The 72,089-nt window shown below is 49.4% G+C and overlaps 1 protein-coding gene and 1 long non-coding RNA gene across 2 annotated transcripts; one reads left to right on the top strand and one right to left on the bottom strand.

The window, feature by feature from the left end:
- Positions 1-14,645: 14,645 nt before the first annotated feature.
- Positions 14,646-61,110, bottom strand: LOC119967994 (zinc finger protein 850-like). Its single transcript, XM_038801095.1, has 3 exons — positions 59,543-61,110; positions 56,885-57,014; positions 14,646-16,726 (listed from the first exon to the last, which is right to left on the bottom strand). Exons 1-3 carry the CDS (start codon positions 60,580-60,582, stop codon positions 15,356-15,358), a joined length of 2,541 nt encoding a protein of 846 aa, XP_038657023.1. The 5' UTR covers positions 60,583-61,110; the 3' UTR covers positions 14,646-15,355.
- Positions 34,015-37,832, top strand: LOC119967824. The gene is made up of 2 exons (XR_005461080.1): positions 34,015-34,122; positions 36,831-37,832. It is a non-coding gene; the product is annotated as an uncharacterized LOC119967824 (long non-coding RNA).
- Positions 61,111-72,089: the final 10,979 nt, after the last annotated feature.

Here is a 72,089-nt window from a genome sequence, read left to right as displayed (position 1 = left end):
TAAGGAAATACGTTTAGTTCAATGAGAATGGGACGGTCTCGCCGTCTTCACTGTGGGAGGGATTGAAGGTGGTGATTAGAGGAGAGATCATATCGAATAAGTCACACATGGATAGTGAGGGTAGGAAGGAGTGGCAGAAGTTAGTTGATGAGATCCTGGGAGTGGACTGTAGGTATGTGTGAATCAACTCTGGAACTCATGACATGCAGGAAAAAGCTGCAAATGCAGTCTGGCCTGCTGGCTATGTATAGGGCGATGCACCAGTCGAGCCCTTTGAGGGGTGTGGTGTATGAGTATGGGGAGAAGGCCAGCTGTCTGTTGGCTTATCAGCTAATGCGGCAGGAGGCTGCTAGGGAGATCATTCAGGTTAGGGAACCGGAGGTCAGCTGGTTTCCATCCCGGACAGGCTGAATGGGGCATTTCGAGCATCCCCCATACGTACGTGCTTTTGGCACCGAATCACTGAGAGCTTCCATCTTGCTAGCAATCAAGGCAAGTGGACTGTGAAGATTAATCATTTTGTTACAAGCAAGAGACAGCTATAAATGCAAATAGGCAGAATACCTACTGGCTAGGATCACACGTCTGAATCTGCTGGAGGGAATTGCTCAGGCAGGATAGAACAGTACGAGTGTTAGCTCTGTACAGAGCTCCAGGTTCTCTGGTTAACAGCCAAAACAGAAACTTAACTCCGGGTGGTGGGGGAGGGGAAGCAGAATTAATATGATTTCTTGATGTGTGGTTATGTGAATTGTGCCAATGCAAAAAAGAATACAAAGCTCTTGTGTGTTATATGCAGGGAAATACAGAGAAACAGTCTAGATTTTGAAAGAGTGGTGCTGACAAATGCCTTTTGAGGTTGAGCCCCCAGAGCCAGTAATTAACTTACAGCTGACTCCAAAAGAAAAGACTACACTACTGTACCTGACCTGTGACAGCACATTAAAACATGAAATAGCCAATGAGGATATCAGCCTCGGGTAAAAGAAGTTTGACAAACACTGCCCCACTGGTTCTGTGTTCCAACAGAACTTCAACCTAATCCCCCTCACCCCGCCTCCAGAACTCTGCTATCACCCAACCCAGCATCACGTCTATTCATATGGACTCTCATGGCAAAATGTCCATTAATTTTCTCCATGAGAATTGGTCACCCAGCAAATTCCATCACACCGGCTCCACCATTCGTTTCTTTCACTCCTGGTTTTCTCCCTCCTCCACTCTAGCTGGGTTCAGTTTCCAAGCCCCTTTGAGCAGTGTGAATATAATTAATAATTGGCAGCATGTGGGACTGCGGCGCTGAGGACCTGCATTCGAATCCCGGCCCGGGGTCACTCTCCATGTGGAGTTTGCACCTTCTCCCCATGTCTGTGTGGGTTTCACCCCCACAACTCAAAGATGTGCAGGTTAGGTGGATTGGCCATGTTAAATTGCCCATTAAGTGGAAAAATAAAAATAATTGGTTACTCTAAATTTAAAAAAAAAATAAAATAATTAATAATTTTCTCCTGGTCACTGGGACTCTCCTTCCAATATTTATTGCTGCACCAAGACAGGCAAAGGAAGAAAACCATGGATCTGTAAATAGAGGACCTGCAGGGTTTATTGGGGATTTGGTTGTTTTTGAATCCTCCCCTGCCACCTCCTGGGGTTTCTTTCCTTCCCAGAGATCAGAGTCCTCATTGATTTGAGGCTAAAGTGTAATCCCTGATTTATTGTCCCCTCTCCCCCATCCTCTGATGTGAACCGTCCTCCACTCCCTGAACCAGATTGGCGGCCGTTAACCTGGGCCTGTCCCCGGGAGGTAGAAGCCCCGCAGCTGCAAACCAGGGAGCTGACAATTATTCTGAAGGGTTTGCGGATCCACAAAGTGTTTCCAAGTCCTCCCGGTCCAGCCGCCGGCTCCATCGCCCTTTAAAATCCCTTTAACAAAGAGTCATCCGGACTCAAAACGTTATCTCATTCTCCTCTCACAGTCCAAAGATGTGCAGGTTAGGAGGACAGGGTATGCTAAATTGCCCCTAAGTGTCCAAAGGTTAGGTTGGGTTACGGGGCTAGGCCACGGGATCAGACCTAGGTGGGGTGCTCTTTCAGAGGATCGTTCAGAACGGATGGGCCAAATTGTCTCCTTCTGCACTGATGGGACAAACAAGTGGCCTGCCATCACTGCGCATGCACCAATTAATAAATCCAAGGGAATGACTTGACAGATCGGGGCCAATAGGATGTGCAAAGCGATCCCACAGCGACTGCGACAACGGATGAACGGACATTGCGTGACAATCGCCAGGCAGGAATGTTCCCTTCCAGTCAGGGAACACTTCAGCAGTCATGGGCATTCAGCCTCTGATGTCCAGGTAAGCGTTCTCCAAGGCGGCCTTCAGGACGTGCGACAACGCATAATCGCCAAGCAGAAACTTAAAGCCAACTTCTGCACACGAGTACGGCCTCAACCGGGACCTTGGATTCATGTCGCATTACATTATTTCCCCACCATCGGGCCTGAGCTTGCCAAATCCTACCAACTGCCCTGGCTTGAGACAATTCACACCTCTTTAACCTGAGGTTACCCCTATCTCTGGATCTGGAAAGACTTAATTACCTGCAAATGCTTGCATTCTAAGCATTGTCTTGCATCTTTGACTTTCTCTATATATATGTTTCTGGAACATACCTCTTCATTCACCTGAGGAAGGAGCAGTGCTCCAAAAGCTAGTGACTCGAAACAAACCTGTTGGACTTTAACATGATGTTGTAAGACTTCTTACGGTCTTCATCAGGGACAGGGCGCATGCTCCAGTTCACAGCCCGGCTGATTGACAGCAGTTCCAGAGCACTGGGAAGAGGGTGTGGGGCTGGAGGATCCAGGGCAAGAGGATGGTCCTCCAACTAATCGGTGTGAATGAGGGTCTAAGCCCGGATTTCCCACAGTGGAGCAGAGATCCAGGCTCAGACGCTGAGTGAAAATCCCATCGTGGCAACTGGTGAAATTTAACTGCAATTCATAAAAGTTTGAACTGAGAGCTGTCGCAGTAAGGGTGCCAAGAAATTATTGTCAATTATCATAAAAATCCACATAGTTGACCACTGCCCTTAAAGCCATGTGGAGATGCCGGCATTGTACTGGGGTGAGCACAGTAAGAAGTCTTTTTTTTTTAAATAATTTTTATTGAAATTTTTACAAAATATAAACAGCTCAACTCTATTAACAAAACAACCGCGGTAACACCCCAAGAGCAATTCCCACCCAACTTCAAAAGCAACTACAAACAAGAGAAAAAACCCCTAAAAGAACACCCAACGACAAAAGGGAAAGAGATAACACCTGCCACATCCCACAGACCCATGTACACAGTAATCCCTCCCCCCGATCCAACCCCCCCCCCCGGGTTGCTGCTGCTGCCGGCCTATTTCCCTACCGTTCTGCCAGGAAGTCCAGGAAAGGCTGCCACCGCCTAAAGAACCCTTGCACTGATCCCCTCAGGGCAAATTTCACCTTCTCCAATTTAATGAACCCCGCCATATCATTGATCCAGGCCTCCACGCTTGGAAGCCTCGCATCCTTCCATTGGAGCAAGATCCTCCGCCGGGCTACTAGGGACGCAAAGGCCAGAACACCGGCCTCTTTCGCCTCCTGCACTCCCGGCTCCACTGCAACCCCAAAAATTGCGAGTCCCCAGCCTGGCTTGACCCTGGATCCCACCACCCTCGACACCGTCCTTGCTACCTCCTTCCAAAACTCCCCCAGCGCTGGGCACGCCCAAAACATATGGGCGTGGTTCGCTGGGCTCCCCGAGCATCTAGCACACCTGTCCTCGCCCCCGAAAAACCTACTCATCCTCATCCCAGTCATGTGGGCCCTATGCAGCACCTTGAACTGTATGAGGCTAAGCCTCGCACAGGAAGAGGAGGAATTCACTCTCTCCAGGGCATCCACCCACGTCCCCTCCTCAATCTCCTCACCCAGCTCCTCTTCCCATTTACCCTTCAGTTCCTCCACTGAGGCCTCGTCTACCTCCTGCATCGCCCGGTATATGTCCAAAATCCTTCCTCCTCCAATCCACACCCCCGAGAGCAACCGATCCCATACCCTTCTTGGGGGCAGCAAGGGGAACCTCTCCACCTCTGCCTGGCAAACGCCCTCACCTGCATGTACCTAAACATGTTCCCAGGGGGGAGCCCAAACTTCCCCTCTAACTCCCCCAAGCTCGCGAACCTCCCCTCCACAAACAGAGGTCCCTCAGCCTCCTAACCCCTGCCCTGTGCCATCCCAGGAATCCGCCATCAATGCTCCCTGGGACAAACCGGTGGTTCCCCCATATCGGGGCCTCCATCGAGCCCCCCACTTCTCCCCTATGCCTTTTCCATTGCCCCCAAATTTTGAGGGTAGCCGCCACCACCGGTCTCGTGGTATACCTCGTTGGAGGGAGCGGCAACGGCGCCGTTACCAGCGCCTCCAGGCTCGTGCCCACACATGACGCCGCCTCCATGCTCTTCCATGCTGCCCCTTCCTCGTCCATTACCCACTTATGCACCATCGCTGCGTTGGCAGCCCAATAGTACCCACAGAGGTTGGTCAACGCCAGCCCCCCCTATCCCTGCCTCGTTCCAGGAATACTCTTCTCACCCTCGGAGTCCCATGCGCCCACACAAATCCCGTGATACTCCTGTTGACCCTCCTAAAAACGGCCTTCGGGATAAGGATGGGGAGGCAGTGGAACAGGAACAAAAACCTCGGGAGCACCGTCATCTTAACGGACTGCACCCTCCCCGCCAGTGACAGCGGTAACATATCCCGCCTCTTAAACTCCTCCTCCATCTCCTCCACCAACCTTGTGAGGTTGAGCTTGTGCAGGGCCCCCCAGCTCCCAGCCACCTGGACACCAAGGTACCTAAAGCTCTTCCCTGCCTGCTTCAATGGGAGCCTACCAATCCCCTCCTCTTGATCCCCCGGATGCACCACAAACAACTCACTCTTGCCCAGGTTCAACTTATACCTCGAGAAACCCCCGAATTCACTAAGAATCCTCATCACCTCCGGCATCCCCCCCACCGGGTCCGCCACATACAGCAACAGGTCGTCCGCATACAGCGAAACTTGATGCTCCTCCCCACCCCGCACCAGGCCCCTCCAGTTCCCTGAAACCCTCAATGCCATGGCCAGGGGCTCAATCGCCAACGCGAAGAGCAAGGGGGACAGGGGGCACCCCTGTCTCGTCCCCCGGTACAGCCAAAAGTACTCCGACCTCCTCCTAATTGTGGCTACACTCGCCATCGGGGCCTCGTAGAGCAGCCTCACGCACCGGATAAACCCCTCCCCAAACCTCTCCATAATCTCCCACAAATACTCCAACTCAACCCTATCAAAGGCCTTCTCCGCATCCATTGCCACCACTATCACTGCCTCCCATGGCAGGCATCATAATGACATTGAGGAGCCTTTGCACATTTGTATTCAACTGCCTTCCCTTCACAAACCCCGTCTGGTCCTCATGAATGACCCCGGACACGCAATCCTCTGTTCTAGTTGCCAGGATCTTTGCCAGCAGCTTAGTGTCGGCGTTCAACAGCGAAATCGGCCTATATGACCTGCACTGCAGAGGGTCCTTGTCCCACTTCAGGATCCAGGAAATCAGCGCCTGTGACATAGTTGGGGGCAAAGCCCCCCCCTCCCTTGCCTCATTAAAGGTCCGGACCAAAAGGGAGCCCAACAGCTCCAAATACCTTTTATAAAATGCCCCGGCGCCTTCCCCGACTGCATGCTCCCTATCCCTTTGACCACCTCCTCCAGCTCGATCGGTGCCCCCAGTCCCTCCACCTGCTCCTCCTCCACCCTCAGGAATCGCAGCTTGTCCAAGAAGCTCCATTCCACCCCCCTCCACCGGTATAGTTCCCCATAGAAGTCTCTGAAGACCCCATTAACATCTACTCCCCTCCGCACCACCTTCCCAGCCTTATCCGTCACTCCCCCAATCTCCCTGGCCGCGTCCCACTTTCGGAGCCAGTATGCCAGCATCCTGCTCGCCTTCTCCCCGTATTCATACACCTTTCCTCCACTGAGCTTCCGCCTTTCTGGTAGTCAATAGGTCGAATCTGGCCTGAAGGCTACGCCTCTCCCCCAGCAATCCCGCCTCTGGATCCTCCGCATATCTCCTATCCACCCGCACCATCTCCCCTATCAGTCTCTCCCTCTCCCTCTGCTCTTCCCTCTCCCTATGGGTTCGGATGGAGATCAATTCCCCCATCATCACTGCCTTCAATGCCTCCCAGACCGTCCCCACTCGGACCTCCCCGTTGTCATTGGCCTCAAGGTACCTCTCGATACGCCCTCGAACCCTCTCGGCCACCTCCTCATCTGCCAGCAGCCCCACCTCCAAGCGCCAGAGCAGATGTTGGTCCCTCTCTTCCCCCAGCCCGAGGTCCACCCAGTGCGGGGCATGATCTGAAATGGCAATGGCAGAGTATTCCGCATCCTCCACCCTCGAAACCAACCCCCTACTCAGGACAAAAAAATCAATCCTCGAGTAGGCCTTATGTACGTAGGAGAAAATCGAGTATTCCCTGGCCCTTGGCCTCGCAAACCTCCAGGGGTCCACCCCCCCCATCTGGTTCATAAATCCCCTCAGCACCTTAGCCGCCGCCGGCCTCCTACCCGTCCGGGACTTGGATCGATCAAATGGGGGATCCAGTACCGTGTTGAAGTCCCCCCCCCATGATCAGGCCCCCCACCTCCAGGTCCGGAATGCGGCCCAACATACGCCGCATCAACCCCGCATTGACCCAATTTGGGGAGTAAACATTCACCAACACCACCCACTCCCCCTGCAGCTTGCCACTCACCATCACATATCTCCCGCCACTGTCAGCCACCACATTTAACGCCTCAAATGACACCTTCTTCCCCACCAAGATCTCCACCCCCCTACTCTTCTCATCCAGCCTTGAGTGAAATACTTGGCCCACCCATCCCTTCCTCAGCCGAACCTGGTCCACCACTCTCAGGTGTGTCTCCTGGAGCATGGCCACATCCGCCTTAAGCCCCTTCAGGTGCGCAAATACCCGGGCCCGTTTGACCGGCCCATTCAGCCCCCTCACATTCCAGTTTATCAGCCAGATCCGAGGGCTCCCTGCCCCCCTCCCCTGCCGCCCACCCCTGCCGATTAGCCATACCCCATCCCTTGCCCACCCCCGGCCAGCGTCCCCCGCTCTGCCAGTTTCCCACGGCGGCAACTCCCCCCCCCTCCAGCACCCCCTGCGTCCTCCAGCTCCTTCCTGACCGTTTCAGCAGCAACCCGGTACCCCCCCCCCCCCCCACAGCCCCACAGGCTAGGATCCCTCCTAGCCGCGCCCCTCCCTCCATAGCACTCCCGTGAGCAAGCTAACTTCTGCTGACCCCGGCGACTCCCGCCCTACCTCCGACTCCTCCACACGTGGGACTACCCCTCCTCCATCGTGCCCGTCAACGGGTCCTCCCCACCCGCTTTTGCGCAGGAAAAGAAAACAGCCAGCAACGACCCACGCTTCTCAGCCCTGACCCCGCCATCTCCCAGCGCGGGAAACCCGCAAAAAGCCCGCGCTTTCGCCCTGCCCGGCCCCGCCTCCTCCAGGGCTACTCCCATTGTCAGTCCAGCTCCCCGAACTCCCCGTTTACCCCTCTGCCCGAACCCGTCCACCCGACCCCTGCAGAAAAACCCATAGAGAAAAGACAAATCAACATCACCCCACCCACCCTAAGGCCAACCCACATCTTACATTAAACCAAGCAAATACAAATACAGTATTATACAGCATCCCCCATCTTAGGCCCTCAGTTTGAGTCCAATTTCTCGGCCTGCACAAAGGCCCATGCCTCCTCCGGGGACTCAAAATAGTGGTGCCGATCCTTATTGGTGACCCACAGACGCGCCGGCTACAACATGCCGAACTTCACACTCCGTCTCTGGAGCACCACCTTCGTCTGGTTAAACCCGGCCCTCCGCCTCGCCACATCCGCACTCCAGTCCTGGAAGATCCGCACCTGTGTTCTCCCACTTGCTGCTGCACTCCTTCTTGGCCCACCGGAGCACACACTCACGATCCACGAACCGATGAAACCGCACCAACACTGCCCGCGGCGGCTCATTCGGCTTGGGCCTCCTAGCCAGCATTCTGTGGGCCCCCTCTCACTCCAGGGGCCCCTGGAAGGACCCAGCCCCCATCAGCGAGTTTAACATAGTCACCACATAGGCCGCTAGGTCCGACCCCTCCAGTCCTTCCGTGAGGCCCAGGATCCGCAAATTCTTCCTCCTCTACCGGTTGTCCAGCTCCTCGAACCGCTCCTGCCATCTTTTATGGAGCGCCTCGTGCATCTCCACCTTCCCCGCCACGGCCACGACGTCATCCTCCCTTTCGGAGGCCTGCTGCTGCAGCTCCCGGATCGCAGCCCCCTGGGCTGTCTGGGTCTCCATCAGCTCCCTGTTGGTTACCTTCAACGACTCCAGCAGCTCCAACTTAAGCTCCTGGAAGCAGCGCAGCAGAGTCACCTGCTGCTCCTGAGCCCACTGCCTCAGCTCCTCAAGGCCGCCGCCGGCCGCCATTTTGTCTTCCTTCCCCCGCTTTTTCAGAGGTGCTTTCTCCAGTTTTCTCCTTACCCAACTCCTGGTCCGGACCATAGGACCGTTGGGGTCGACTCCTGACCTCTTCCCACGTCGGGATTTGCCGCTACAGCTCCGTTGGGGGCCATGAAAAGAGCCCCAAAGTCCATTCTCAGGGGGAGCTGCCGAATGTGCAGCTTAGCTTCTCATTGCCGCCACCGGAAGTCCCCCCAGTAAGAAGTCTTAAAGCACCAGGTTAAAGTCCAACAGGTTTGTGTCAAATCACTAGCTTTCGGAGCACTGCTCCTTCCTCAGGTGAATCATCCAAAAGCTAGTGATTCGAAACAAACCTGTTGGACTTCAACCTGGTGTAAGACTTCTTACTGCTTTTTAAGGAAGGAAATTGCCATCCTTCCATGGTCTGGGTGACGTGATTGATCAGTCATACTGCTGATTCAAACTAACCCCTGCAATGGCCCAGCAAAGCCACTCAGTTGAGTGAAATTAAATGAAAATTGCTTATTGTGACAAGTAGGATTCAAATGAAGTTACTGTGAAAAGCCCCTTGTCGCCACATTCCAGCGCCTGTTCGGGGAGGCTGCTACGGGAATTGAAACGTACTGCTGGTCTCCTTTAAAAGACAGCTCTTTAGCCCTGTGCTTGAAGGATAATTAGGGATGGGCAAGAAATGCTGGCCTTGTGAACAATTCCCACATCCCATGAAGGATTTTTTTTAAATCAGAAGAACAGGGAGCCTACTTATTCTTTGGAAGGTGCGAATCTAGGTGGGGGTCCAGGACAAAAGGGGATTTCAAAATACAAGTACAAAATCACTATAAACCGTGACATAGGGTTAGCAAGGTCGTAAAGATCAAACCAAGCGTTCAATTTTATTTCAAGAGGGATATAAATGAAAAGGGCTGGTTTAGCTCAGTGGGCTCGACAGCTGATTTGTAATGCAGAACAAGGCCAGCAACGTGAGTTCAATTCCCACACCGGATTGCCCGAACAGGTGCAGGAATGTGGCGACTAGGGGATTTTCACAGTAACTTCAGACTTGTGACAATAAAATATTATTATTACTATTATTAGTAGGAAAGTGATGTTCAGCCTATGTCAAGCCATAGTGAGACCACACTTAAAGAGCACTGTGCACAGTTCTGGTCATCATATTATTAAAAGCATATCAAGACATTGGGAGAGGGTTAGGGAGAAGATTGAGAATTATACCATAAAATCAGGATAGATTGGGTCTCTGAAAAAGGGCTAACCTAATAGAGGTCTTCAAAATGATTAAATGTTTTGATAGAGAGGATACAGAGAGAATCTTTCCAATTATGGGGAACAGTAAAACTGGAGATCATTATTCCAAGATAGTCACCAAGATATCCGGTAAGGAATTCAGAAACAAGTTCTTTACCCAGAGGATGATGAGAATTTGAAACTCGTTACCACAGCGAGAAGTTGATTTGACTGGTATAGATGTAATTAAGCGGAAGCTGGACAAATATGAGGTCAAAAAAGTATTTGGGTTATGCCGATTGATTTCAATGAAGGAAGATTTTATAGAGGCTGGAACGCAGCAAACTCCCCGGAATGGGGTAAATGGGTTGAATAGCTTGTTTCTGTGCTCTCTTCTGTGTGAGCGGAAAGAAATTCAGAATCGTGAATTTATTACCTTATTATTCTGCCAAACCTCACTTGATATTGAAATAGGGCACCATCAAAATATCACTGTACAGAGGGATAATGTCCCTTTAAATATGCAGACCAAACGCCAACCATGCTCAGTGCAACAATAGAACTGAGCCTGTATTGCGTCTTTGCAGTGGACTCCTGCGGAAAGTGGCCATTGAGAAGTTGAATCACCCATAATGGAAAGTCAGTTTTCACAAACTGAGTGAGTGACCTCGAGGATGGGTAGGGATTGAGAGGTGGGTTCAGAGAGAGAAGGGGAAATAAAATAAAATATGAGAATCCAATGGGGGTTCAGGGGACATCGACATTGTTGTGGGAAATCAAGAATCTCCAAGCAAAGATGACGCTGCAGGAGGGCACTATTTGGTTTGAGCTCAGGTGCACTGGGTGGCTTGTGAGCTGTACCCAGGAGAGAGCAACCGAGTCAGCATACTGACTGGGAGTGGGGACTAGAGCTGCTCTGGGACAGGGGAAATCATAGTCAAAAATAAAACCAGAATTGAATTTTGATTTATTATTTATTAATTAAAGACATATATAAAAATGTAAATAGATAAACATATAGATAAACTTTTAAGATATGTGAGAAAACAGCAACCTGACCAAGAATCAAACTGTGAGTCTGCCAAGCCTGTGCCCTCAGCACACTCCTCTACAGTGGTGAGACCTGGACAGCATTCACTGGTCAGGAGAAAAGGCTGAGCAGTTTCCACCTCCGCTATCTCAAGATGTATCCTCAGGGACTTAAAGGAAACGATTGCAGAGAAAGTGGATGCATTGGTTGTAATCTTCCAAAATTCCCTCGATTCTGGAAAGATCCCAACGAACTGGAAACTTGGAAATGTAATACTGTTGTTCAAGAAAGGAGGAGGACAAAACAACCACTTAACCGAACACTTGTCTTTGGGAATATGCTGAAATCCATTAAGTAGGAAAACATGATTTTGTGAAAGGGAAATCATGTTTGACAAATTTATTGGAGTTATTTGAGCACTTAACAAGTAGGGTAGGTAAAATGGTAGCCTTAGATGACAACCCCCCACCCCCCAGATTCATTGCTCCAAAGAAAACAATACCAACCCATCTTCACAGCTGAACCACTCCACTTCTGCCACTGAGCCAAATTTGGATCCAATTTGCCAAATTGCCCTCGTTCCCAGGGGCTCAACAATCTCCCAAGTGGGACCTTGTCAAAGGCAACACTGAATTCACTACAGATCATATCAACTGCATTGCCATCATCTACACAACGAGTCATCACCTCAAAATTCAATTCAATTTGTTTGGCATGATCTCCCCCTCACAAAGTCATGCTGGCTATCCTTGATTAATCCTTTCCACTCCAAGTGAACATTAATTCTCTCCCTCAGAATTAAAAAAAATAATTTCCACACCACAGATGTTAAACTCACTGGCCTGCAATTGCATCGTTCTTCCTAACTTCCTTTCTTGAATAATGATACCACATTAGCTGTCCTCCAGTCCTCTGGCACCTCCTTATCCTGTCAGAGAAGAGTTGGAAATTAGTGTTCAGAGCCTCTGCAATCTTCTCCCTTGCCTCACACAGCAGCCTTGGATAGAGCTTGGGCGCAATTGTCTGCCCACCCCCCTCCGGGTGGGAGAATCGCGGGGCTGCCGGGCGAGTCCCGCCACGCCGCCCTGGTACCCGCACGCGATTCTCCCACCCACCCCCAAAACGGGGCACCGGGATTTACGGCAGGCCGCTCGGAGAATCGGCGCTCGCCGTTTGTAACGGGCGAGCAGTGATTCTCCGGCCTGAATGGGCCGAGTGACCTGCCCAATACGACATGTTCACGCCGGCGCCAACCACACCTGGTCGCTGCCGGCATGAACATTGCGCGAACGCTGCGAGGGCGGCCTGTGGGTGGGGGAGGGAGGATCGAGCACCCGGGGAGCGCTCAGAAGGGGTCTGGCGCGTGATTGGTGCCACCGATCGGCGGGCCGGCGTGTCTGAAGGAAGCATTCCTTTCCTCCGCCGCCCCGCAAGATCACTCCTCCACTTCTTGCGGGGCACCCGCGGGGAGGACGGCAAACGCGCATGCGCGGGTTGGCGCTGGCCAACCTGCGCATGCGCGGGTGACGTCATTTATGCGGCGCTGGCCGCGTAATTTACGCGCCGCCAAGGGCCGGCGTGCCTAAATGACGTGGCGCCGCTCCTAGCCCCCCGGGAGTGGGAGAATAGGGGGCGAGGAGCGGCCTCCGATGCCAGAGTGAAACAGTCAAACAGTCCGGTTTTCACTCCGGCGTCGGCACTTAGTCTGCCGATGGGAGAATCCCGCCCCTCATCTTTGCATGGGGATGTATCCACTTTTAAATCTGCTACAATCGCTCACACTTCCTCCCTTAATGCTAATCTGTTGAATTATATCAACGTCCTACTCCCCGCTTTCGATATACCTACATCGTCCTTCTTCATAGTGAATACCAAATACTCATTTAATACCTCATTTACGTCTTTCAGCTCCACACACAGATTGCCACATTAGTCTCTACTGGGTCTTAATCTTTCCCTGGTTACGCTCTTATCATAGAATTATAATTGTCCTTAATTGTCCTTAAGATACTTAGAAGACACCCTGGGATTTCCTTTATTTTGTGCACCTGTCTTTTTTCATGCCCCCTCTTTGCTCTTGCGTGATGGCTGCGGACTCAGCCCGTGGCCGCCCTGGTAGCGTGCTGGGGGTTCGGCCACCAGGGGGGGGTGCCTTATGGGCGGCTGGGGGAGAGATCGGGCCAGACGGACGCTCATCCGCACACCCAATCGTGGGGGCCTACATCTTCCAGATGCATCCGCGGTCAAAGTCCGCCATGGCGCTCTGCGCGGCTGCTGGTGGCCGCCGCCGTACGCATGTGCGGAATCTAAGCCGGAAGTGCGGGGGCCCGTATCCGCAGCCAAAGCTGTGTGAAGCCCTCCAGGTCACTGCTAGCTCCCTGAGGATAAGTGAATCGGCCTATATTGGTTTCAGGAAACTCGGGAGTGCAATGCCTGCATTTTTACACCGGCGTGGGGACATAGTCCCATTTTGGGAGAATCCAGCCCATGTATCCTGGAAAGGGCTGGGTTCCTTTTTTTCCTGTTGTGCCTCTGGTGCTGTTAGAGTAGGGGCAATATGTAGGGACAATGTGTACACCTGGTTGTGGTCAGTTAATTCTTGGATATCTAGCCTTTCTTAGGTTGGTCTAAATTGACTTACTGCGCGGGTAGTGACAGTGGTCACTTCATTACTTGGCTCATGGAATGTACGGTGGGCAAATTATCCTGTTCCTAGGTTTCCTTTGGTGAGGGGAAATGGGTGGAATCTCATTGATGTCGAGGCCTTCGTGGTGTCTAAAGACAGGGGCAGCAGGCTTTGTTCAACGTATAAGAGTGATGGGAGTACACTTGGCCTATCGGCCCCTAATCTTGTGTGTTTTGATCCTGGTTTGACTCGATTGATTAGGTTAGCGCAGTTCTAACTGTGTTTACAGTTCGAGGGTGTGTTGAACAGGGGAGCAGGTCACTCTCCCCGAAATATCCCTTCTGGAGGCTTCTGGACAGCTCTTATCAAAGATTTGGTTTCCCTGGGGATATAGTATCTAGTTGGCTGTGGGGTCTGAGTGTGAGTCTGTTTTTCAGCTTAGCGTTATTAGACTTTCTTCAGTTGGAGAGTAGGCTGGATGGAGAAGTCATCCTTGTCAAAATGGTCTAATATAGGGACTCCCAGACTGTCCTTCTGGAGGTTAGGGCTTCCTTGGGGGTAGTGGGTTATGCCGCTCTATTCCTAGTATCCGTTTTGTGAAAGGGTACATTGGTTGACCACATCTGGTGTCTATTGGCTAATCCTCGTGTTCCTCTCGCTCTCTCAGCAGTTTCCTTTCTTTATCTGGGTAGGTGAGCTTCTGATACAGCCTCAGATTGGTTATACCTAATTTTGGAAGGTTTCCCTTATCCTGTCAGCAGAGGACAGTTGCATCTCTCCCCAACATATCCCGTTGATGGGTGTCTTGACAATTCTTCTCCTTGTCAGTGGAGTGTCCTTGGTGGAAAATAACTTAAGTTTTCCGGTTTGTGTGTTGTCAACTGAGCTGCAACTAAGTGGGACGAACCCCACGTGAAAGCTACCTCAATAGTCAGTCTTTGGAAACGCTCCTGCAACAATGATTGATCATCTGAACCATTTGAACGAATATTTGCTCGTGTTTTCTGGATGCGTATGTGGAATAATAACTTTATACTGAAATGAAATGAAAATCGCTTATTGTCACGAGTAGGCTTCAATGAAGTTACTGTGAAAAGCCCCTAGTCGCCACATTCCGGCGCCTGTCCGGGGAGGCTGGTACGGGAATCGAACCGTGCTGCTGGCCTGCTTGGTCTGCTTTAAAAGCCAGCGATTTAGCCTGGTGAGCTAAACCAGCCCCTAAAAGTCTCCCCGTCGGGGAATTGAACCCCGGTCTCCCGCGTGACAGGCGGGGATACTAACGAGGAAGAGCTACTGTCATAGGTTTGGAGGATTTGTTGAGTATTGTGGTAAAATGTAAAACCTTCAACAAATCATTTTAAAAAACGGGTGCCTCTTCTGCAGCTCACAATAGGAAGATTACTCACACACTCAACCAGTTCATTATTGTAAAACTCAGAATTTGCCAGGCGATTAGATAGGATGCCGTGATTCAACAACACCTGAACAATGCGGAGTCTGCGAAGAATTGCACCACAGCCAATTTAAGATGATCAGACAGGCTCACAATGTGGCTCACTCACGCTTGCTAAAAGTTACATATATTCATAAACAGGGACATATCCTCTCCAAGCAGAAGGTACATATCTAGTCATTGTGCTGTTTATAAATTAAACCAAGGTCTGAGGGATAACAGTTCATTGGTGAATTCTTCATCGAAACACCTCATATGATCAGATTTGCGTTGTTGACAAACCAGCATCATTTTCCGATGCAGTATAAATTGGTGTTCTCTTTCTTGTACCTGTCCTGTTGAATTCAAGATGTAAAGCTTTGATAGCATGTCTCTCCCTTTTGCCAGTAATACTCAGCCAAGCAGGTACTGACAGAATTGGAGCAGTGCAGTTAGTTATGAACTTGCTGGTGCTTCACCAGGTAGGATGATCGACTGAATCCCTTCCCACACACAGAGCAGGTGAAGGGCCTTTCTCCAGTGTGAACTCGCTGATGGCTTAGTAGATTGGAGACTTGTGTGAATCCCTTTCCACACGCTGAGCAGGTAAACGGCCTCTCCCCAGTGTGAAGTCGCTGGTGGCTTAGCAGATGGGAGATTTGTATGAATCCCTTCCCACACACCGAGCAGGTGAATGGTCTCTCCCCAGTGTGAACTCGCTTGTGTGTCAACAGGTCCGATGACTGATTAAATCCCTTCCCACAAATGGAACAGATGAATGGTCTCTCCTTGGTGTGAATTCGCTGGTGTGTCAGCAAAGTTGATGACCGAATGAATCCCTTCCCACACATGGAACAGGTGAATGGCCTCTCTCCAGTGTGAACGCGCTGGTGTGCCAGGAGACTTGCTGACTCAGCGAATCCCTTTTCACACACTAAGCAGGTGAATGGCCTCTCCCCAGTGTGAACTCGCTGGTGTCTAAACATATTGGAGGCTTGAGTGAATCCCTTCCCACAAATAGGGCAGGTAAATGGATTCTCACCAGTGTGCACTCGCTGGTGCGTCAGCAGGTTGGAGATGTGTGCGAATCTCTCCTCACACACCGAGCAGGCGAATGGTCTCTCTCCGGTGTGAACTCGCTGGTGTGTCAGTAAGTTAGATGACTGAGTAAATCCCTTCCCACACACCGAGCAGGTGAACCGTCTTTCCCCAGTGTGAACTCGCTGGTGTCTCAGCAAGGTTGATGACATAGTAAATCCTTTCCCACACACAGAACAGATGAATGGTCTCTCCCCAGTGTGAACTCGCTGATGTGCCAGCAAGGTTGAAGACAGAGCGAATCCTTTCCCACACACAGAGCATATGAAAGGTCTCTGCCCAGTGTGAACTCGCTGATGTCTCAGTAAAGTTGATGATTGAGTAAATCCCTTCCCACACTCGGGGCATGAGAAAGGTCTCTCCCCAGTGTGAACTCGCTGGTGTCTCAGCAGGTCGGATGACTGAGTAAATCCTTTCCCACACAAAGAACAGGTGAATGGCCTTTCCCCAGTGTGACTGTATTGATGAGTTTCCAGCTCAGATGGGTGACTGAATCTCTTCCCACAGTTCCGACATTTACACGGCCTCTCCTTGGTTTGGTCACACTCATGTCTCCCCAGGTCCGATGATCGTTCAAATCTGCGTCCACACAAGGAACATGTGTGCCGTTTGTCCACACTGCAAATGCTGCTGTACTGTTCCATATTGCCAATAATCTTCAAAGAACAAGTAAATTTACAGCACAGGAATAGGCCCTTCGGCCCTCCAAGCCTGCGCCGATCCAGATCCTCTAACTAAAACTGTCACCTATTTAAAGAACAATGAAAAAAACTTCATCAGGTCCTGATGAATGGTGTGAGTCCAGCAGATCGGTCTGGTATTTTCTCGGAGCTTCCTGTCCGCAGACTCTTTCCCTGTAAAGGAAGTTACCATCAGCAATAACTAAAAACTGCAGCAGGAATTCAGAGCAATTTACTAACTTTACTATATTTTACTCCAGAGTGTGCGTGAGGTGTGGTGATCCTCAAGGTAAATCACCAACAGACAGTTAGACAATCAATCATAAGACATAAGAGCAAAATTAGGCCACTCGGCCCATCGATTGTGCTCCGCTATTCAATCATGGCGGATATTTTTCTCATCCCCATTATTCTGCCTTCTCTTCGTAACCCCTGCTCCCCTTATTGATCAAAAACTTATCTATCTCTGATTTAAAGACACTCAGTACTTTGGCCACCACGGCCTTCTGCGGTAAAGAGTTACACAGATTCACCACCCTCTGGCTGAAGAAATTCCTCCCCATTTCTGTTTTGAAGTATCGTCCCTTTAGTCTGAGATTGTGTTCTCTGCTTCTAGTTTTTCCTACAAGTGGAAACCTCCTCTCCACGCCCATTCAATCAGTTCTCCCGTCAACAGTCATCTGGGACTATGGTGATTTAAACTCAAGAACCTGTAATCTCTCTTCTCTAAATTGAAATCAATCACTCCCAGAATGCCTGTCACTTTAAATCATTAGTGATTGCAGAGGGACAGTGTCCCTTTAAATATGCCGAGCTGCTGCCGGGAGACGCGCATGCTCAGTCAGCTCTGCGCGTTGGACTCCCGAGCAAGGCGGACATTAAAGGCCGAATCGTGGACGGAAAATTAATTTTCCCAAATTGAGTGAGCTCGAGGATAACGTCGAGGCGGGTGGAGAGAGAATAAAATAAAATACAAACCTGAGAGTCCGACATAGGTAATGGTCACCGCTGAAGCAGATGCGACCGCGAAGCTGCGATGCGTAGACCACGTGATTCTGAATGCTCGATGATGCCATGAGTGACGCGAACACTGACCAATTGGAGCTGGAGGAGCGAGGAGGAGGTGGTGGGAACTCTAACTAATGGCAGTGCGGCAAGGGGGCGGGACAATCCCTTGGCAGCTGGTGCTCTGGAGCGAATTTTGACGAGCTGTCACAGGTTAGAGCAACTGAGTCAACAGAGACCAGGAGCCGGACCTGGGAGGGGGGTACCAGAAGTAACAGACATATAATGTATATTTTATATGGATATAATAAACTCTATAATATGCGTATTAAGGCCCCGGACGGGTACCCATTGGAGTATTATAAAAAGTTTGCGGGGATACTGGGGCCAGTGTTGGTGAGGATGTTCAATGAGTCAAGTGAAAGAGGAGTGCTGCCCCCGACGATGTCACAGGCAATGATTTCGCTGATTCTTAAGTGGGACAAGAATCCAGAGCTGTGTGGGTCCTGCAGGCCGATCTCCCTGCTGAATGTGGACTGCAAGATGCTGGCCAAAATCTTCTTCTCCAGGATTGAGGACTGTGTTCCGGACGTTATTGGGGAGGACCAGATGGGGTTTGTTAAGGGCAGGCAGTTGGTGGCCAATGTAAAAACGTGATCATGATGCCCCTGAAAGGTAGATGCTGAAAAGGCTTTTGATCGGGTAGAATGGGATTATCTGTGGGAGGTACTGGAACGGTTCAGATTCGGGCGGAGCTTTATTGACTGGGTCACGTCACTGAATCACTATGGAAAGTGTGCGGACGAACAGGACATCTTTGGATTATTTTAGACTACACCGGGGGACGGGATAGGGATGCCCCCTCTCCCCACTGTTGTTTGCACTGGCTATAGAGCCATTGGCAATTGCTCTGGGAACTTCAAGGGGCTGGAGGGGATTGATCCGAGGGTGGGGGGAGCACAGGGTTTTGCTCTGTGCGGATGATCTGCTTCTGTATGTTTCGGACCCAGTAGAGGGGATGGAGGAAATCATGAAGATTTTTGGGGAATTCGTCTGGTTTTCAAGGTATAAGCTAAACATGGATAAGAGTGAGATGTCTGTGGTTCAGGCATGGGGACAGGAGGGGCGACAGGGGAAGCTGCAGTTTAGGTCAGTAGGGGGTAGTTTTAGGTACTTGGCATCCAAGTGGCGCAGGAATGGGACCGGCTGCATGAATTGAATCTGGCCCGGCTGGTGGACCAAATGAAGGACGATTTCCAGAGATGGGACACGCTCCCATTGTTGCTGGCCGTGAGGGTACAAACGTTGAAAATGACGGTCCTCCCGAGGTTCCTATGTGTTTCGATGTCTCCCCATTTTTATTCCATGGTCCTTTTTTAAGCGGGTCAACAGGGTGATCACGGTCTTTTTCTGGGTGGGCAAGACCCCGCGGGTAAGGAAGGTAATGCTCGGGGAGAGGGCGGGCTGGCGCTGCCAAATTTTAGTAATTATTACTGGACAGCTAACATAGCCATGATCAGGAAGTGGGTGGTGGGGGAGGGGTCGGCGGTGCATATGGAGGCGGCTTCTTGTAAGGGCATCAATCTGGGGGCGTTGGTAACTGTGCCTCTGAAGCTCCCGCCGGCGCGGTACTCCACCAGTCCAGTGGTGGTGGCAGCCCTGGGAGTTTGGGGCCAGTGGAGGCAGCATGTGGGAGCAGTGGGAGCATCGGTCTCTGCCCCAATTTGTGATAACTACCGGTTTGCCCTGGGGAGTATGGATCGGGGGTTCTGGGGATGGCGGAGAGCGGGGATTGAGAGGATGGGGGATGTGTTCATAGAGGGAAGCTTTCCAGGTATGAGGGCGCTGGAGGAAACATTTGGGCTGGCGAGGGGAAACAATTCTGCAGGTGCTTGACTTCCTTCGTAAACAGGTGGCAACCTTCCCGCTCCTTCCGCTGAGAGGGATTCGGGATAGGGTAATTTCCAGAGGGTGGATAGGGGAGGGGAGCGTCTCGGACATATACAAGGATCTTATGGGGTCAGAGGAGATGCAGACCGAGGAGCCGAAGCGTTAGTGGGAGGAGGAGCTGGGAGGTGAGATAGGGGATGGTTTATGCGCAGACGCATCGTGTCTGCACCATGTTCCACGCTCAGCCTGATCCAATTTAAGGTTGTGCAACGGGCTCACATGACAGTGGCCTGGATGAGCAGATACTTTGGTGTGGAAGACAGGTGCACAAAATGCACGGGAGGACCAGCAAACCATGTTCACATGTTTTGGACATGTCCAAAGCTTCAGCGTTTTTGGCAGGGGTTTGCGGACATCATGTCCAAGGCTTTAAAAACAAGGGTGGCACTGGGTCCAGAGGTTTTTGGGGTGTCGGAAGATCCGGGAATCCAGGAGGGGAAAGAGGCAGATGTTTTAGGCCTTTGCTTCCCTGGTAGCCTGGAGAGGGATACTATTGGGACCCAAAGCCCCCGAAGTGGGAGACCTGGCTATCGGACATGGCTAGCTTTCTTTGCATGCGGAAAATTAAGTTCACCTTGTGAGGTTCACTGTTAGGGTTCACCCAGAGGTGTCAACCATTTGTCGACTTCCTTGCGGAAAATTAATCGTCAGCAGACGATGGGGGGGGGGAGTATTTAGGTTAGAGTAGGGGGGTAATAAGGGTGGGACCTGTACGAAAGGTAAACAGTTTTTGCACTGGTATGGATTCATGTAGCTTGTCACAGATATATTTCTGGCTGCAAAAGGCCCGTGCCCATTCCCCATTGGGTGATCAGATCCATTACTCTTTTGAAGAATGCTCCTTAAAGTGGCTAGCTGTTACATTCATCTCCCTTAAAGTCTCTTATTACGTATTACATTGATAACTTTACTTTCAAAACATTGGCATATGTGAAACTCAGCCTGCCAGGGCACATTCTTTTTCTCTGGGAGTGAGATATCTCAACTGGTTGAGATTCCAATGTAGAGGTCATCAGAGTTGGACTTGCTTCACCAGGACTCTGCTGGGACCATAACGTCACTTCCCACTATTTCCACGCTTTCATTTGGAGCTGCACTTAGGCCTGTTACTTGCTGATCAGATACTTCACTCCTTGGACAAACAATAATACTATTTGCTGGTACAATTGGATCAGGCAGTAGCACTGGCTCTCGAGATAGCTTCAATCTCCTCAAATTATCTGTATGTTTTTTCAAGAATTTGTCCTGGACTTTCACTTCATAGGGCAATGCCCACGTCTTGGCCATCACAACTCCAGGACCCAACTTGATCCACTTACAAAATTCTTTCCAAATTATCTATCTCAAATGCTCTTTCCAAATTTGACTAATTATTGTTCCTTTTCTGGCAACTCTGCCTTGTCTCCACCCTCGCTGCCAAATTTGGAATCACCAGGCTCAACCTGGTTCTAAAGCGCCTATCAATCAGCAGTTCTGCTGGAGCTATTCCAGTGGTTCTATAGGCTAACAGGAACCTTGCTCTCTTGGTTTCTATTGGCGCAGGCAAGGCAATTGCTTCATTGCACCAGCCTTAAAAGTCGGAATTGCGTACTCCATTTGTCCATTTCATGAGAGGTGATGAAGTGCAGTTCGGATTTGCCTTATTCCATTAAACATCATGAACGTCTGGAATTCAGTACTTGCGAATACCATTCAAATGCCTGAGACAAGTACTTCTGGTCTGCCCTGGTTGGCGAAGCGTTGGCGCAGTTTCTCAACTGTGGTGTATGAAGTTGTGGACTTCATTTCAAATACCTGCATCCATTTCAACTGGGCGTCCATTTGTAAAGGAACATCGTGCCGATAAATGGGCCAACATAATCCACGTGAATGTTCACCTATGCCCGACCTGGATATTCCCACAGATGTTGGAGGGCTGTAGCAGATAGCTTGTGCTGAAACTGGCACTGGTTGCATTGTTTCACAATCCTTTCTACGTCAGCATTTATGCCGGACAATCTAGTGTAGCTTCTCGCCAGTATTTTCATCTTTTACATGCTCCGATGTGCACAATGCATTTCTTCCAGCAATAACTCTCTCCTGGTATGGGGAGAGAGTTACTACTCTCACTCACCAAATGAGGACACCATCCTCACAGCTAAGCTCATCTTTCCTGAGCTGATGACGCCTAATTTCCTCTGCAGATCTCTCATTCTGCCACCCATACACGATCCAGTTTAGTCTTAGAAGAAAGTGGGTCTCTATTGGTCCAGTACTTAATCTTAAGTTGTCAAAGATAAAGAGTCCAGAAAGGTTAAAGCCTTTACAATCTCTTGTGTTACTAGAGGGGGTAGCATGCATTCAGGTAACAGAAAGCTAAGAATCCTACGGCAAGTAACTCACTTCATGACCCCCCCCCCCCCCCCCCCCCCAAAACCTGTCCAACATCTACAAGGCACAAGTCAGGAGCGTAATGAAATACTCACCACTTGCCTGGATCAGTGCAGCAACAACAACACTCAAGAAGCTCAAAACCATCCAAGACAAAGCAGCCCACTTGATTGCTCCCCGTTCTACAAACATTCAAACCCTCCACCACGGATGGACAGTATAGCCGTGTGTACCATCTACATGATCCACTGCAGTAAACCACCACAGTTCCTCAGACAACATCTTCCAAACCCACAACCACTACCATCTAGAAGGACAAGAGCAGTAGATACCTGGGAACCCCATCATTTGGAGGTTCCCCTCCAAGTCACTCCGCACCCTGACTCAGAAATATATCGCCGTTCTTTCACTGTCACTTGGGAAACATCCTGCAACACTCTCCCTTACAGCACTTTGTGTACACCTACACCTCAAGGACTGCAGCGGTTCAGAGGCAACTCATTACCACCTTCTGAAGGGCAACTATGGATTAGCAATAAATGCTGGCCGAGCCAGTGACGTCCACATCCCGGAAATGAATAAACAAAAACTTAAGGTGTCTGCATTGGCTATGTGTGCCTGTAGCTGATGTTCGAAGGTATACATGTAAGCTGACAAGTCATCTACTTGTCATAATCTACCAGAAGCAACTGGCAGAATCATTTTTTGTCTTCCCTGAATAGTCCTGAATGTGGCTTGTGGTCTGTGATGATGGATTCAACTAATGGTGGATGCCTGCCCCACAATCCCCCGCGCCCCGGAATCCTCTCTGTCCCTCTCACTTATTTCCCGAGGCATTGCGATTGCGCATGCTCCTCAGGACACTCGCGCGGCATTCTGGGAGGCTACTTTGTTGTGAGTCAGACGCGGTGGAAACGGGAGAAGAAACCAGGAAACGGTGGTGAGGATGGGGGAGGGGTTGAAACATCGCTTTAATGGTCCCCCCTTTTAACCGACCTCCAGACCCCCCCCCCCCCCCCCAAACCCGAGGTCATGTTCCAGAGGGGACATTGATTGTGCTGGGAAACAACAGCAAGAGGAGCTCCGAGGCCGAAGGAGCAAAGGCAGCAGCGAGTTGTGTCCCCAATTTGGGGGCGTTTGAGGACTGGAACCTGAGCCAATCAGTCAGGGGAGTCAGTGTGAATCCCTGGGGAGAGCTCATTCACCTGCTCTGTGTGAGGGAAGGGATTCACTCAGTCATTCATCTGGATGACACACCATTGAGTTCACAAGTGACAGAATTAAATAGATTCTGGGTCACATGTTAAAATCGGGCACCTCGGTGGCGCAGTGGTTTTCACTGCTGCCTCGCGGCGCCAAGCTCCCAGGTTGCATCCCGGCTCTGGGTCACTGTCTGTGGGGAGTTTGCACATTGTCCCGTGTTTTCGTGGGTTTTACCCCACAACTCAAAGATGTGCAGGATAGGTGGCCTTCACTCTGTCCAATATGTCCCAGTTGCTTCTGTGTAGCACGTACCGTCTAAGATGATCAAGCTTATGTTGTGTTGCATCCATGGTTGCAGAGAAAGTGGACGGAAAAATGCCAACTCCCTGGAATTCTCACCTTCTGATTTCTGTTTTGTAACCATCATGTTTCAAAGCTCCCAAGCACAGAGCTGAAGCTCCTTTACAACTGTGGTTGTGCAACCTGAGTCAGGCAGACTGGAAATGTGCTGTTAAATCAGAGATTGGTGTAAAACTGCTCTCTCCTGACTGAAACTGAAATGGCAGGATTCAGTTTCCAGTTTAGAATGACTGTGGTGATTATCCTGTGAAGTTTTGAAGGTGACAGTTCTGAGTCTACCACTTTAAATCAACAACTTGTATTGATATAGCACTTTTAACATAGGAAAATGTAGTTAAATTATAACGATTGAACTCTGTATTAAAATGGTAAGAAGTCTTACAACACCAGGTTAAAGTCCAACATGTTTGTTTCAAACACCAGCTTTCAGAGCACTGCTCCTTTCTCATCATCTGTATTAAAATAACAAGAATCTTTTAGCTGCTGCAATAATTATACAATAGCCATTTGATCTCCAGATTAAGAAAGAGCTGGTGAATTTCCAGGAATTCCATCTCTTAATGATGTGTGCATTTTTGATCCCAGGGTTTTGTTGTATTTTTCCTCAGTATTGACTGTACTTCCGAATTTGGTCACCAGCGAATTCATCAGTAAGGCAGTTCATCAACATAACGGGCTACAAAGTGAAGCCGAGCAGTATCTCCACCAGCAGCACACCCTTCCCTGATGAACCCAATGCATTCTATGCTCGGTTCGAGCATGAAACCAATGATCCGCTGTTGACTGCCCCAGCAGCCCATAACACACCCGTACCCACCATCACAGCTTCCGAAGTCAGTTCAGCCTTCCTGAAAGTGAACCCTCGGAAGGCTACAGATCCGGATGGGAACTCTGTTCGTGTACTCAGAGCCTGCGCGAACCAGCTGGCTGATGTGTTCGCGGACCTCTTTAATCTGTCCCTACTCCGCTCCGAGGTCCCCACCTGCTTCAAGAAGACCACCATCATACCGTTGCCAAAGACGAACCAGGCAATGTGCCTCAATGACTACTGTCCAGTGGCCCTGACATCTGTCATAATGAAGTGCTACGAGAGGTTGGTTATGAAGCGCATCAACTCCATACTCCCAGAACGCCGTGATCCACTGCAATTCACATACCACCGCAACCGGTCCACAGCAGACGCCATCTCCCTGGCCCTACACTCATCCCTAGAGCGTCTCGACAACAAGGGTCCTACATCAGACTCCTATTTATTTACTACAGCTCCGCCTTCAACACCACAATCTCAGCCAAGCTCCTATCAAAAGTTCCAAAACCTAGGACTTGGCTCCTCACTCTGCAACTGGATCCTCAACTTTCTGACCCATAGACCACTCTCAGTAAAAATAAACAACAACACCACCTCCACAATAGTCCTCAGTAACGGGGCCCAGTAAGGCTGCGTACTTAGCCCCCTACTATACTCCCTGCACACGCACGAGTGCGTGGCAAAATTTGGTTCCAACTCTATCTACAAATTTCCTGACGACATAGTAGGCTGAATCTCGAATAACGACGAGACAGAATACAGGAGGCAGATTGAGAACCTCGTGGACTGGTGCAACGACAACAATCTATCCCTCAATGCCGGCAAAACTAAAGAGCTGATCATTGACTTCAGGAAGCAAAGTACTGTACACACCCCTGTCAGCATCAACGGGACCGAGGTGGAGATGGTTAGCAGCTTCAAATTCCTAGGGGTGCATGTCACCAAAAATCTGTCCTGGTCCACCTACATCTATGCTACCACCAAGAAAGCACAGCAGAATACACCCTGCTGGAGCGACTGCTGCTTCTGGATGTGGAAGGGGAGGGAAGAATTGGGTATATATACAAGTGGCTGTGGGAGCAGGGAGGCAAGCGGGTGGTGAAGATCGAGGAGAAATGGGAAGTGGAGTTGGGAATGGAGATCAATTAGGCAGTATGCAGTGAGGCACTGCGGAGAGTAAACTGGACCTCCTCTTGTGCAAGGATGAGCCTGATACTGTTTAATGTGGTGCACAGGGTGCATATGCCTCGGGTGAGAATGAGTGGGTTCTCTCAGACGGTAGCAGATGAATGGTAGAGGCGTGGGTGGGGCCAATGAATCAAGCGCACATGTTTTGGGGTTGCAAAAATTGGGAAGATTCAGGGCTGGAATGTTCGCGGTCTTAGCCAGGATCGTAGACGAGGAGGTGGACCCGGACCCTTTGGGGACGATATTTGGGGTTTCAGAAAAGTCGGAGCTCATGTAGAGTAGGAAGGCCGATGTCGTGGCCTTCACTCTGCACGGCAGTGAATGTTGCTGGAGTGGCAGTCGGCATCGTGGGTAGCGCTTTGGTTGGGTGACCTGTACGACTTCCTGCGGTTGGAGAAGATAAAGAGTTAAGGGACTCTTCAGGGCAGTTTGAGGAAAGGTGGGGGATGTTTGTGACCGTGTTTGAGTGGCTGTTCATCGTGGGGAATGGGGTGAAAAAGGGGGAACATCTGTAGACTGTATAGTTGATTGATTCCCGGGGCTTTTAATCACTGTAACCTGTTTTGATACATGCTTGTAATAAAATACATTGTAAAAAAAAAAAGAAGGTACAACAGCGCCTATGCTTCTCAGGAAACTAAGGAAATTTGGCATGTCCACATTAACTCTTACCAACTTTTACAGTTGCACCACACAAAGCATCCTATCTGGCTGCATCACAGCCTGGTATGGCAACTGCTCGGCCCAAGACTGCAAGAAACTTCAGAGAGTCATGAACACGGCCCGGTCCAGCACACAAACCTGCCTCCCATCCATTGACTCCATCTACACCTTCCACTCCCTGGGGAAAGCAGGCAGCATAATCAAAGACCTCTCCCACCCGGCTTACTCATAATCAAAGGTCCCTCCCACCCGACGTACTCCTAATCAAAGGTCCCTCCCACCCGGCGTACTCATAATCAAAGACCCCTCCCACCCGGCTTGCTCACTCTTCCAACTTCTTCCACCGGCAGGAGCTACAAATGTTTAAGAACAGGCACGAACAGACACAAAAGCAGCTACTTCCCCGCTGTTACCAGACTCCTAAACGGCGCTCTATGGACCGACCTGATTAATACTACACACCTGTAGGGTTCCCTCAATGCCACTGTCTAAGTATTTGCATTGTGTACCTTGTGTTGCCCTCTTATGTATTTTCTTTTATTTTAGTTTTCTTTTCATGTACTTTTTAATAATAAACATTTTATTGAGGTATTTATGATTTTATAACAATAACAGAAGAAACAGTGTGCATACAAATATAAACATAGTGCAAAAGCCGTCTTCCTCACAGGTCCCACCTTTTCTAACACCCTACTCTCAGCTAAACTAAACCCCAATCATTCACCCCCCCCCCCCCCCCCCCCCCCCCCCCCCCCGCTGACAGTTAATTTTCCCCAAAAAAGTCGACGAATGGCTGCTACCTCCGGACAACCCCTAACATTGACCCTCTCAGGACGAACTTAATTTTCTCCAGGCAGAGAAAGCTAGCATAGTCAGTTAGCCAGGTCTCCGACTTTGGGGGCTTTGAGTCCCTCCAAGCTAATAATATCCGTCTCCGGGCTACCAGAGAGGCAAATGCCAGAACGTCTGCCTCTTTTTCCTCCTTGATTCCTGGGTCTTCTGACACTCCGAAAATCGCCACCTGTGGACTCGGTGCCACCCTTGTTTTCAACACCTTCGACATGACATCTGCAAACCCCTGCTAAAATCCCCCAAGTTTCGGACATGCCCAGAACATATGAACATGGTTCGCTGGTCCGCCCGCACACCTTGAGCACCTATCTTCTACCCCAAAGAACATGCTCATCCGGGCCACTGTCATGTGAGCCCGGGGAACATCCTTGAACTGTATCAAACTGAGTCTGGTACATGATATGGACGCGTTGACTCTGCTCAACGCATCCGCCCGGAGACCGTCCCCTATCTCTCCTCCTAACTCCTCTTCAGCTCCTCGTTCTGCATTTCCTCAGACCCCATGAGTCAGAAGCCCTTCCTTCTTCCACCCACTTCTGGAAACTACCCTATCCTGTCTCCTCCTTGGTGGTAGGAGCGGGAAGGTTGAGACCTGCCTGTGTAGGAAGTCCAGCACTTGCAGATACCTACACTCATTCCCTCACGCCAATTCAAATTTCTCTTCCAACTCCCTCAGGCTGGGAAAGCTCCCCTCTATGAAAATATCTCCCATCCTCTCAATCCCTGCTCTCTGCCATCTCCAGAACCCTCCATCTAGCCTCCCTGGGACAAACCGGAGATTATTGCAGATTGGAGACCACACCGATGCTCCCACGTGTATCCTCTATTGCCCCCAGACTTTCAGGGCCGCAACCACCACAGGGCTGGTGGAGTACCTTGCCCGCGGGAATGGCAGAGGCGGCGTTACCAACGCCCTCAAACTAGTGCCCTTACATGATGCTCCCTCTACGCACTCCCACATCGACCCCCCCCCCCCTCCCCCCCCACCATCCACTTCCTAATCATGGCTATATTGGTCGCCCAGTAATGATTACTAAAGTTTGGCAGCGCCAGCCCCCCCTCTTCCCCCCCCCCCCCCCCCCCAGCTGCGCTCCAGCATCCTCTTTTTAAGTCGTGGGGTCTTACCCGCCCATATAAAGCCAGAGATCACCCTGTTGACCCGTTTAAAAAAGGACCATGGAATAAAGATGGGGACACACTCAAACACAAACAGAAATCTTGGGAGGACCATCATTTTCACTGTCTGTACCCTCCCAGCCAGTGACAGCGAGAGCACGTGCCACCTTCAAAAGTCCTCCTTCATTTGGTCTACTAGTCGGGCCAGATTTAGTTTGTGCAGCCGTTCCCATTCCCATGCCACCTGGATGCCTAGGTACCAGAAGCTTCCCCCCACCACTCTAAATGGCAGCTCCCTCAATCCCCTATCCTGCCCCCTTGCCTGGATCTCGAACATCTCACTTTTCCCCATGTTCAATTTGTAACCCAAAAACAGGCCAAAATTCCCCAGCATCGTCATAATTTCTTCCATCCCTTCCACTGGGTCCGACTCTTGTGTTTCCCGCACCCCCCCCCCCCTCCCCACTTCTGGACCCGCCCCTTCCAGCCCATTGAGGCTCTCAACGTGATTGCCAGTGGCTCTATGGTCAGTGCGAACAACAGCGGGGAGAGGGGGCATCCCTGCCTCGTCCCCTGGTGCAGCCTAAAATAGCCCATATGTCAACCTGTTCATCTGAACACTTACTACGGGCACCTGATACAGCAGCCTGACCCAGTCAATGAAGCCCCGTCCAAATCCAAACCGCCCCAGTACCCCCCCAGAGATAATCCGATTCAACCCGAACAAATGCCTTCTCTGCATCCGTTGCGACCACTACCTCTACGTCCCTACCCTCTGGGGGCAACATAATTACATTCAGCAGCCATCTTACGTTGGCCACCAACTACCTCCCCTTAACAAATCCCGTCTGGTCGTCCCCAATCACGTCCGGAACGCAGCCTTCAATCCTTGAAGACAAGATCTTAGCCAACAGTTTGGCGTCTACATTTAGTCGGGAGATCGGACTGCAGAACCCGCATAGCTTGGGTCCTTATCCCGCTTTAGGATCAATGAGATAGTGGCCTGTGACATCATCGGGGGGGGGGGGGGGTGACATCATCGGGGGGGGCCCTCTCCCTCTCCCTCTCTCCCTCTCTCCCTTGCCTCATTACATGTCCTCATCAGCAGTGACCCCAGTATCCCCGGGGCTGTTTAGCTCACAGGGCTAATCGCTGGCTTTGAAAGCAGACCAAGGCAAGCCAGCAGCACGGTTCGATTCCCGTAACAGCCTCCCCGAACAGGCGCCGGAATGTGGCGACTAGGGGCTTTTCACAGTAACTTCATTTGAAGCCTACTCGTGACAATAAGCGATTTTCATTTCATTTCATTTTCATCCCAGAGAACCTTTTGTAAACTGTTCTGGGTACCCGTCCGGTCCCGGTGCTTTACCTGACTTCCTGGCCTTCAGCCCTTCTACTATCTCTTCCAACCCAATCAGGCCCCGCAGCCCTTCTACCAACTCTTCGTCAACCTTCGGGAACCTCAGCCTCCCTAAGAATTGCCTCATCCCTCTGGCCCAGCTGGGGGTTCCGACTCATACAGCGTGCTGTAGAATTCCTTAAATGCCTTATTGACCCCAGCTGAATCTCTGACCAGGTTCCCATCCCTGTCCCTTACTTTCCCAATCTCCTTGGCTGCCTCCCGCTTTCTAAGCTGCTGTGTAAGCATTCTACTGGCCTTCTCCCCATTTTCATAAATCGCCCCCCTTGCCTTGCCAAGCTGCTGCACAGCCTTCCCTGTAGTTAAGCGAAATTCCGCCTGCAGCCTCCATCATTCCCTGAGAAGCCCTGCCTCTGGGGCCTCCGCATAACTCCTGTTGACCTGTAGTATTTTATCAGTTGATCCGTCTCTGCTCTGTCTACCTTCTCCCTGTGGGCCCATATCGAGATGAGCTCCCCTTTAACCACCGCCTTCAGCGCCTCCCAGACCACAGCAGTCGAAACTTCCTCTATGTCGTTGACTTCCAGAACGTTCTGGATACATTTCCTCAGCTGCCCACACACACCTCCTCATCTGCTCACAGTCCGACATCCAATCTCCAATACGCGCATTGGTGACTCTCCTTGCTCACCTGCAGGTCAACACAGTGCGGGGCATGATCCGAGATCGTGATCGCTGAATACGCAGTGTCCACTACCCCTGACAGTAAAGCCCTATTCAGGATACAAAATTCAATCCGCGAGTAGACTTTATGCATGTGCGAGTAGAAGGAAACGTCCTTTACTCTCGGCCTCCCAAATCTCCATGGGTCCACCCCCCCCCCCCCCCCCCCCCCCCCACCACCCCCATCTGCTCCATAAACCACTTTAGCTCCGGCAACCTCTCCAGCTTCCCACTGACCATGATGCACCGACCCCCCCACATCCGCAACTATTCATCCCGCCTTGAATGACACTCGCTTGTTGATCGGGATCGCGACCCCTCTAGTCTTAGGGTCCAGCCCCGGTGGAAAACCTCCGCAACCTATCCCTTCCTTAATCTGACCTGCTCAGCTACTCTAATGTGCATCTCCTGCAACATTGACATGTCCGCCTTCAGTCCCCTCAAATGCGCAAACACGTGTACACTCTTAACCGGCCTATTTAGCCCTCTTATGTTCTATGTGATCAGCCTGGTTGGGGGAGGGGGCTTCTCCCCCCCCCCCCACCCCCTCCGCCAATCAGTCATCACCTTTCTTGGGCCAGTCTCCAGCCCGCGCCCCACGCATCCACAGACCCGCCCCCAGGCAGCCTCCCTATTATCCCACAGCAAAGGTCCCTCCCCCGTCAGCAGAACATTTCCCCCCACCCCTCAGTAACAGCACTATACAAACAGCCCACTTCAACAGGCATAACATCTGCTCATCCTCCACTGAGCTTCCATGAGCTAGCCCGTCTAGCTAGCTTGGTGGCCCCCGCCCATGGCGCCAGACATTTTCCCACTTATTGTCCCCCCCCCCCCCCCCCCCCCCCCCCCCCGCAGTTCGGATACACATATGCAAACGAAAACAATCCCAACAATTGCCCAAAAGAAACACAATGAAAATTAAAAAGATCGAACATCTAACATTTACACCTCCATCCCCATCAGTGCAAATGCAAACTTTAACTCACACAGCTTATCCGCAGGCCCCAAATTGGTACAGAAGGAATTACAGATAACGTCCAAAAACAAAAACTTTTAAAACACTGCAGCAAAGTTCAGTCCAAATACCTCAGTCCACTACCAACCCTTTCCTTCTAGCGAAGTCCATCGCTTCCTCGGGCGACTCGAAATAGACATGTTGCTCTTCATGAGTGACCCAAAGACGGGCTGGATACAGCAGTCCGAACTTAATCTTCTTCTTGAAAAGGATCAATTTGATCTGATTAAACCCTGCTCTTCTCCTGGCCACATCCACGCTCAGATCCTGATATATACGCAGGATGCTGAACTCCGATTTACAGCTACGTGTCTGCCTGGCCCACCATAGGATACACTCCCTGTCCAGGTACCTGTGGAATCTCACCACCACTGCTCTCGGAGGGGGAGGGGGGGGGGGGTCACCTAGATGCGGCTTCCTCACTAACCCTATGTGCGCCCTGTCCACCTCCAAGGGTCGGGTGAACGCCCTCTTTTCCCCCGTAACTTTTCAAACATACCCAGTATTTATGCCCCTGCATCCTTTCCTTCGGATTCCTCCAAGAGATACAATATTCTCAGGTTCTGCCAGCAGGACCTGTTCTCTAGATCCTCCACCTTCTGCTGAAGCCTTTTCTGTTGGTCTCTCAACATCCTCACCTCCAACTCCACCACAGCTTGCTGTTCCTCCTGCTCAGTTAGTGCCTTCTCCACTTTCTGGATCGCCCGGTCTTGAGCCTCCAATCTGAGTTTCAGCCGTGCAATCGATTCCTTAATTGGGTCCAAACATTCCTGTTCCTGCTTGGCGAAGTCCTGTATAAGCTGCATCAGCTGCTCCATCGACCGCTGGGCCCTCGAGCCAGTTGTCTGCCAAGCTATCTCCTGCTGCAGCCTCAGCCCAAACCTTCTACATTCACCTATTTCTTCCTTTGCGAGCACTCCTGGCCCGCCTCTCCATGCACTGATGTAGGATTCCTCATCACAGTTGCATCCAACATCAATTTTCCAAAGCAGATCCGACAAAAATTGGGGAAAAATGTCCAAAGTTCCAGCCCAAGATGGAGCCATCAAATGTGCGACCTACTCCTTCATAGCTGCCGCAGGAAGTCTTATTTTCATTTACTTAAGCTGCTCGCGGAAAAATACTTTTCACTGTACCTGGGTACATGTGACAATAAACAAATCCAATCTAATCATCACGTCCTTGTGTCATTGTTTAATCTGTTACATATTTATTACAGATTTATTGAGCTGTGTTACGAAGTTTTGTGAATTGGAAATTCTTATCTGTGATTTACTGTTATTCTGCTCCCAAATTTTCAAATTGGATTTCTGATTTTGAGTCCAAATGGTTGAATGTAAATTATGAATAACAGTGATCCCAGCATTGCTCCCTGCAGGAACCCTATTCCCCACCTTTTGTCAGTCTCCGGACCTCCTCTTAATCTCTTCCCTCTGTCTTCTGCTTTGCAACCAGCTTGTCTTCCATAACAGAATGTCCAATCCACAAGGTGAACAAGATCAGGCCATGTGGAGTGAAAAGGAAGAGCCAGGCAGCAGAATGTTTGGAAAGACGGCTACAAACTCCCTAAAACTCTAATATCTGTTTTGTATTCGGCTTTCCGTCAATTCTGCTATGGCCTGACCTTCAATCGTAAGGAACTTTAAGTGGAAATAGCATAACCTCTAACACCACAAGGAAGGTAGAAGCTATAATTATCCCAGGATGTTAACTGTGTTTCACACTATCTCCTAGAGGGTCTGAGCTTCCGGGCTGCCAATAGACTGCTCCTTGACTGTTGTTAGTTGGTGTGAGGCAGAATGTTACCGACCTGATTAGGTAGAATCCTTATGTGTGGCTTAAAGTGTGTATGTGTGTGCTGTGTGCAACCTGATATCTGCACAGCCAGGTCCCATTTCTTTTGTAATAGCATACAGTATCTGCTGCTTTCCAGATCCTTTTCGTTCCTCTCACTATTGCCCTCGGTTAGTTCACAAATTCCTTGTGTATATCATCTTCGGAGACACCCAGTCTCCATCGAGAGTTCCATCTGTTTTGCAAACAGAAGCAATGGGATTGTTGCTGTCACAGGATCACTTCTGAAGTACCGTCAATGCACTGATCCAGATCTTCCCAGATCAATCCATAATTCCAGATTTTTACATGACTCCCGGAGTAGAAAACATTAACCCCTATGGACCTGATTCACACCAAACTACAGAGATGATCTAGAGATCAGTTTTCTTTGTATTCAAGCTTGTTCTTAATAATAACGGTATTGACCTTTTTAACCCGTCCTAACTTTTCAGTCGGTTCATTTATTGCAACCAGGGTCTCCCCTGTTCCAATGGACACATTTCCTGTATGCCCAGTTATTTCTTGAAGACAGCCCATGAATTAATTGTATATTATTTTCATCATGTTGCCACATCTCACGAACAAATGTTTAAATATTTCCTCCACACCCACGGGGGGGGGGGGCGGTATCTGTTTCAAGCCACAAGCAGAAAGGTCCAGTTTTCTGCTGGAGTTTGAATGAAATCAGCTTTCCAAATGATGGAGAGTTTCAGTCAATGAGGGAGATCCGGTCTCAGCCCCGCCCCACATTCTCTCCGATTGGTTGGAGGACCTGGCTGTTCTGCCTGATCCCATGTTCCCGCCCTCTCTTTCTACTGGTCGGCAGCTGCCGTCAATCACTATGCAGGCATTCAGACCGAGCGCATGCGCTGCTGGAGTTGGACACCAGTACGCAGGATCTGAGGTTCGTGCTTGCGCAGTGTCACTGATGACGCTGAAGACCGAGAGACGTTTTTTTTGTCCGGGAGAAGCGGAGGCGCCGTTAGGCGGTGGGTGGGAGGATTTGGAAACACTTTGTGGATCCGCAAACCCTTCACAATTATTGTCAGTTCCGTGGTTTGCAACTGCGGGGCTTCTCCCTCCCGGGAACAGGCCCCGGTTCACGGCCGCCATCCTGGTTCAGCGAGTGGAGGACGGTTCACATCGGGCGGGGGGCTGGATGGGAGGGGGGCTGGATGGGAGGGGGGAGGGGGGGGCTGGATGGGAGGGGGGAGGGGGGAGGGGGGGGGCTGGATGGGGGGGGGGAGGGGGGGCTGGATGGGAGGGGGGAGGGGGGAGGCTGGATGGGAGGGGGGAGGCTGGAGGGGGGAGGGGGGGGCTGGATGGGAGGGGGGAGGGGGGGCTGGATGGGAGGGGGGGGCTGGATGGGAGGGGGGAGCTGGATGGGAGGGGGGAGGGGGGGCTGGATGGGAGGGGGGAGGGGGGGCTGGATGGGAGGGGGGGGGCTGGATGGGAGGGGGAGGGGGGGGGCTGGATGGGAGGGGGGAGGGGGGGGCTGGATGGGAGGGGGAGGGGGGAGCTGGATGGGAGGGGGGAGCTGGATGGGAGGGGGGCTGGATGGGAGGGGGGCTGGATGGGAGGGGGAGGGGAGCTGGATGGGAGGGGGAGGGGTGCTGGATGGGAGGGGGAGGGGTGCTGGATAGGAGGGGGCTGGAGGGGAGGGGAGGGGGCTGAATGGGAAGGGGGAGGCGGCTGGATGGGAAGGGGGGGCTGGGGGGAGGGGGGCCTGGAGGGGGAGGGGGGGTTGGATGGGAGGTGGCTGGGGGGAGGGGGGCTGGAGGGGGAGGGGGGGTTGGATGGGAGGGGGAGGGGGGGCTGGATGGGATGGGGGAGGGGGGCTGGATGGGATGGGGGAGGGGGGCTGGATGGGAGGGGGGCTGGATGGGAAGGGGGTCTGGAGGGGAGGGGGGGCTGGAGGGGAGGTGGGGCTGGAGGGGAGGGGGGCTGGATGGGAAGGGGGGGCTGGAGGGGAGGGGGGGCTGGATGGGAGGGGGGGGCTGGATGGGAGGGGGGGCTGGATGGGAAGGGGGGGCTGGATGGGAGGGGGGGCTGGATGGGAGGGGGAGGGTGGGCTGGATGGGAGGGGGGGTTGGATGGGAGGGGGTGGGGGGGGTTGGATGGGAGGGGGTGGGGGGGTTGGATGGGAGGGGGTGGGGGGGGCTGGATGGGAGGGGGTGGGGGGGGCTGGATGGGTGAGTGAGGGGGAGGGGCGCTGGATGGGGAGTGGGGCTGGATGGGTGAGTGAGGGGGTGGGGGGCTTGATGGGGGAGTGAGGGGGTGGGGGGGCTTGATGGAGTGGGGGGAGGCTGGATGGGGGAGTGAGGGGGGCTGGATGGGGGAGTGGGGGGGGCTGGATGGGGGAGTGGGGGCGGCTGGATGGGGGAGTGGGGGGGGCTGGATGGGGGAGTGGGGGGCTGGGTGGAGGGGGCTGCGTGGGGGGGTGGAGGGGGCTGGATGGGGAGTAAAGGGGGGGCTGGATGGGGGAGTAAGGGGGGGCTGGATGGGGGAGTGGGGGGGGCAGGATTTGGGAGCGGGGGGGTAGGTGGGTGGGGGGGGGGCGGGATGAGGGAGTGGGCGGGCAGGATGAGGGAGTGGGCGGGCAGGATGGGGGAGCGGGGGGCAGGATGAGGGGGCGGGGTGGGGGCGGATGGGGGAGTTATGGGGGGCAGGATAGGAGGCTGGGGGAGGCAGGATGGGGAGTGGGGTGGCAGGTTGGGGGAACGTAGTGCAGGTGGGGGGGGCAAGAAATCAGAGGGGAAACTCAGCTGTTCCCTCAGAAGTCAGAAGTGAAGGAACTGGAGTTTTTGATATACCGATTTGCCTAGCAACACCATAACCAGATATTTATCTAAGATAAAGATAAGGATAAGGGCAGCACGGTAGCATGGTGGTTAGCATAAATGCTTCACAGCTCCAGGGTCCCAGGTTCGGTTCCCGGCTGGGTCACTGTCTGTGCGGAGTCTGCCCGTCCTTCCCGTGTGTGCGTGGGTTTCCTCCGGGTGCTCCGGTTTCCTCCCACAGTCCAAAGATGTGCGGGTTAGGTGGATTGGCCATGCTAAATTGCCCGTGGTGTCCTTAAAAAGTAAGGTTAAGGGGGGGGTTGTTGGGTTACGGGTATAGGATGGATACGTGGGGTTGAGTAGGGTGATCATTGTTCGGCACAACATCGAGGGCCGAAGGGCCTGTTCTGTGCTGTACTGTTCTATGTTCTATAAGTGGATGACAATAGAGCATAGAATTTCAGAAGTTTAAGCAAAGATGGTAAAAGTTTAAAAGGGAAGATGAGGATGAATTATACACTTAAAAGGTGAACTCGTGCAAGAAATGTCATTAAAGAGGATGTCTGCTGCTGCCAGACTGCTGGGTTTTCCCAGCACTTTCTGTGTTTAGCACATAAGAGACTGCTGGCCTCTTGTTTATGGTCTGGATAGCTCTGGGGGCAGGGGTGCTTGAGGTGTCCACCAGTATGGTTAATATGTTCCACAACAGTATGTATCTCAGGCTACAGAGTGTCTCATTGGCCCTGGTAAAACTATTCTGGTTTAGTTAGGAAGGTTCTCTTAACTCCTTGAGGCATTATTGCTGATTTTGGGCAGTTTTTGTTTGATTGGAATTGCATGTTCCAGAGAAACTAGAATTGTCTGTTCTGAATTTCTGTCCTAAACTTAGTGATGACTTTTGCAAACTCCATTTACAGGATATTAGAGGAGAGGATTTGCAGACGGGAAACTGAAACCAAACATCACATCAAGATCTGTCAGTCATTAGATTCATCACAACTTGAATATCATCAGACTCTGAAAGTGGAAGGAGACATGATTGTGGGAAAAAAATGGAAACATTATTGTGACTGGAAAAGCCCCGAGATACATACACACACCAAGTGAGAGTGTTCCAGTGATTGACTGTGGTAAGAGCTTTAACCTGTTACACATCCAGAATAAACATCACACCATTCAGTGGGGAGAAACCGTACACGTGCGTGTGGACGAGGATTCAACTGATTTTCCAAACTGGAGAGACACAAGGACACCCGCACTACGGAGAAAAGGTGGAAATGTGGGGACTGTGACAAGGGATTTATTTGCCCATCCCAGCTGGAAGCTCATCGACGCACTCACACTGGGGAGAGACCGTACACCTGTGCCGTGTGTGGGAGGGGATTCACTCTGTTGTCCAGCCTTGGGTTGCATCAGCGAGTTCACACTGACGAGAGACCTTTTAAATGTTACGATTGTGGGAAATGCTTTAAAATCTCACCGGATCTAATTAAACACCAGCTCATCCACACCGGTGAGAGACCGTTCGCTTGTTCTCAATGTGAGAAGAGATTCAGACAGTCATCTCACCTCATTCAACACCAGCGAGTTCACACCGGGGAGAGGCCATATACGTGCTCCGTGTGTGGGAAGGGATTCACTTCATCATCAAACCTGGTGACGCACCAACGGGTTCACACAGGGGAGAAGATATTCACCTGCTCTGTATGTGGGAAAGGGTTTTCTCAGTCCTCGAACCTGCTGACACACCAGCAAGTTCACACTGGGGAGAGGCCATTCACCTGCTCTGTATGTGAGAAGAGATTTGCACGATCGGCTCACTTGCTGACACACCAGCGAGTTCACAAGTGACTGCAGAGGTTGAATTCTAAAATTTAAAATACTAAATTTAATACTAAAAATTTGAACATGGTACTCAACTGATCCTGCTGTCATTTTCTCTTTGTATTAATTCTTGATGTTGGTTCCAGCATTCTGGATATCATTATGTGTAACATGGTCACCATTACTGAGACTAGTTTTATATTGGATAGATTCCGCAAGTTAACGTGCTGGAATTTCCACACATGTCACCGGAACACTCCTGGGCCTCTGGGTTACTAATCCAGTGACATTTCCACTCTGGCACCATCTCCCAGGGAGGTCTTGTGGCGCAGTGGGTACCGTCTCTGCCGCTGAGCTCCGGATTTGAGTCCCACCCCAGGACCTGATGACCAATGAAGGTGCTTTTATAATATGCCCGACCTGATTTGAGTATCAACCTGCAAAATCCTTTCAACACACGCTAGTGGCAGACAATAAGAGCAGGAGAGGCATGGTAGAACAGTGGTTAGCACTGTTGCTTTAGGGTCCCAGGTTTGATTCACGCTTGGGTCACTCTCTGCGGAGTCTGCACATTCTGCCTTGGTTTCCTCCGGGTGCTCTGGTTTCCTCCCACAAATCCCGCAAGACGGGCTTGTTCGGTGAATTAGACATTCTGAATTCTCCCTCGGTGTACCCAAACAGGCGCTGGAATGCGGCTACATGGGGATTTTCACAGTAACATCATTGCAGTGTTAATGTAAGCCCACTTGTGACAAAATAAAGATTATTATGATGGGGGGGGGGGGGGGGGTGTCGTCCCTCAAGCATAAGCATCTGGCAACAAACTAGTGACCTGTTCCAGAATAAAACTAGTTTTCGAACAGATGAAAGTCTGTCTTGTTCACTACCAGGTGCAGAAAGAGGATCAATAACAACCATCTCCCCATTATTAGATTATCAATTTATTATCCCCACGCTAGATGATCAAATGTAACTGTTAGTGGCAAAGTGACTAACTGTAAGTTCAAAGTGGCTTGATAATAGAAAAGAGAGGAATTCTGCAAGGATCTTATCTGGGACCCTGGTATTTGCACAATTCATTTTTAAAAAGAAAATACAGAACAGGTGGCTTCTAATTATCTGAAATTTACTGACTGCGCCAAATTGTAGTTAGAGAGCGTGCATGAAGGAGATTATGGAGTATTAATCAGATGAATAAAATCATGTATTAATAAAGATTGAACAGTCAATTGATAAAAGGTTGGATAGGTATGATCCCATTCTTTCAGAACAATATGCAGTGAGAGCGCTGAGAGTCCATTCAGACCTCAGAACATTTAACCGTCAACTGTGCCTTGGATTTGAGGAATCATCTGTAAGGCTGTGCTTATATTACATTCATAGTCCATCGACCAAGGCTTGGCTCATGGAGCCAGATGATCTGCTGTTTTACAACCACAGGGGTGTTATACCATGGAATGGTCCATTTATCTCGGAAAGATATCTGCATTTCCATTTTTGAATGGTAATTATTGCAGTTTTCTTGGGATGAGATTGGAAACAAGCACGGAGGTATGGGGAATCAACCCTGTGTTAATGTCATGACTGTTAACACAACTGTAAAGGGCTTTAGAGCTTTTTACTGTGGCTCAGGCTCTATGCAAAACATGTTGTAGTTTATGACTAGGATTGTAGTCAGTTGCCTCTAAGCAGTGAACATGTGGATACAATCACAATGCAGAAAGACTGTTCACCAGCTGTACATGGAATAGGATTCACTCGGTCATCACATTTACTGACACCAGCACCGTGTGTAAAAAGGCAAGTCAGCACCTCCAGCCCACTCTGCCAATGAAAATGATAATCTCTACTCGGCCCCAACTGCACTTTCCTGACTGTTCTCCATAACCCTTCAACCCATTACTAGTTAAAAATCTGTCTATCTCCTCCTTAAATTTCGTCAAGTGTTGTGGCATTCACTGCAGTTTGGGGTAGTGAATTCCACAGATTCATGACTCTGAGAGAAGTAATTCTGCTCATCTCTGTTTTAAATCCGCTGCTCCTTATCCTCAAACTACTTTGGCCACCTGTTACCTCTCCAGATTTAAATTTTATTATTTTTTAAAAATGTATTTTATTCCAAACTCAAACCAGCCACAATTACAAAGAACATCCAGACATACCATTATTATTATATTACCATTAATATTCACAGTTTGTGCAAATTCTTTCCATTTAATATCCCCCCCCTGTTGATAAACAATTCCTTACACATGGATAAGAACGGATACCATCTTGCACAGAACCTGTCTTCTGACCCCTTACGGCAAACTTAATCTTCTCCAAGCTCAGAAATTCCTGTACGTCCCCCAGCCATGTTGCCATCCTTGGAGATGCTGTCGATCGCCAATTCAACAGAATGCTCCGCCGGGCAATCACCACAAGGTAAAGACCACCACATTGTCCCCCTCCCACCACACCCCTGCAGCTCTGGCATTTCCGACACCCCGAATATCGGCGTTGGAGGACATAGTGTCACCCCAATCCCAGTATCTCCGAAAAGACTTCAAACACCACTCCCTTCCGCAAAACAACTCCAATTTCTCACACCCTGAGAACATATGGGCATGGTTTGGCAGCCTCCTCTCACAGCGAAAAGAAAAATCCACTCTTCCAGATGCTTGTCATATGCACCCTGTCAACCACCTTAAATTGAATAAGATTCATCCTTGCGCATGAGGAGGTCGCATTGACCCAGTGCAGGTCATCACTCCATATCCCCCATCTTGGGTCACTCCCCAGCTCCTCCTCCTGCCATTTTCCCTTAATTGTATTCACCAATACCGTCTCTTTCCCAACCATTCATAGATAGCCCCAATTCTTCTCTCTCCCCACATGTCTGGAATCAGCAGTTTTTCCAGAAGCGTATACTTTGGTAACAAAGGCAACCCTGGTGTAGTCCTTTCCATGGAATATCCTGCAGCTGTAGGTATTGGAACTCACTTCCCCTCGGCAACTAGAATTTCTCTCAAAACTCTGCCCATTCCACAAATCGCTTCTCTGGATAGAGGTCCCTCCCTACCTCGTTCCACTCCTTCCCCTCGCCACCTCTCACACATACCATCCACCCTGCCAGGCGCAAGCCTAGGATTCCCACACAACAGGGCCAGCACCGACTCCCGGCCCAGCTTCAAGCGCTTCCTCAGCTAGTTCAAATTCTTTATCAAAGGCAACACCACCGGGCGATTAGAATATTTCCCTGGGGCAAATGGGGTGGGGGGGGTTATGTTAACATGGCTCTCAGAGTCAACCCTTCACTGTATAACTTTTCAAACACGTGACCTGCGGCTGGGTTGCGTGCGGGTCTCAGGAGGGCTGCAGAGCGATCAGTTGTGGCGTTTCTGATCGCGGGAGAAGCACCCAACAGCTGCGACTGGCTTTTAGGTTGGGAATGCCAGCCCCAACTGCCAGCAACCGCAGTATTTTGCTTTGCCCCATCTGGTTGGCACCCAGATTATCCAATGGGTAATATAATGGTGTATTATATGTTTTCAATCTTCACAAATAAAACTTGTGGGAGTCCATGTGCTGTTTTAAAAAAAAGAGAACACAGTCCGCATGCATGCCCCCCTCAGGTGGATCTGGCAGTGCACAGGCCCGGTGCAAGGCAGAGCAGATTGCCACTTCCCGACATCAGTATGCTGTCCCAGTATCGTCTCCTCCTGACATCAGCACACTGGCCCAGTGCTGCCTCCTCCTGACATCAGCGTGCTGTCCCAGATCCATCTCCTCCTGACATCAGCACGCTGTCCCAGTGCCGCTCCTCCTGACATCGGCACGCTGTCCCAGTGCTGTCTCCTCCTGACCTCAGCACGCTGTCCCAGTGCCGCCGCCTCCTGACATCAGCACGCTGTCCCAGTGCTGTCTCCTGACATCACCACGCTGTCCCAGTGCCGCCTCCTCCTGACCTCAGCACGCTGTCCCAGTGCCGCCTCCTCCTGATATCAGCACGCTGTCCCAGTGCCGCTCCTCCTGACATCAGCACGCTGTCCCAGTGCCGTCTCCTGACATCACCACGCTGTCCCAGTGCCGCCTCCTCCTGACCTCAGCACGCTGTCCCAGTGCCGCCTCCTCCTGACATCAGCACGCTGTCCCAGTGCCGTCTCCTGACATCAGCACGCTGTCCCAGTGCCGTCTCCTGACATCACCACGCTGTCCCAGTGCCGCCTCCTCCTGACCTCAGCACGCTATCCCAGTGCCGCCTCCTCCTGATAACAGCACGCTGTCCCAGTGCCGCTCCTCCTGACATCAGCACGCTGTCCCAGTGCCCTCTCCTACTGACATCAGCACGCTGTCCCAGTGCCGCTCCTCCTGACCTCAGCACGCTGTCCCAGTGCCGCTCCTCCTGACATCAGCACGCTGTCCCAGTGCCGTCTCCTGACATCACCACGCTGTCCCAGTGCCGCCTCCTCCTGACCTCAGCACGCTTTCCCAGTGCTGTCTCACAGAATTTACATATTGGTGATCTCCTCCTGACATCACATCAACTCGCTGTCCCAGTGCCGTCTCCTCCTGACATCAGCTCGCTGTCCCAGTGCCGTCTCCTCCTGACATCAGCTCGCTGTCCCAGTGCCGTCTCCTCCTGACATCAGCTCGCTGTCCCAGTGCCGTCTCCTCCTGACATCAGCACGCTGTCCCAGTGCCGCTCATCCTGACATCGGCACGCTGTCCCAGTGCTGCCTCCTCCTGACATCAGCGTGCTGTCCCAGATCCATCTGCTCCTGACATCACATCAACACGCTGTCCCATGCTGTCCCAGTGCCGTCTCCTCCTCACATCAGCACGCTGCCCCAGAGCCGTCTCTTCCTGACATCAGAAAACTGTCCCAGTGGTGTCTCACAGAATTTACAGTACAGAAGGAGGCCGTTCAGCCCATCAAGTCTGCATCGGCTCTTGGAAAGAGCACCCTACCCAGGCCCACATCTCTACCCTATCCCTGTAACCCAATAACCCCACCCAACAGTAAGGGCCATTTTGGACACTAAGGGCAATTTATCATGGCCGATCCACCTAACCTGCACATCTTTGGACTGAGGGGGGAAACCGGAGCACCCGGAGGAAACCCACGCGTACACGGGGAGAACGTGCAGACTCCGCACAGACAGTGACCCAAGCTTGGAATCGAACCTGGGACCCTGGCGCTGTGAAGCAATTGTGCTAACCACTATGCTACCGTGCTGCCCAATAGATCATAGAATTTACAGTGCAGAAGGGGGCCATTCGGCCCATCGAGTCTGCACTGGCTCTTGGAAAGAGCACCCTACCGAAGGTCAGCACCTCCACCCTATCCCCATAACCCAGTCACCCAACCCAACACTAAGGGCAATTTTGGACACTAAGGGCAATTTATTATGGCCAATCCACCTAACCTGCACATCTTTGGACTGTGGGAGGAAACCGGAGCACCCGGAGGAAACCCATGCAGACACGGGGAGGATGTGCAGACTCCGCACAGACAGTGACCCAAGCCGGAATCGAACCTGGGACCCTGGAGCTGTGAAGCAATTGTGCTATCTACAATGCTACAGACATCAGCACGCTGCCCCAGTGTCGTCTCTTCCTGACATCAGAACACTGTCCCCGTGCCGTCTGCTCCTGACATCAGCGTGTTGTCCCAATGCCATCTCCTGACGTCAGCATCCTATCTCTGTACCATCTCCTGACATCAGCATGCTGTCCCAGTGCCGTATCCTCCTGGCCTCAGCACGCTGTTCCAGTGCCGCCTCCTCCTGACCTCAGCACGCTGTCCCAGTGCCGCCTCCTCCTGACATCAGCACACTGTCCCAGTGCCGTCTCCTCCTGACCTCAGCACGCTGTCCCAGTGCCACCTCCTCCTGACATCAGCACGCTGTCCCAGTGCCGTCTCCTGACGTCAGCACACTGTCCCAGTTCTGGCCTCCTCCTGACATCAGCGTGTTGTCCCAATGCCATCTCCTGACGTCAGTACGCTATCTCTGTGCCATCTCCTGACATCGGCGCACTGTCCCAGTGCCGTCTCTTCCTGACATCAGCACACTATCCCAGTGCCATCTCCTCCTGATGTCAGCACGCTGTCCCAGTGCCATCTCCTCCTGACTTCAGCATGCTGTCCCAGTGCTGTCTCCTCCTGACATCAGCACACTATCCCGTCTCATCCTGACGTCAGCGCGCTGTCCAGTGCCTTCTCTGGACGTCAGCACGCTGTCCCAGTGCCATCTCCTGACATCAGTACGCTGTCCCAGTGCCATCTCCTGACATCAGCACACTGACCCAGTGCCATCTCTTCCTGACATCAGGGCGATGTCCCACTGCCGTCTCATCCTGACATCAGCATGTTGTCCCAGTGTCGTCTCCTTCTGACGTCAGCACGCTGTCGCAGTGCCATCTCTTCCTGACATCAGGGCGATGTCCCACTGCCGTCTCCTCCTGACATCAGCACGCTGCCCCAGTGCCGTCTCCTCCTGACATCAGCACGCTGTCCCAGTGTCGTCTCCTTCTGACGTCAGCACGCTGTCGCAGTGCTGTCTCCTCCTGACATCAGCACACTATCCCGTCTCGCCCTGACGTCAGCGCGCTGTCCAGTGCCTTCTCTGGACGTCAGCACGCTGTCCCAGTGTCATCTCCTGACATCAGCACGCTGTCCCAGTGCCATTTCCTTCTGACGTCAGCACACTGACTCAGTGCCATCTCTTCCTGACATCAGGGGGATGTCCCACTGCCGTCTCATCCTGACATCAGCGTGTTGTCCCAGTGCTGTCTCCTCCTGACATCAGCACGCTGGCCCAGTGCCGTCTCCTCCTGACATCAACACGCTGTCCCAATGCCGTCTCCTGACATCAGCATGCTGTCCCAGTGCCGTTTCCTTCTGACGTCAGCACGCTGTCCCAATGGCGCCTCCTCCTGACATCTGCAGGCTGTCCCAATGCCTCTCCTGACGTCAGCAAGCTGTCCCTGTGCTGTCTCCTGATATCAGCACGCTGCCCCAATGCCATCTCTTCCTGACATCAGGATGCTGTCCCAGTGCCGTCTCCTCCTGACGTCAGCATGCTGTCCCAGTGCCCTCTCCTACTGACATCAGCACGCTGCCCCAATGCCATCTCTTCCTGACATCAGCATGCTGTCCCAGTGCCCTCTCCTACTGACATCAGCACGCTGTCCCAGTACCGTAGTCTCCTGACGTCAGTCCTCTGTCCACTGCCGTCTCCTGATGTCAGCACGCTGTCCCAGTGCCATATCCTGACGTCAGCATGCTATCCCAGTGCCGTCTCCTGACATCAGCACGCTGTCCCAGTGCTGTCTCCTCCTGACGTCAGCACGCTATCCGAGTGCCGTCTCCTGATGTCAGCACGCTGTCCCAGTGCCATATCCTGACGTCAGCATGCTATCCCACTGCCGTCTCCTGATGTCAGCACGCTGTACCAGTGCCATATCCTGACATCCGCATGCTATCCCAGTGCCGTCTCCTGACATCAGCACGCTGTCCCAGTGCTGTCTCCTCCTGACGTCAGCACGCTGTCCCAGTGCCGTCTCATCCTCACATCAGCACGCTGTCTGACGCCTAATGTCTTTTTTAAAGCGGCACAGTCTTTCCACCAGAAGTGGCATCAGGGGGTAGGCCACACGCCCGGCCCGTTCACTGTCATTATGCGACCCGTGCTTTGGCTGCAAAATCACGGAGGAGAGATTTCTCCTCAGCTGGCAGCAAGCAAGCAACAGGCGTGTGACAAGAACTGAAGATGGATTAGTTTGCAATAAAGAAAAGAGGGCCAGAGACACAAAGGATCTCACAACTGAATTACCTGGAGTGCTTACAGGAGAGTCCACAGCAGGGCAAAGCAGTGCTTGTGTGAGCTCCAGGCCCTCTGATGAACAACCCATTAAGAAGAAGCTAAAATCAGGAACACAGCAGTATAAAGATGATTTCGTGAGGTAAGGCTTTATTAATTGTGCCGATGCAAAACAGGATGCAAAGTTCATGTGTGTTATATGCAGGGAAATACTGGAAAACAAAAGATTAAAATCTTCAAAATCTCAAAGGCATTTGAAGACTTTGAGGACAAACCTCGGGATTTTTTTCTGAAGGATGCAGCGAGAACAAAAATCATCAACTGAAGTCCTCAACAGGAATGTAACATTGAATGAAAAGGCAAGTGAGATCATGAGGACCAAGCAGGCTCACTTGTCGCATTAAAGGCAAGTGAAAATGGTGGGTAGCAAAGTTCAAGTGGCGTGGGTTGCAAAGTTTGGGCCAGCATGGGTCCTGAAAATCAGCCAGCTGGCATGAATCCCGAAGGATGGCCGTTTGGGAAAGATGGGTCCTGTGAAAAAAACTAACAATTTGAAAAGAGTTTGAATCACTGCATTCTGAATGCTCATTGGAAACAAAACACTCGATTGGGGGAAATGATTGGTTTTATTGAATGTAAGAAACAAGGTATTTTTCAGACTTTGATCAACTCATTCAGTGCTGCTGGTAGCGGAGTTGAAAAGTAAAACTTTGTGCTTTGTTTTTCTTATTTGTGAGTCAGCGTCTGTGTGATTTTCTATATCTGTGAGTCCCTGTCCAGTGCCTTTCTCACTGAGTTAACCTTCTGTGGTCTGGTTCTGTTAGTTGTTTTAAGTTTCTTGATTTTCACAATTTTTTCAATTAAGGGGCAATTGTAGCATGGCCAATCCACCTACGATACACATCTTTGTGTGTGGGGTGAGACCCACGCAGACACCGGGAGAATGTGCAAACTTCACACGGACAGTGACCCAGGACCGGGATCGTACCCCAGTCCTTGGCGGCGTGAGCAGCAGTGCTAACACCAGCGCCACCCTGCTGTCCACAAAGTTGCTTCTTTCATGTGTGAATGTAGTATTGTGAATTAGGCTGAGTGAGAAGATGAATAAACAGTGATAAAATTGAGAATGTGAAGCAGGGAAGTATGTGAAGTAAGGGTTAATAGCCAGAAACAGAAAGAACCAGGTGGGACATCACAAATTAAACGAATATGTAAGAATATATTATTGAAGCCATTGCAGGATGTTCAAGGTAAGGGAGTGTGACTATAAGCCACACAACCTTGAGAAACAAGGCGGATGGCCGGATGATGAGATATGAAAGATGGAGGCCGCTTGCAATTATAACTACCATTTACCAATTAAGCTACTAGTTAGGCTAGAGCTGCTACATTATCATATGCCAATAGATAACTTCAAGGTTTGTAAAATCATGTATTGGAATTATTGTGATAACCAATGTAAGAGCCATTTATAAATCATGGCTGGACACCTGGTGTTTTGCTAAAATTGCTATACGCTTTTGTGCCACTAGATAACCGCAAAATGTCTATCTCAATGTCTGTAAGATTATGTATTGAAAATATATGACAATAACAAATTAATCATGTCATGTACTAAACATTTGATGAAAACAAGCTGTAATCTGTATTGGGGCCAGCTCAAGTGAATGTAAGAGACAACCCCTTAAAAAAACATATAAAGGAAAGGTGCTTTGAGCAAGACTTTGGCACTCTCAGAGAGGTGGTTCTTTGGAATACCTAGAGAGCAGCTCCGATCGCAATAAAGAATATTCTGAAGTACGGACGTGTTCGAGATTGTTTCTTCCGGACTGAGAAACAAGTGAATTAGATTCACATTCACATTTGGTGTCAGAAGTGGGATTTCAAAGAGTCTCCGCTGAGGCTGACGGCGTAAGCGACTGGTCGAGTTCGGGAGCGAAGGAGGAATTGGGCCACCACTGTGAGTAAAATTTTTGCCACTTTGGTATTCCCCTCCGCTGTACCGTCCGCGATTCGGCCCCGCTGCCAGTGCTCAGGGACGCTCCTACGAAATCCAGGTCAGTCCGGCGAACCCGTTTAAGGGAGGGAGTTGGCCCCTACAGTTATAGCCATGGACACAGTCAGGGACTAGTGTCGTAAGGAAGGGTGGTAGCCCTGGTAGTTAATAGCCACAACAGAGGTTTCGGCATTATCATGATCCTTGCTTTTGTTTAAAAGTGCCCCCGCGATAAGAGGCTTTAGAGGGTGCGTGATCAACCCTAAGTTAAAACTATAACAAGGACGTTATAACCTTGTAGTTAGATAGGCTTGCAGGCACGGATGAGCCTGCCTGAATTGGGCAACGGAGCAGGATAACTCCGTTTAAATTCAAGATTGAATAAAGTGGTCCAGGACCATTTCACCAAATTAACAATAATCGCAAGGATCATTAACTGCCAATAGTGTAGAGATGGGTAATACGTTAGATACAACCTCTGATAGTGGAAGCGCACTTCAAACCTTGTGTAAACAATATCCGGAATATTCCAAGCAACTGAGACAATTGTCAGGAGAATTGCATAAAAATTTAGAAGAAAAATGGCCACTGGGGGAAAACTAATGCATTAAAATTGGGTATAAAATTGACAGAAAAATGAATAGTTAAAACAGCCAAGGTCTTAAAAAAAGGAAGGCACATATGGGAAAAGAACCAAGTCATTAGGCTATCCGCCTTCAATCTGTTTATTAATCCATGTGAGTTTAAGCTTAAGTGAGATAGGGTGCTGTCCGGGACTGCGGAGTTCCCAAATCTTATCTCCCAGAATTCTGACATAGTAAACTGCTTTGTTACTGATATTCAGGCCTTTGTGTGAATATTTTCACCCCTAACATTTAGTGTAAGTTTGGAAGGATTTGCTGAGCTGGACGCCGCTCGAGCCGGTGGAAAAGGCGAGTAGTCAAACCTTTGACCGCCTAAAATTAGAATCACTTGGCAAGGCGGACAGACGGTGAGGTAACATCCAATAAATCTAGTATCAAGGCCAAATTAGTAAAAAAGTCAGTTTAAAAAATTTTTTTTTTGGTTTTTGAAGAGCAAAATACTCTGGTTAAAAAAAACAATGATCAAAGATGGGTGTGATTTCTGTGGAACAGAGAAAAATGGTGAGATACACAGAAGTAAAGATAAGACAAATAAAGTTAGAAGCACAAATGATAAATTCAACCTTCACACCATTTGGAAGACAGGCTGGTTAAAAGGAATTGAGCTCTAACTCCTTTAAACAAAGCAATCAAGCGGGTAAAGATAGTGTAAAGACTTCACAAAACTGCCAACAATTACGGCTAACAACTGTCCCGGAATGTCTCAAGGAGAAAAAAAAAAATCAAATTAAGTGAAGTCCAAAAGATCAGAAAGGGGCTAAAACACTCAATTAGTTTTGTTCAGGAATATCTGAGAATGACTAACCCCTCCACTCCCAGAACGAAAAAATGGGGAGGAAGATCAGTGCAAGGTTACGGTTGGAAACTTAAGAATGGATACATGTCGAGAATAACTTCAGATCGTTTCAAGCCGTCCAGATAAATTCAGCAGTAATTCAACTCATTTGAAATAAAAGAAAAATAAACATCCAGTAATGTCTCTTTCCAAAAACCGGTTAAATAACGAGCATTGAAAATTGAAAGAAAGGATGGGTAATGTCTAAGGTCACATAGTAGACGGAGATGGCACCATGCCAAGTTCTCCAACACTTTTGATCCTGTACAAAAATTTAACCATTTCAGCAAGCAGGTCATCTGCACAAAGAAATATACATCTCTAAGAAAAGCTAATGCCTCTAAAATTAATCAGTGGAAATTGACTTAAATGGAATGACACAGATAAAGTTTTCGAAGGAGAATGAAAAATGTTGTTCTGTATTTTAATTTTGTTCCATTTTAGACAAAGAGAGACAGACAGAGTTACGTAGAGAGAGTTACGTAGAGAGAGAGAGACTGATAGAGACAGCGAAAGTTGAGAGGGCGAAAGAGAGCGAGTCAGGGAGAGACAGAGAAGGGCAGGGGTAGTTAGATAAAGAGAAAGAGCGACAAGAGTTCCAGAGAGAGAGAGAGAGAGAGAGAGAGTTTTAGGCATTTAAACATTGTTCTGAACTATTCACTGTCTTTGTATTCAGACTTTGACTTCAGACCTTGACTTTTTACGAGCTGTGATTATTTGAAAGCTTCGGGTTGTCTGCGCATTGTCACTGAAGGGTAATTTTGATACACAGAGAATTTTGGTCAGGGTGCGAGATCACGTGTGTAGGAATAGGAATGTATTGGTTTTGTGGTGTTCAGCGGAGGTTGGGATGGTTGAAGTGCATGTGACAGGTGTGATCAAGCCGTGTTTCATTGGTTCAGGGTTGGAACTTCCCTGACACAGATAGTCTTCAGTAGGGTGAAACGAAACTGTCTCACAACGCAGATGTTTTAATTATGAGATTGCAGAATGACTTATAAACAACAGATGGGTAAATGAAATATGTCCATGAGTTTCAATAACATATTGTGTTCCTTGAAAAACTTGATAACGGGAATTTGGCAGCACTCCAACTTTTACTCCCAGCCATTTGAGTGAAAAATTAAAAACAAGTTTAGAGATGCAAATGGCATCATTCCAATTTATCCACCCACTATACGCCCCTTTTTGTCTCTGCAAGACAATTAACCCTTTCAACAAGCTTTTGTGTGTAATCCAGAAGATGTCTTGACACTCCCATGCGGGTTTGCCTGTGAACTCTGGCCTTTTAAATTCTGATAAAGTAATGAACAGTCCACACAGCTGAAGATGCATTTTAATTGGGACTTACAAATCTTAAGTTTTGAATTTTCACCCTCTTAACGACCCAGACCTAACCATGTTCACAGATGGAAGTGCTTCCATCGGTGAAAGGGGGGAGCGGTTATCAGGATATGCTATAATCAACCAGGGTGGGGAGACAGTAGAATCAGCAGCATTTGAGACTCCGTTTTCAGCACAGCAAGCAGAATTGTTCGCACTAATACGCGCATGCGCACTAGGAGCAGGCAAAAAGTAAATATTTATACAGACTCCAGATATGCTTTTGGAGTCATGATTTCGGACAATTATGGAAGAACAGAGGATTCTTAACATCCGCTGGCACCCCAATTCCCCATCAACAGCTAGTAACACCAGTTACTCCAAGCTCTTATGCTCCCAGAAAAGGTAGCAGTGATAAAGTGTACTGACCATACGAAAGGAAAAACTCCAGTAGATGAAGGAAATAGGCAGGCCGACCACCAAGCAAAAGAAGCCTCAAAGTCAAAGGCCATGGTAGCACCTACAATGATGAGCCAGACTAAAAGCTCAAAAGACAAGTCTCCCTCTAAAAAAGCCTATGCCGACCATTACTGACGTAATCCAGCTACAGGAGGACGCTCCTGCTAGCGATATAAAGTTATGGGAAGAATTGGGATGTACATATGATAAAGAAAGTAAGCTGTGGGTCACCCCAGCAGGGCAGACATGTATGCCCGATGCTTTGGCAGCCTGGGTGACCGAATGTGTACACTTTGCAACTCACTGTGGTGCTCGCGCTACAGGTGATATATTGTTAAAAACCTGGTGGCATCCCAGACTGCAGGAGATAGCCCAACGAATTAGCAATCGCTGCTTGATATGTCAGCAGTATAACCCTGGGAAGGCTGTCCCCTGCAAGCAGGGAAAAACACCATTGCCCGAGGGTCCCTTTGAGACCCTGCAACTGGACTACATTGAGTTGGAAAGATGTCAGTGTTATAAGCATGTATTAGTGATTGTTGATGTGTTTAGTAAATGGATAGAGGCCTATCCTACTGTAGATAATAAGGCTTCAACTGTAGTAAAAGTTCTTATGCGTGAAATTGTACCAAGATTTGGACTTCCATATTGTTTAAGCTCTGATAATGGACCTCACTTTGTGGGACAGATCAATAAAGAATTCTGCACTCAACTAGGAATTAAACAGCAGTTACACTGCACCTACAGACCCCAGGCAGCTGGGATCGTGGAAAGAGCTAACCAGACTTTGAAAACCAAACTTGCTAAGCTGCAAGCAGAGACTGGAGCCACCTGGCTCAAACTTTTACCTGTTGCACTTTTCCAGATCAGAACCACCCCTGCGGGAAAAACTCGATTGAGCCCCGCTGAAATCTTGTACGGAAGACCCCTTCGCACCCCCTGGGACTGTCATACATCCCGAGACATTCAGTTCCACCACATGACTACAGAAATGGCTAATTATATAATAGCCTTGACTAAAGTATTAAAGAGTCTCCACTTGCGAGTACGTGCCACGCAAGAGGAAGTGCCACCTTTAGTTAGCCCCAATATTGTACAACCGGGAGACCATGTGATGATCCGCAATTGGACACGGAAGGGGTTGGAACCACGTTGGGAAGGACCGTTCCAAGTTCTCCTAACCACCCCCATGGCAGTCAAAGTTGAAGGATGCAATGCGTGGATTCACACCCACCACTGTAAGCTAGTGAAGTTTTCGTGATTATTAACTTTCGTTTTCAAGTTCTAGGTACATGTGGCTGATCGTTCGACTACAGGATGAGGCTGCCTTTTGTCCTCACGATCCTCGCTAGCACACTACTGTGTGCGACCGCTCGAGACCGACGATGTAGACCCAGCTCAAGGATTTTGCGCCTTTATCGTAAGGACATGACTGCCAACAAAACCACAGATGAGACCTTGCAGACGACGACCACAGTAGAAAACAGCACCACCACCATTCATCAAGATGAACAGAAGCCTCGATCCCTGACCTGCGTTCGCTACGCTTACGGTGGGACTACCGGTGTACGAGGAAAAGGGATTACCGATGTACAAGGAAAAGCAGGCCACGAGTTCCTGCAGATAAGACTATCCATACTAAGACCATCCATACTAACCCGCCTACCAGGAGGAAGCGGGCAACACACCATGTGACTGCAAATTCATTCCTGTTTATGTCTTATACTTATGCAAAGAAATTGAATATCTCCTCTTGTTGGGTATGTACGCATGTTCCCAGCCATGCCCATGGGGGTATTCCCTTGGTCCCTCTTTCCTATTTGATCGAGGAAGTTGCAGAATGGGCTTTGCGACGTAATCATACCGATTCTGATAATGATACACAAGATATGATAGATTGGCAGTCGGCTGGGTTCAATATGAACAGGTTTCAAGGGTGGTGGCCAAAATTTAATGCAACCCATCAGCCGCCCTACCTGATCCTCCCCAAGTATGCTAAATTTCCAAAAGGCAGTATATGTTTTAAAAAGGATCATGCCAATGGGACCTACCCAGTAGGTAATAGCCAATGTAACCAGACCCTGATTTGGCAACCACCCATAACTAATCTTACACAAAAGGGCTTGTTCACCTTTGATTGGTCAGCAGTGAAGAACCAGACTAGTGGCGGCCCCTGGAGGGGGGAACCGACTAGAATCATGATGACGGATGCCAAGGGGAACTTGAGCTCGTACAATGATACCTATTTTGTATGCGGACATAAAGCATATCCCTGGTTGCCGGAAAATTGGTCGGGTTCTTGCTATATGGGCTTTGTAGTCCCTGGTATTGCCCATTATACAGACCTACCCGACGATCCCCATGCCCGATCCACTAGGGTCATTGTGCCTTGGGAGGCAATAGCTACTGTCCTTTGGCCACAGTTCGGCAGTATTAGATCTCTCCAAAAAGTCACCCAGCTCCGGGATATATTGGAGCAGGTGGCCAATGATACTGCAGAAGGACTCAGTGAGCTCAGCGCAGAGTTAGTAGCTGTTCGGACGGTTGCCTTACAGAACCGCATGGCTTTAGACTACCTCCTCGCCAGCAAGGGAGGTACATGTGCTGTGGTGGGTTCTGAGTGCTGTACTTATATCCCTGATAGCTCGGAGAACATTACTCACCTAGTGGACCACATTCGGGATGGGGTAGAGAGACTCCGCCAGTCCTCCTCAGACGACTGGGGATGGCTGTGGTCTAGCTCCTGGACCACCTATCTGTTTCATGGATTTATTATCTTTATCGCTTTTTGCATTTTGCTGTGTATTATTATAACCTGTGTTAAATGCTTTTGTAATCGTTTAGGTGCTTCTGTGATGCCACAGATGATGCAGCGGCTTTCCCCATTAGACCCGCAGGACTTAGTACGTGCCGAGAATGTGTATGAGGATGTAGAGCTAGAGTTCCCGGAGGCATTCTTCAGACTCTCAAGGATAAGTTTCTGAGGGCTGTGTGATCATGGAATGATCAAAGGGGGGGAGTGAGAATGTGAAGCAGGGAAGTATGTGAAGTAAGGGTTAATAGCCAGAAACAGAAAGAACCAGGTGGGACATCACAAATTAAACGAATATGTAAGAATATATTATTGAAGCCATTGCAGGATGTTCAAGGTAAGGGAGTGTGACTATAAGCCACACAACCTTGAGAAACAAGGCGGATGGCCGGATGATGAGATATGAAAGATGGAGGCCGCTTGCAATTATAACTACCATTTACCAATTAAGCTACTAGTTAGGCTAGAGCTGCTACATTATCATATGCCAATAGATAACTTCAAGGTTTGTAAAATCATGTATTGGAATTATTGTGATAACCAATGTAAGAGCCATTTATAAATCATGGCTGGACACCTGGTGTTTTGCTAAAATTGCTATACGCTTTTGTGCCACTAGATAACCGCAAAATGTCTATCTCAATGTCTGTAAGATTATGTATTGAAAATATATGACAATAACAAATTAATCATGTCATGTACTAAACATTTGATGAAAACAAGCTGTAATCTGTATTGGGGCCAGCTCAAGTGAATGTAAGAGACAACCCCTTAAAAAAACATATAAAGGAAAGGTGCTTTGAGCAAGACTTTGGCACTCTCAGAGAGGTGGTTCTTTGGAATACCTAGAGAGCAGCTCCGATCGCAATAAAGAATATTCTGAAGTACGGACGTGTTCGAGATTGTTTCTTCCGGACTGAGAAACAAGTGAATTAGATTCACATTCACAAAATGATAGAAGTGCTGTCAAAGCAATTGCTTTGTTCTTGCAGGAGAGTGGCGATCCTTGTGCAATGGAAAACCTCAATCCTCCCCACTTACATGAGTGCAAAGAGTGTTGAACTTACTTTTACCTATAACTCTTGCAAATTTACCTTTTCCTTTGAGTTTTAATTGCAGTTTTTGAAGAAAGAAGACCAGTGTCTTAGTCCATTTCCTTTGTTTTCTTTGAATTGTCTATTTTTACTTCAGGTTTAATTGTTAAGATTTAATTAAAGCAAAATATTGTGGCGAAGTGTGAATATGGAAGCTTCCATGAATATATGAGTGTGTGTTTAATAAATAACTTGTATGCATTTTCTTTGTTGTATTGCTAGCTTTAATGTGTTATTTCCCAAACTGATGATTTTGCAATAGTAGCTTCAATACCAAGTTTAAAATCAAATGGGAGCTGTGAATTTGATTAAAAGTGCAATTTGAAATAAGATAAATGTTTGAAACTCCTTAATCTTGATTACTGGCTACAATCACTGCTCAAGATACAGATGTATATGAGAGAGTAATAATGATCAACATTTTGGAAGTCACTTTCAATAGAATTTTCTGCAAGAAAATGGACAATTAAAAAAAAATCAAGGTATTATAAACTGGAATTTGGAAATGGGCAGTTTAAGTTCGGAATAATCCTAGGGACATGTCATTCAAAATTGTGGGATAAAAGGATGGTGCTCTTTGATTCAGGAGACCGTGAGCTCCTTTTCTTTTAAGTGGCAGTGATGATGTCATTATATTTGAAAACATTTGTTCTGTTTTCCCAAACAGACAGGGATTTCACTATTTTCTGCTCAGTTCATTACACATCTAATTTTCTGACCGCGAAATTGACACAATACATCCAGACCAAATTAACTCATTTGGCTCCAAATCAAGTGTAGCTTTGTGCTTTTGTTTTAAAATAGATGGATCAGAGGTCACAGAAAACAAGCAAGTCTGGCAGCTTCAAGACTGTTTATTATAACACAGTGATCACTGGGGACTAAAGGCTTTGCCTTTTGTAAAAAAGATGGTTAACTCATTCAAACGAGTTACCTCTTGAGCTAAATTGTTTATATAATTAGTTTGACGTAATTTCCATAGCAATTGTAAGCACTACTGTTTTTGATAATTTGGTTCTTCCATTCCTGATGTAATTGTTCTTGATATTTAATTGATTGAATAAATTGAATGCGTGGAATAACAACTCTTATAAGAGGGAAAGTTACCTAAAGGTTTAAGGGGACAAACAGATTTTAATCTTTGACAAATAAAAGTTAATGAAAAAATGGTCAAGGAAAAATAATGTTTTTTGCTATTCGAACATAGATATTCTCAGTTTATGATGTCACTATTTGAAGCTGGGATAATTTTATTAAAACAATAATCTTTATGTTTTTAGAGTTACCTATAATGAGTAAATATTATCGAAGGTAATGCATATGCGAAGATGTAAAATCTGTTGCTTTAATTCCAAAAACTTAGTTTGGGGCTTAGTTTTACAGCTGGTTTGTGATGCAGAGAAAGGCCAACAGCATGGGTTCAATTCCCGTACCGGCTGGAAGTTATTCATGAAGGCTCCGCCTTCTCAACCTTGCCCCTCATTTGGGGTGGGGTGATCCTCAGGTTAAATCACCACCAGTCAGCTCTCCCCATGAAAGGGGAAAGTAGCCTATGGTCATCTGGGACTATGATGACTTTACTTTTTTACTTAATTGGAATTAATGACTTTTTGTAAAAGGATAAGGACTCTTACGTGTTCATGAGAAAAGTGATCTGTAGGTGGAGAACTGGTGTTAAATCTAGAGAGAGTCGATAAAGTTAGTAGTCATGTGGGGTTGTGGAATGAAAGTCAAAACCTTAGAAGAGGAATAAAATACAGAATGCACGCAGATCATGAACAAAGAAATATGAAGAACAATGATGAGATAATGGAGGGGTTTCCTCTACTATTTGTTAAGGTGGTTTAAAATTTGTTCAAGTTACTTTTTACCTGCACTAAGTTATTTAAACTTTAAGGGGACATAGCTTGTGTATGCTAGTGGAGACAAAGAAGTTTGACCTATGACTACTGAGAATTTAGGTTGACAATGATAGTTGTGACAAAGAGATTAAATAAACAAATAAAATACGTTCATGTCTTGGATCATATAGAATGTTTGACTTCTGCATGAAAAGAATAAATATTGTGTTGGAATAGTAGTTGGATTCAGGTCTGAATACAGAGACGAGGCAAAGCTTTGAGAGATCTCTGATTTCCAATGGGGACTGGGTAAGTGTAGGAGGCTGCATCAACGTTACCATTTTTTGCCTAAAACCCAAATTCTGGCCAGAATAGGTACTAATAATGGATTTATCCCAGAAAATCTGCAATGGATTAAACAACAATGAACTAAAACCCTTCAGACATATGTAGATGTTATCCAGCAAGCTAGAGACACCAGGAAAGAGATTGAGATGAGAAAAGAAACTAGCTTATGGGATGATATTTAGAATTGGGGGCACAAACGTACAAATATATTCGTGAATAAGAATTGCTTTACACATTATGATTATCGTAATCATTTTGGTATCTGTTAATAAGAAACTAGTGTTAAAATGATACTGAAATTGCGACATGGCTTAGAGTCGAAGGCATACTCGGAAAGTAGGCAGGTATAATTATGATCCAATTTGCGAACGCTTAATGGATCAAGGGGGGTGGGGAGGGAAACTGTAGTCTGATGGGTGTTTTTAAAGACACCAGCAAAGCCTGATGGTTAAAAAGGATAACTATCAGCATAAGCAGCATAAACAGTGGGGATCTGCAGTGAAGAACAGATGTACAGCCAGGGACTGAGAACAGGAGCTGACTGGACAATGGTTATTATTATGCCTTGGACAGCCAATAATTGAACACAGACCCCCTGTGTGTCGTGCTCCTGTGAGAAAAATGACCCTAAGTCATAACTCTGAGCCTTCATGTCTACAGGATCAATTGGTGTTGTCCGGTAAGATCTATATTAAAGGAGAGACAAAGAGACTTCTGAAGCAATAACCTGGAGGAATAACCATCATAAGAAGCCGTGCCCTGGGTCCTGGACTGTGAATTTTAATAGCTTTTATAGAACAGAATTTTTGTGAAATAATGTGTGAAGTAAATAAAGTCGCCATAGTCCCAGATGACCATAGGCTGCTTTCCCCTTTGAGGTGATTTAACCGGAGGTTCAAGGTGGTGATTTAAACCTGAGGGGAAAGGTTGAGAAGGCTGGGCCATCATGAATAATCTCAGCCTGTACGGGATTTGAACCAGCGCTGTTGGCCTTTTCTGCATCACAAATTACTGTCCAGCCAACTGTGCTCAATACGTAACAGTTTCTGATACCCTATATAGTGATGTTTTGATACTTTTGGAGTACCTTGGTAAGGTACAATAAAAGAGATTGTTGTGCAATAATTTAAGAGTTTGAATGTTTTTTCTGCAGCAAGTTTGAGGTGCAACATAAGACTGCCAACAAAAGACAAACACTTTTAAGAACAAATATTTTGTATGGTTAAATATACAAAAAGCACCCCAAAAATTACAGAATTTCGAGGGGTTAAAGGGAGGAAGGAACTTAAATTGATCACAATCACTAGAGAAAAACTACTAGGGAAACTAATGGAATGAAGAGATTACACCTTTCCTTAATCTGGTGGACTGCATCTCAGGGTCTTAAAGTGGATGCATTGGTTGTAATCGTTGATTTTGGAGAGGCCTTAGCAAATTGTAAATGTAACATTGATATTGAAGAGAGAGACAGAAAAAAGTTAACCTAACATTGGTCATTGGGAAAATGCTGGAATTCATTAACATACATTGTTTTGTGAAAGGAAAATAGTGATCAACAAATTTATGAGAGTGCTCTGAGGATTAACAAGTGGCATAGTTGAAGGAAAACCAGTCGATGCAATGTGTTTGGATTTTCAAAAGATGTTCTAAAAGGTTCCACATAAAATGTTACTACACACCGATGTTGGGGTAATAAAGTAGCATGCATGGAGAAGAGTTGGGATAAATAGTCATTTTCAGGTTGGAAAACTGTAGTGGAATGGCACAGGGATTATTGTTGGGGGCCTCAATTATAACTTGGCTGAAGGGACTGACTGCATTTAAGCCAAATTTGTTGCTGATACAAAGATAGGTAGGAAAGGAAGTTGTGGGCAGGCGAGAAAAAGTTTGCAAAGGGATATAGATAGGATAGGTGAGAGGGGTAAACTTGGCAGATGGAGTATAATGTGGGAAAGGTGTGGGTTTCCACGTTTTAGTGCTGCTGCTGTGTGGTAACAACACAAGTGGTATTTTCCACTCACTTCTGTTGCCTTCAAGCCAAAAATATGTACTGACTACAACACATCTGAGCAAAGTGATACGAGTTTCAATGCCACTGTGATGTCAGGTCTGCAGGCTGTACACCCCAATGATTGCTGGATCATATCAAACTGCATGTCCCTTTGCCTGCTCGCAATGGGTAGTTACTGACCTTTCTCAGCCAGCTTATGATCAACCAGGCCATTAGATTGGATTCCGTGATTCAACAACACTTGCTGACCAATCTTAAGAATTACACCAACAACCAATTTCACATCATCAGACAGGCTCAAATGTGGCTCACTTCACACTTGTTAGATGCTACATGTATTCATAACTAGGTATCTGTCCTCTACAGGCAGAAGGAATATGTCCAGCCATTGTGCCATTTTTGAAGTAAACAACAGTATGAGGGATAATAGTTCCTAGGTAATCTTCCACCCCTCAAACAATCAGAGTTCACTTTTTAACCATAAGCTCCTTTTCTGATGCAGTATAAATTGTTCCCTTTGAAATTTGGCATTCTTGCAACTGTACTGAGGAGTGCTGGATGAAAAGTTGTAGCAGCATGTCTCTTTTCCCAGTAATATTGAATCAAGTGAGTACCTGCAGAATTGGAGCAATGCTGTCAGTTATGAACTTGCTGGTGCTTCACAAGATAGGATGATCGACTGAATCCCTTTCCACACATGGAGCAGGAGAAAGGCTTTTCCCCAGTGTGAACGCGCTGGTGGCTCACCAGGTTGGAGCGTTGCGTGAATCCCTTTCCACACACTGAGCAGGTGAATGGATTCTCCCCAGTGTGAACCCGCCGGTGGCTGAGTAAATTGGAAGCTTGCGCAAATCCCTTCCCACACACAGAGCAGGTGAACGGTCTCTCACCGGTGTGAACTCGCTGGTGTGCCAGCAGGTCCGTTGACTGATTAAAACCCTTCCCACACACAGAGCAGATGAACGGTTTCTCCCCAGTGTGAACTCGCTGGTGTCGCAACAAGGTTGAAGACAGAGTGAATCCCTTCCCACACATGGAGCAGGTGAATGGTCTCTCACCAGTGTGAACCCGCTGGTGTGCCAACAGGCTTGCAGACTCAGCAAATCCCTTTTCACAAATGAAGCAAGTGAATGGCCTCTCCCCAGTGTGAACTCGTTGATGTCTCAACATATTGGAGGCTTGAGTAAATCCCTTCCCACAGACTGAGCAGGTGAAAGGATTCTCTCCAGTGTGAATTCGCTGGTGTGTCAGTAGATTGGAGGCATGAGTAAATCTCTCCTCACACACAGAGCAGGCAAATGGTTTCTCACCAGTGTGAACTCGCTGGTGTGTTAGCAGGTCGGATGACTGAGTAAATCCCTTCCCACACACAGAGCAGGTAAATGGTCTCTCTCCAGTGTGAACTCGCTGGTGTCTCAGCAAGGTTGATGACAGAGAAAATCCCTTCCCACACTCGGGGCAGGTGAATGGCCTCACCTTGATGTGACTGCATCGATGAGTTTCCAGCTCAGATGGGTGACTGAATCTTTTCTCACAGTCCCCACACTTACACGGCGGCCTCTCTCCAGTTTGGTCACACTTGTGCCTCCCCAGGTCAGATGATTGTTTGAATCTACATCCACACATGGAACACCTGTACGATTTGTCCACACTACAAATGTTGTTCTTCTCTTCCATATTGCAAATAATCTTCAACTCCTGATGTATGAGTCAGATAGATCAGTCTGGTATTTCATCTGAGCCTTTTGTCTGTAGGCTGTTTCCCTGTCATGCAAATTTCTATTTTCAATAACTAAAAACTGACGGAGGAATTCAGAACAGTTTACTGGCTTTCCTATATATTACTGCAGAAGCCGCAGTCTCGTCCCTCGTATTGAAATCAGTCTCTCTTAAAATGCCTGTCCCTTTAAAATATAAGGGAATACAGAAGGACCGTGTCCCTTTAAATAAGCGAGCTGCCGCTGGGATACGCGCATGCTCAGTTGGCTGGAACTGCAGGTCTGGCTGTGCGCGCTGAGGCAGGCGAACATTGAAAGGCCGAATCATGGACTGAAAATTACTTCTCCCAAACTGAATGAGGTGGAGGATGGTGGAGAGGCGGGTGGAGAGAGAAAATCAAATACAAATCCGAGAGTCCGACCGGGCTAACGGGTCATCATGAAGCAGATGCGACCGCGATGCTGTGAAGCGGAGACCACGTGATTTCGAAGGCTCGATGATGCGGTGAGTAACTTAAACAGGGCCCAATAGGGAGATGGTGGGCGGAGCTGGAGGACCGTGGAAGCAGTGGCTCCTCCAACCAATGGCAGTGCAGTAAGGAGGCGGGACATCTAGTGGGCGCTCAGGTGTGTTGTAGCCGATTGTGAGGCGTGCCTCCAGGTGAAAGCAGCTGAGTCAACAGACTGGCAGTGGAGGCTGGAGCTGCTCTGGGACAGGAGGGGGTGGAGACTGGAGCTGCTCTGGGACAGGGGGGGGTGGAGACTGGAGCTGCTCTGGGACAGGGGGGGTGGAGACTGGAGCTGCTCTGGGACAGGGAGGGTGGAGCCTGGAGCTGCTCTGGGACAGGGGGGTGGAGACTGGAGCTACTCTGGGACAGGGGGGTGGAGACTGGAGCTGCTCTGGGACGGGGGGGGGGGGTGGAGACTGGAGCTGCTCTGGGACGGGGGGGGGGGGGGTGGAGACTGGAGCTGCTCTAGGACAGGAGGGGAGTGGAGACTGGAGCTGCTCTGGGACAGGGGGGTGGAGACTGGAGCTGCTCTGGGACAGGGGGGTGGAGACTGGAGCTGCTCTGGGACAGGGGGGGTGGAGACTGGAGCTGCTCTGGGACAGGGGGTGGAGACTGGAGCTGCTCTGGGACGGGGGGGGTGGAGACTGGAGCTGCTCTGGGACGGGGGGGTGGAGACTGGAGCTGCTCTGGGACAGGGGGGTGGAGACTGGAGCTGCTCTGGGACAGGGGGGGGGGAGACGAGCTGCTCTGGGACAGGGGGGGGTGGAGACTGGAGCTGCTCTGGGACAGGGGGGGTGGAGACTGGAGCTGCTCTGGGACAGGGAGGGTGGAGACTGGAGCTGCTCTGGGACAGGGGGGGTGGAGACTGGAGCTGCTCTGGGACAGGGGGGGTGGAGACTGGAGCTGCTCTGGGACAGGGGGGGTGGAGACTGGAGCTGCTCTGGGACAGGGGGGGTGGAGACTGGAGCTGCTCTGGGACAGGGGGGGTGGAGGCTGGAGCTGCTCTGGGACGGGGGGGTGGAGGCTGGAGCTGCTCTGGGACAGGGGGGTGGAGGCTGGAGCTGCTCTGGGACGGGGGGGGGGTGGAGACTGGAGCTGCTCTAGGACAGGAGGGGGGTGGAGACTGGAGCTGCTCTGGGACAGGGGGGCGGAGACTGGAGCTGCTCTGGGACAGGGGGGGGGAGACTGGAGCTGCTCTGGGACAGGGGGGGTGGAGACTGGAGCTGCTCTGGGACAGGGGGTGGAGACTGGAGCTGCTCTGGGACAGGGGGGGTGGAGACTGGAGCTGCTCTGGGATGGGGGGGGTGGAGACTGGAGCTGCTCTGGGACAGGGGGGTGGAGACTGGAGCTGCTCTGGGACAGGGGGGGTGGAGACGAGCTGCTCTGGGACAGGGGGGGTGGAGACTGGAGCTGCTCTGGGACAGGGGGGGTGGAGACTGGAGCTGCTCTGGGACAGGGAGGGTGGAGACTGGAGCTGCTCTGGGACAGGGGGGGTGGAGACTGGAGCTGCTCTGGGACAGGGGGTGTGGAGACTGGAGCTGCTCTGGGACAGGGGGGGTGGAGACTGGAGCTGCTCTGGGACAGGGGGGGTGGAGACTGGAGCTGCTCTGGGACAGGGGGGGTGGAGGCTGGAGCTGCTCTGGGACGGGGGGGTGGAGGCTGGAGCTGCTCTGGGACACGGGGGGGTGGAGGCTGGAGCTGCTCTGGGACCGGGGGGGTGGAGGCTGGGGCTGCTCTGGGACGGGGGGGTGGAGGCTGGAGCTGCTCTGGGACGGGGGGGTGGTGGAGGCTGGAGCTGCTCTGGGACGGGGGGGGGGGGGTGGAGGCTGGAGCTGCTCTGGGACAGGGGGGGGGGGTGGAGGCTGGAGCTGCTCTGGGACGGGGGGGGGGGGGAGGCTGGAGCTGCTCTGGGACGGGGGGGGGGAGGCTGGAGCTGCTCTGGGACGGGGAGGTGGAGGCTGGAGCTGCTCTGGGAAAGGGGGGGGTGGAGGCTCGAGCTGCTCTGGGACGGGGGGGGTGGAGGCTGGAGCTGCTCTGGGACGGGGGGGGGGTGGAGGCTGGAGCTGCTCTGGGACGGGGGGTGGTGGAGGCTGGAGCTGCTCTGGGACGGGGGGGGGGGTGGAGGCTGGGGGGTGGGGGTTGGAGGCTGGGGGGGTGGAGACTGCGGGGGGTGGAGGCTGGGTGGGGTGGAGACTGAGGGGAGGGTGGAGGCCTGAGCTTCTCTGGGATGGGGTGGTGGTGGCTGGAGCTGCTCTGGGAGAGGGTGTGGTGGTGGCTGGAGCTGCTCTGGGACAGGGGTGTGGTGGAGGCTGGGGGGTGGAGGCTAGAACTGCTCTGGGACGGGGGTGGAGGCTGGAGCTGCTCTGGCACAGTGGGGGGTGGAGGCTGGAGCTTCTCTGGGAGGGGGGGTGTGGAGGCTGGAGCTGCTCTGGGACAGGGGTGGAGGCTGGAGCTGCTCTGGGACAGGGGGTGGTGGTTGCTTGAGCTGCTCTGGGAGAGGGGGTGGTGGTGGCTGGAGCTGCTCTGGGAGAGAGAGAGTGGTGGTGGCTGAAGCTGCTCTGGGACACGGGGTTGGTGGAGGCTGGGGGGTGGAGGCTGGAGCTGCTCTGGGACGGGGGGGTGGAAGCTGGAGCTGCTCTGGGAAAGGGGGTGGAGGCTGGAGCTGCTCAGGGACAGGGCGTGGAGGCTGGAGCTGCTCTGGGACAGGGGTGTGGAGCCTGGAGCTGCTCAGGGACAGGGGATGGAGGTCGGAGCTGCTTTCGGACAGGAGGCACAGGGAGAAAGCAATCACACTTAAGATACATACACATAATGCTTTTTTTTATAACAGCCTGCCTTAATTTTTCACTCCTCCACCAACCCATAGCAGTAGCAGAGTGCACCCTCCATGAACTGCAGCAAGTCACCAAACATTTTCAAAGAGCACCTTCCAAAACGGCAACCTTTGAAACCTGGAAGGACAAGGGCAGCAGATACCCTTGCAAATTTCCCTCTAAACTGCACACCAACCCGTCTTGGAACTATATTACAGTTCCTCAGCTGCGACTGGGTCAAAATCCTGAAACACACACCCGAACAGCACTGTGGGTACACCTACTCCATATGGACTGTAGCGGTTCAGGGAGGCAATTAATTCATCACCTTCTCGAGGACAATTGGGAATGAGGAAGAAACGCTGGTTGTGCGAGCATCACCCACTCCTGTGAAAGACTTTTTAAAATATTGTATGAAAAGTAAATAATGCAAGAGCTCATCTTGCCTGGCAGCAACTCTGGAGAGAGAAACCGAGTTAAAGTGTTGAACCCAATATGACTCTTTGGAATTAGCGAAGAAGAGAGGGAGGGTTTTAGATTGCTGGCTGAATATCCTAAAGGTTTCCAATGGAGTCATATCACAACTGTTTCTATCTCCACAGGTCCATCGAGACATGGAGTTTTTCCGCATTTTCCATTTTTTAATTGCAGATCTCCAGCACCATCTGCATTGTACTTTTGCACATGTACATCACAAAATGATGATAGAACATAGAACAAAAGGAGGTAATTTGGCCCACTGTGTCTGTACCAGCTCTCCAAACGAGCATTATCACTCAGTTCCATTTCCCTACCTTTTCCCATTAACATTGGTTCGATTCAAATGATGGTCTATTGCCCACTTGAATGTCTCGAATGAACCTGCTTCCACCACACTTCCACGCATTGCATTCCAGACCTGAACCAGTCGTGCAAAAAAGATTTTTCTCGCATCACATTTTGCTTCTTTTGCAAATCACTTACAGTCTGTGCGCTCTCCTTCTTCATCTGTTTATGAATGGGAATAGTAGGGCAGCAGGGTGGTGTAGTGTGTAGCACTGCAGCATCACGGCGCCGAGGTCCCAGGTTCGATCTCGGCTCTGGGTCACCGCCCATGTGGAGGTTGCACATTCTCCCCATGTTTGCGTGGATTTCGCCCTCACAACCCAAAAGATGTGCAGGGTAGATGGATTGGCCAAGCTAAATTGCCCCTCAATTGGAAAAATGAGTTGGTAAGAACCTCTTGCAAAAACGTTTATCTGCCAACAGCGAAGTATCAAACGCTCCAAAGCGGGCGCTGAGTGGGATCCAAATACAACCATCATGTCTACATATTGCGGGGTGTGATCAGAGATCACCATTGCTGAGTATGTTGACTCCATCACCCCCGGCAGCAAGGGACTACCAACTACAAAAATGTCAATCGTAGAATAGACCTGGTAGACCTGAGAGAAGAATGAGAAATCCCTCTTCCCCCGGCAGCACCAATCTCCAACGGTCAGCTGCCCCCATTTGCTCCATGAAGTGTCAACAGAGCCTTCGCCATCCCAGAAGGTCTTAACACCTTTAGGTCTCGATTTATCCAGTTGGGGAACAAAACACTAGGTTCCCCGCCCCTCCCTCGATCAGCTGTTGTGAATCCAAATCTTGGGTCAGCGACAGCAACCTATTCATGAGAGTTGCCATCCCAATTTGGGGCTTATACATTACTCAGTATGGCCGGTGCACCCGCTAACAGCTCGCTGATCATGACATACTTGCCATTTGGGTCTGTCAACATCCACCCTGATGAAAAGGCTACCTGTTGATCAGGATCGCAGTCCCCCAGAATAGAATAAGATGTAATGATTAACTTGGAATTACAGGAGAAGCAAAATGTCCAGCAAGGGAAACTGGTGAGGTTAAACTGTTTCTACTTCAATGCAAGGAGTATTACAAACAAGGTAGACAGGGTAAAGCACAGGTAGACACATTGCTCCAATGGAAACTGGCTAAAGGAGCGTCAAAATTGGCAGCTCAAAATCCCTGGATACAGAGTTTTCAAGTAGGACAGAGGGGGGATAAAAAAGGAGGGAGTAGCAATAATTGTTAAGGAATCCATTCCAGTTGTGAGAAGGGATGTTAGATTGAACGGGTCAACAAACAAGGCTTTAATTTATAAGTTGCTCATGAGGGAGGAAGGGTCCCAGACAGAGGAACTGAAACTTAAATAGGAGGAGGAGCTAAGTGGGGAAATGGAGGACGGGCTGTGGGCAGAGGCCCTGAGTAGGGTAAATTCGACCGCGACATGTGCCAGGTTAAGTGATTCAATTTAAGGTCGTTCACTGGGCCCACGTGACGGTGGCTTGGATGAGCAAATTCTTTGGGATAGAGGACAAATGCGCTAGGTGCGCAGGAGGACCAGCGAACCACGTTCACATGTTTTGGGCATGCCCTAAGCTTAGGGGGTACTGGGAGGGATTTGCGTGCGTCATGTCCTGGGTGCTAAAAACAAGGGTGGCGATGGGTCCAGGGGTGGCAATTTTTGGGGTTTCGGAAGACCCGGGAGTCCAGGGGGAGAAAGAGGCCGATGTTTTGGCCTTTGCTTCCCTGATAGCCCGGCGACGAATACTATCGGTGTGGAGGGACTCAAAACCCCCGAAGACTGAGTTGTGGCTTGCAGACATGTCGAGTTTCCTGGGTATGGAAAAAATTAAGTTCACCTTGAGGGGATCTGTACAGGGGTTCGCCCGAGGGGAGGGGAGGGGAAGGGCGGAGAGGAGAGGAGAGGAGAGGGCTTGTGCAGTCTGTTACAATTGAAGTATTGAATGTACGTGGATGTTTGCACTTTTTTGCTGTCTTTCTGTTGATATCTGTAACTGTTTACAAAGCCAAAAACTACCTCAATAAAATTGTTTATTAAAAAAAACAAACAGACAAAGCTTTATGAGTTGAACTGAGAAATAAAAAAGGGGCAGTCACACTACTGATAGTATACTAGGCCCTGCAAATTAAATTCTGAATGGGAGATAGAAAATATGTAGGCACATTTCTGCCTGTAAGAACAAGAGGGCAATAATAGTAGGAGATTTTAACTATTCCAATATCAAATAACATAAGGGGAACTGAGGGAGAAAAATTCATGCAGTATGTCCAGGAATTTTGTTTTTCACCCAATTAGTGACATCCAATGAGAGGAGATGCTATTCTGGAACTACTCTTGGGGAACGAAAAGGGCAAGTGGGTGAAGGGACAGTTGGTGACTATATCGGGGACAGTGATCAAAATTCAGTTAGCTTCTGTATTACCACGGAAAAGGAAAGAGATAAAGCAGGAGTCAAAATTTCGAACTTGGGGGACGGCAAAATTTGTGAAAATGAGAAGGGACTTGCCTGAGGTGGGATGGCCAGCATTGCTAGAGGATAAACCAGTGGAAAACCAGTGGGAAGCACTAAAGAGAAATACAGCACAGAACAGGCTCTTTGGCCCACGATGTTGTGCCGAACTTTTGTCCGAGGTTAATCATAGAATTTTGGACACTAAGGGCAATTTATCATGACCAATCCACCCAACCTGCACATCTTTGGACTGTGGGAGGAAACCGGAGTACCCGGAGGAAACCCACGGACGCACTGGGAGGATGTGTAGACTCCACACAGACAGTGACCCAAGTCGAAAGCGAACTTGGGACCCTGGAGCTGTGAAGCAATTGTGCTATCCACAATGCTACCGTGCTGCCCTAATCCATGTACCTATCCAATAGCCGCTTGAAGGTCCCTAACGTTTCTGACTCAACTACTTCCACAAGCAGTGCATTTCGTGCCCCCACTACTCTCTGGGTAAAGAACCTACCTCTGACGTCCCCCCTATACCTTCCACCATTTCCCTTAAATTTATGTCCCTTTGTAATGGTTTGTTCCACCTGGGGAAAAAGTCTCTGACTGTCTACTCTATCTATTCCCCTGATCATCTTGTAAACCTCTTTCAAGTCGCCCCTCATCCTTCTCCGTTCTCATGAGAAAAGGCCTAGCACCCTTAACCTTTCCTCGTAAGACCTACTCTCCATTCCAGGCAACATCCTGGTAAATCTCCTTTGCACCTTTTCCAAAGCTTCCACATCCTTCCTAAAATGAGGTGACCAGAACTGCACACTTCCAAATGTGGCCTGACCAAGGTTTTGTACAGCTGCATCATCATCTCACGGCTCTTAAATTCAATCCCTCTGCTAATGAACGCTAGCACACCATAGGCCTTCTTCACAGCTCTATACACTTGAGTGGCAACTTTCAAAGATCTATGAACGTAGACCCCAAGATCTCTCTGCTCCTCTACATTGCCAAGAACCCTACCGTTAACCCTGTATTCTGCATTCATATTTGTCCTTCCAAAATGGACAACCTCACTTGTCAGGGTTAAACTCCATCTGCCACTTCTCAGCCCAGCTCTGCATCCTGTCTATGTCTCTTTGAAGCCGACAACAGCCCTCCTCACTATCCACAACTCCACCAATCTTCGTATCATCTGTAAATTTACTGACCCACCCTTCAACTCCCTCATCCAAGTCGTTAATGGAGATATTCTAAATGTACAAAGTAGACATGTCCCCTTTCAAATAAGAACTACCAAATCTACACACACACCCCTCCTCCCACCCCCCCCCCCCCCCCCCCCCCCACCCACCCCGGTTGTCTAGAGTAATACAGGGGAAGATGAAACAGAAAAAGAAAGTATGAAAGGCTCAAAAACTTAAGCACTGCAGATAACCTAGACGAGGATAGGAAGTGTGGGGACAAAGTCGAAAAGGAAATCAAACAGAGGGCATGAAAAAAGATTGGCAAGTAAAGTTCAAGAAAACCCAGAAGATGTTTTACCAATATATTAATGGTAAAAGGTTAGTTAAGGAAAAAGTGAGGACCTACCATAGATGAAGAAGGGAATTTTTGGGTCGAAGCAGAGGCTGTGGGAAGGCTTTAAACAATTTTTGTCTCCGTGTTTACAAAGGAAATGGGTGATACAGAAATAGTCGTTCAGGAGGAACACTCATATACTGGATGCAATAATCATAAAGAGAGAGGAAGTTCTCGAGGATTGAAATCCTTTAAAGTTGATAAGTTGCTCGGGTCAGCTGGATTGATCCGAGGCAACTGAAGGAGGTCGGGGAGGAAATGTTGAGTTTAGTTTATATAAGAACATAAGAACTAGGAGCAGAAGTAGACCGTCCGGCCCTTCAGCCTGCTCCGCCATTCTGTAAGATCATGGCTGATCTTTTCGTGGTCTCAGAACCACTTACCCGCATTCTCGCCATATCCCGTAATTGCTTTATTTTTCAAAAAAACATCTACCCTATCTTTAAATATATTCAATGAAGTAGCGTCTACTACTCCTTTCGGTAGGGAATTCCATACTTTAACCACCCTCTGAGCGAAGAAGTTCCTGCTTGATTCAGTCCTAAATCTGCTCCCCCTAATCTTGAGGCTATGCCCTCTTGTCCTACTTTCACCTACCAGTGGAAATATCCTTCCTACTTCTATCTTATCCATTCCCTTCAAAATTTTATATGTTTCTATTAGATCCCTCCTCAACCTTCTGAATTCCAGTGAATATAATCCCAATCTACTCAGCCTCTCCTCATACAATAACCCCCTCAACTCCGGAATCAGCCTAGTGAACCTCCTCTGCACCCCCTCTAGTGCTAGCACATCCTTTCTCAAGTGTAGAGACCAAAACTGCACACAAAACTCCAGGTGTGGCCTCACCAGCACCTTGTGCAACTGCAACATTACCTCTCTACTTTTAAACTCAATCCCCTTTGCAATGAAGGACAAAATGAGGCACCTGCAGACCAACCTTCTGTGACTCATGCACAAGTACACCCAGGTCCCTCTGCATAGCAGCATGCTGCAGCTTTTTACCATTTAAATAATCCGTTCTATTGTTACTCCTACCAAAATGAACGACTTCACACTTATTGACATTATACTCCATCTGCCAGACCTTTGCCCACTCACTCAATGTGTCAATGTTCCTCTCTAAGGTTTTACAGTCCTCTGCCACACACCTTCGTGTCATCTGCAAACTTGGATACCTTGCACGTAGTTCCCAACTCCAAATCGTCTATATAAATTGTCAATAATTGTGATCCCAACACCGATCCCTGAGGCACACCACTCGTCACTGATTGCCAGCCAGAATAGCACTCATTTATTCCCACATAATTAGTTTAGTAATTATTTTTCTGTGTAGACTCCATCGATTTGAAGCTGCCCAGTAGGGCCTGTGCCTGTGCTTATTGAGAACAGTCTTATTGAGCATCTTTTCTAATTTTAATCTTATGTTGACCAGGAATGAGCTGTAATCAAGAGGATATTTCTAAAAGTTTTTTTAACTTTATAGGCCATTTAGTCTGATGTCAGTGGTGGGCAAATCAGTAGAATCAATCCTGAGAGATGGGATTAACTGTTACATAGAAAGGCATGGACTGGTCAGGGATAGTCAGCATGGATTTGTTAAAGGAAGGTCTTGTGTCACAAGTTTGATCGAATTCTTTGAGGAACTGACAAGAAGCGTTGATGAAAGTAATGCAATTCTAGTCAGTGGAAAGTAATGAAAAGTAATGTGGTGGACATGGATTTTAGCAAGGCATTTAGCAAAGTCCCACATGGCAGATTGGTCAAGAAAGTTAAAGTCCATGGGATACTGGGCAATGTGGCAAACTGGATAAAAAGTTGGCTTACTAATAGAAAACAAAGTCGATGACTGTCATTGCAATTGGAAAGTTGTTTCAAATGTTGCTCCACAGGGCTCAGTGTTGGGACCCTGACTTTGTTATAGATTAATTATTTGGACTTGAACATGGGGAGCACGATTAGAACATTTGCAGATAAAACAAAGATTGACTTAGTGATGGACAGTCCAGAGGATAGCTATAATCTCCAGAATGATATAGATGGATTGGTGGAGTGGGAGATAAAGTGGCAGAGAATTTAACATTCAGAAGTGTGAAGTCATGCATTTGGGGAGGTCAAACAGTTGTAGCGAGTATACAAGAAATAGGAATAGACTAAAGAGTGGTAGATTAGTGAGAGATCTTGCTGTACAGATACAAAGGTCCTGAAAAACTGCAGTTCTAGTCACCATATTGCAGGAAGGATGTTATTGCTCTGGACGGAGTGTAGAGGTAGTTTATAAGAATGTTGCCAGGGTGGGAAAAGTGTGGCTATGAAGAGAGATTGGATAGGTTGGGGTTATTTTCCTTGGAACAGAGAAGGCTGAGGGGTGACTTGATTGAGGTGTACAAAATTCTGAGGGAAAGAGATAGCATAGACAGGATGAAATAGTTTTCCTTGGTGGAGAATTCTAGAACCAGGGGACATAGATTCAAGATAAGTGGCACAAGGTACAGAGAGGGGACATGAGGAAAAACTTTGTTACGTAGAGGGTAGTTAGAGTCTGGAATTCACTGCCTGAGTTGGTGGTGGAGGCAGAGACCCTAAACTCTTTTAAAAGGTACCTTAATCTGCATCTTAAGTGCTCTAAGCTACAGGGCTATGGACCGGGTGCAGGAAGGTGAGATTATAAAGGGCACCTGGGTGTCCTCGGACAGGCATGGACAAGTTGGGCCGAATGGCTTGCTTCTTTGCTCCGACTTTTATATGAGGATATAGGTGACAAACATCGTTTTAGGGTAACGATGCACTGTGGCACATTGGTTAGCACTGCTGCCTCACAGTGGCAGGGACCCGGGTTCAATTCTGACCTTGGGTGACTGTGTGGACTTGGTACGTACACCCCATGTCTACATAGCTTCCCTCCAGATGCTCTGGTTTCCTCCCACGGTTTAAGATGTGCATGTTTGGTGGATTGGCCATCCTAAGTTGCCACTTAGTGGCAGGGATGCACAGGTTAGGTTCCGGGGATAGGGTGGGAGAATCCTCTTTCAGAGGATCAGTGAAGATGATGGGTCAAATGGCCTCATTCTGCACTGTAGGAATTCTATGATTCTATTCCATGGTTCTAGGAAACCCATGCAGACCCGGAGAGAATGTACAAACACCTCACAGTCACCAAGGTTCGAATTGAACACTGGTCCCTGGAGGCATAATTAAATGTTGTGTTCTGTTGTTTCACTGAGACGTTTGTAGAAGCTTGTAAAGATTAATGCAAAACATTTATTCACAAAAATAATT

This window comes from Scyliorhinus canicula, chromosome 6 (genome assembly GCF_902713615.1).
Source record: "Scyliorhinus canicula chromosome 6, sScyCan1.1, whole genome shotgun sequence".
Lineage (NCBI taxonomy): Eukaryota > Metazoa > Chordata > Chondrichthyes > Carcharhiniformes > Scyliorhinidae > Scyliorhinus > Scyliorhinus canicula.
The sequence above is the reverse complement of the archived record's forward strand: the minus strand, read 5'-3'. Positions and strand labels throughout refer to the sequence as shown.

Bases quoted from the DNA above. Each gene is read 5' to 3' on its own strand.
- LOC119967994 (XM_038801095.1), bottom strand. From the start codon at position 60,582: ATGGAAGAGAAGAACAACATTTGTAGTGTGGACAAATCGTACAGGTGT. The intron at 57,015-59,542 runs ACAGCATTGCTC...TGGTGTCTCTAG, and splicing joins CACCAGCAAGTTCATAACTG to CTTGCTGGATAACATCTACA. The intron at 16,727-56,884 runs GTAACGTTGATG...TAGTTAGAGGAT, and splicing joins TGGGTTTTAGGCAAAAAATG to CTGGATCGGCGCAGGCTTGG.